The sequence below is a fragment of the Coregonus clupeaformis genome, unplaced genomic scaffold (genome assembly GCF_020615455.1).
Source record: "Coregonus clupeaformis isolate EN_2021a unplaced genomic scaffold, ASM2061545v1 scaf0682, whole genome shotgun sequence".
Lineage (NCBI taxonomy): Eukaryota > Metazoa > Chordata > Actinopteri > Salmoniformes > Salmonidae > Coregonus > Coregonus clupeaformis.
In genome coordinates, this window is record NW_025534137.1 from 1 (window position 1) to 72089 (window position 72089).

The 72089-nt window shown below is 42.6% G+C and overlaps 3 protein-coding genes across 3 annotated transcripts in view; all 3 read right to left on the reverse strand.

Moving 5' to 3' along the window:
• Positions 1 to 7358: 7358 nt before the first annotated feature.
• On the reverse strand, positions 7359 to 40610 carry LOC123485419 (zinc finger protein 271-like). The gene is made up of 6 exons (XM_045216320.1): positions 40325 to 40610; positions 31628 to 32363; positions 26983 to 27797; positions 15273 to 15358; positions 14668 to 14956; positions 7359 to 8636 (listed from the first exon to the last, which is right to left on the reverse strand). The coding sequence occupies exons 1-6, from the start codon at positions 40431 to 40433 to the stop codon at positions 7645 to 7647; spliced, it is 3027 nt and encodes a 1008-aa protein (XP_045072255.1). The 5' UTR covers positions 40434 to 40610; the 3' UTR covers positions 7359 to 7644.
• Positions 40611 to 58545: 17935 nt separating this feature from the next.
• On the reverse strand, positions 58546 to 61268 carry LOC123485420 (zinc finger protein 271-like). Its single transcript, XM_045216321.1, has 2 exons — positions 61250 to 61268; positions 58546 to 60508 (listed from the first exon to the last, which is right to left on the reverse strand). The coding sequence occupies exons 1-2, from the start codon at positions 61266 to 61268 to the stop codon at positions 59286 to 59288; spliced, it is 1242 nt and encodes a 413-aa protein (XP_045072256.1). The 3' UTR covers positions 58546 to 59285.
• A 6778-nt stretch (positions 61269 to 68046) lies between these two features.
• LOC123485421 (zinc finger protein 850-like) overlaps positions 68047 to 72089 on the reverse strand; it is a 14952-nt gene continuing 10909 nt past the window's right edge. Inside the window, exon 3 of the mRNA XM_045216322.1 lies at positions 68047 to 69293. Within this exon, the coding sequence (XP_045072257.1) occupies positions 68095 to 69293 (1199 nt within the window). The 3' untranslated portion in view covers positions 68047 to 68094. The remainder of the gene's footprint in view (positions 69294 to 72089) is intronic.

Sequence of the window (72089 nt, forward strand, 5' to 3'; positions counted from 1 at the left end):
GTCATTTAGTAGACACTCTTATCCAGAGCGACTTACAGGAGCAATTAGGGTTAAGTGCCTTGCTCAAGGGCACATCGACAGATTTTTCAATTCTTAGAAATGTTTTAGCTGATTATAGATGAGAAAACTTTGTTCAACTCGCTATTCAGGTTTGATGCAATTTCTCAAATTCGTATTATTTATTTTCGTATTTATGATTAGTTTTATTGTTATTGTAGGTCTATTTAAGAATCTAAACCAGTTCTTTATGTATGTTTTGTTTCATTTGTAGAAATTATTTCGTCTTTTGGACCCGTGAATATCTCTCTATTTTTTAAAAAATATATACTGTATGTTTTTGAAAGATTGTCTTTTTCTTACTACAACGACATACTTAGAGTGAACGGAGCCTTGGCCTAGGTTACTGTTCACGCTCTTATCCAGAGCGACTTACAGGGGCAATTAGGGTTAAGTGCCTTGCTCAAGGGCACATCGACAGATTTTTCAATTCTTAGAAAACGTCTTAGCTGATTATAGATGAGAAAACTTTGTTCAACTCGCTATTCAGATTTGATGCAATTTCTCAAATTCGTATGATTTATTTTCGTATTTATGATTCGTTTTATTATTATTATTGTTATTGTAGGTCTATTTAAGAATCTAAACCAGTTCTTTATGTATGTTTTGTTTCATTTTGTAGAAATTCTTTCGTTGGCTAAATTAATTTCAAACTGTCTTTTGGACCCGTGAATATCTCTCTATTTTTTAAAAAATATATACTGTTTGTTTTTGAAAGATTGTCTTTTTTCTTACTACAACGACATACTTAGACAAAGACAATTGACAACTAAACATTTACTACAAACATTGACATCCCACCTGCTCAGACCCACATGTTCCCACCATATCCACCCATCCTGTTTGTCTCACAATCTGATTTTCTCTCCTTCCTCATCCTTTGAATATCTCCAGTGCTTGTAATATTTTATGCCATATGGCTTCAAATTGAACTATTCTTTTTCTCTCTGTAGCCCACATTTTGTTCAATATTTAGATAATAATGCATTTGATTCATCCACTGTCTTAACGATGGAGGGTCATTTGATTCATCCACTGTCTTAACGATGGAGGGTCATTTGATTCATCCACTGTCTTAACGATGGAGGGTCATTTGATTCATCCACTGTCTTAACGATGGAGGGTCATTTGATTCATCCACTATCTTAACGATGGAGGGTCATTTGATTCATCTACTGTCTTAACGATGGAGGGTCATTTGATTCATCCACTGTCTTAACGATGGAGGCTCATTTGATTCATCCACTGTCTTAACGATGGAGGGTCATTTGATTCATCCACTGTCTTAACGATGGAGGGTCATTTGATTCATCCACTGTCTTAACGATGGAGGGTCATTTTGATTCATCCACTGTCTTAACGATGGAGGGTCATTTGATTCATCCACTGTCTTAACGATGGAGATATAAGAAAACTCAGGAAATATTTTTGGACATATTTAACCCCTTACTTCCAACATAGGCAGATGTGGTGGATTAAGACTCAGCCCATGCTGCGTCTCAATATCTCTAGCTTCAACTGACGGATTTTGATGGAGTTTATTTTTCATTATGTTACTTAGATTGACGTACGGGTGGGTCAATAAACTCTTAAGGATTTTAAATAACCTGTAGTAATTATTTTTTAAATAAATTTAATCCAGATCAAAATGACCCTTCTTTGTCTTGACACGAGTCACACACAAGTTGTTTTATGCTTTTATGTGATGTCAAGCACAGACACTGAGTAAAGCACTACAGAAAGAGATATTCAGATGTTTACAAAGGTAGTGAAATATATAATGTGAAGCATTTGATCCATTAACGTTTTGTTGGCCGCCCCCCACTCTTTGTAGATTTAACAATTCCTACAGAACAACATATTAAAGTGTAGACCTTCATTAGAATGGCCCTTTAAAACCACACATCGGTTCAACAACTGCAGAGTTTGTGCTCCTGTTTTTAATATATTACTCACTGTTGTTAATCAGATCTCTAGTCTCTTCTTCTTCTTCCAATGTGACAGTAATCTCCCCCTCTTCCTTTATTCCAAAAATGTCTTCCTCTTCTTTCACTGCGACAGTCATCTCCTCCTCCTCCTCCTCCTCTTTCACTCTGAACGCGTCTTCCTCTTCTTTCACTGTAACATCCTCCTCCTCTTTCACTCTAAAAGCTTCTTCATTTTCGGTCAATTTAACGTCTTTCTCTTCTTCTTTCACGGTAACAGCCTCAACCTCTACTTCTTTCTTTACTGTGACATCCTCCTCTTCCTCCTCCTCTTTCACGACAACGTTCAGCCACAGACCCTCTTTCTCCGTCCAGCAGACCTCCTCTTCTTTAGCAGGAGGAGAGTAGCTTAGTGAGCTCATGGTCGGGGATGTTAGCTAGATAGCCAGTTAGCATTAGTGACTAGGCTGGTGCTAATTTACCCAGCCAGCTAGCTGACTAACAACAACGTAAATATTAAATAGGGTAACTAGCAAGTAGATACGACAAGTGTGTTTAAAACACAGTGGCTAATATACACCGAAAGAGTTTAAAGAGCTTCAATGTTTTTTTGCCTTTGAAGCTACGGAGGTGGTTGACGAGCTGTTGTTGTTGAAGAAGCGTCCCGTCCACTAGATTATACGTCACACTGGCAGCATCGCCTGGCACACTGCCATCTGCTGGGTGGGAAGGGTAACACAGTCAAGGGAAATGTTCATTTTATTTTGAGACAAAAAAGTTGATTTTTCATTTATTTCATTAAATAATATTATATTGAGACGTACAAAGAGAAGCATGTGTTGATTAGTGAATATCTTTAATGAGTGAGAATTTAAAACAACCTACCATACTACTGCACATCAGCATTTAGGAAATCAGTCAAACGAACAGATAATATCCCAATAAGGCAACTAGGTCCAAACTGCTCCTACATGGTGTAACAATACTGTGTAGGTCCAAACTGTTTAGGACAAGTCTCTGAATGTCTTTGAATGGCCCAGCCAGAGCCCAGAAATTAACCCGATCGAACATCTCTGGAGAGACCTGAAAATTGCTGTGCAGCGACGCTCCCCATCCAACCTGACAGAGCTTGAGAGGATTTGCAGAGAAGAATGTGAGAAACTCCCCAAATACAGGTGTGCCAAGCATGTAGCGTCATACCCAAGAAGACTTGAGGCTGTAATCGGTGCTTCAACAACCAAAGGTGCTTCAACAAAGATCTCTCCAGAGATGTTCGATCAGGTTCAAGTCCGGGCTCTGGCTGGGCCACTCAAGGACATTCTGCCAAGGACAGCTGCCAAGCTCAACACTGACCCAGACACTAACTAATTTGCATGAGTATCAATGAGAGTGATCCCGGACGAGCCCCCACTTTATGTTACGAACCCCGTGGCTTTAAACGTCTAGGGTGGATGGACATGAGACCCGTAACATAATTCATGCAAATTATAAGTGTGACATGGAACAGTGAGAAATAAAACTACACGACAACCATAAACTACCGTCAAACATAAAAGGTTTATTGTTGAACACACGGTAAAGGTTTGGGAAAAAGGGCTGAGCAGGACCCAAGAAATGAAACAATAGTGTAAAACACCCCTAAACTGATCTTGCCTGCCTCAAGAACTGCTAAGCTACTGCTAATCATACAAAAATACAGTGGGTGGTCCGCTCAGGTCTAACTAGTGTTTTTAGACAGTTTTCTTCCCTCACGGGTAATGTACGCCCAAGGGCAACTTGCCTAAATTCCCCTTTTCCCAGAAACACACAAAGTTACCAAACAGAGTAACCAGCAAATGAGTGAGTAAACAAAACACAGGACACCACAGTATCCATACTCACATACGGAAATAGTCTCTAACAAAAAAACAACTGACCGGCTTTTAAACAATGGGATGTGTGATGGAAAAACCAGCTACAGGTGGGGCAATGCAGAGGAATGTTCACTGATTGGTCCACCTTAGCAATCAGCAAACACCTCAACGACCACCAATCAGGAACATACAGGACACCTGTGATTAGGGCAGAAGGAGAGGAAAAACACAAAAAGACACAGGATACCTGTATCCGTAACAACTAACAAGGGAAAACACATGAACTAATAGTACAGGTAGATAGCAATAAAACACGATGCTACAGAGACACAGAATAGGTTAGAGGAAAAACCAAAAAGAACTGGAGGAACTTATTCCGGAACTATCTGATGTTATCTATTAGACAGAGATAAAGCAAACTGGACGGAATATGGAGGAAAATGCACCAAACTCTTCCTGAATCTCCAACACAGAAAAAAACGCTACCAAAAAGAATGAGCAGAAACTCGTTACTAAAGAATCTACGATTCTCCAAATGATATTTTAAGAGGAAACTAAATATTTTTCAGCAGATGTTTTTATTTTCCGTCTCGTCCTCTGAACGACGATTACGGTAAAGGGCTAGATGGCACCAGGGCTTGATGGCACCAGGGCTAGATGGCACCAGGGCTAGATGGCCCCAGGGCTAGATGGCACCAGGGCTAGATGGCACCAGGGCTAGATGGCACCAGGGCTTGATGGCACCAGGGCTAGATGGCCCCAGGGCTAGATGGCCCCAGGGCTAGATGGCACCAGGGCTAGATGGCACCAGGGCTAGATGGCCCCAGGGCTAGATGGCCCCAGGGCTAGATGGCCCCAGGGCTTGATAAATAAAAATAAAAATGATAAAATCATAAAATGATCAGTGCGAAAGCAAAATGATAGAGGAATAACGTTTAGAGGCTATTAAATCCTATCAGTCTGGGAAAACCCCAGGGCTTGATGGCACCAGGGCTAGATGGCCCCAGGGCTTGATGGCACCAGGGCTAGATGGCCCCAGGGCTTGATGGCACCAGGGCTTGAGGGCTAGATGGCACCAGGGCTAGATGGCACCAGGGCCAGATGGCCCCAGGGCTAGATGGCACCAGGGCTAGATGGCACCAGGGCTTGATGGCACCAGGGCTAGATGGCACCAGGGCTTGATGGCACCAGGGCTAGATGGCCCCAGGGCTAGATGGCACCAGGGCCAGATGGCCCCAGGGCTAGATGGCCCCAGGTCTAGATGGCACCAGGGCTAGATGGCACCAGGGCTAGATGGCACCAGGGCTAGATGGCACCAGGGCTAGATGGCACCAGGGCTTGATGGCACCAGGGCTTGATGGCACCAGGGCTAGATGGCACCAGGGCTAGATGGCACCAGGGCTAGATGGCACCAGGGCTAGATGGCACCAGGGCTAGATGGCACCAGGGCTTGATGGCACCAGGGCTAGATGGCACCAGGGCTAGATGGCACCAGGGCTTGATGGCACCAGGGCTAGATGGCACCAGGGCTAGATGGCACCAGGGCTAGATGGCACCAGGGCTAGATGGCACGAGGGCTAGATGGCACCAGGGCTAGATGGCACCAGGGCTAGATGGCACCAGGGCTTGATGGCACCAGGGCTTGATGGCACCAGGGCTAGATGGCACCAGGGCTAGATGGCACCAGGGCTTGATGGCACCAGGGCTTGATGGCACCAGGGCTAGATGGCACCAGGGCTAGATGGCACCAGGGCTAGATGGCACCAGGGCTAGATGGCACCAGGGCTAGATGGCACCAGGGCTTGATGGCACCAGGGCTAGATGGCACCAGGGCTAGATGGCACCAGGGCTAGATGGCACCAGGGCTAGATGGCACCAGGGCTTGATGGCACCAGGGCTTGATGGCACCAGGGCTTGATGGCACCAGGGCTAGATGGCACCAGGGCTAGATGGCACCAGGGCTTGATGGCACCAGGGCTAGATGGCATACCGGTAGAGGTATATCAAGCCTTTTTTATATACTCAAAGCTCCTTTATTAGCTTGTTTTAACTCCTATAGAAATGGTAGTCTGACAGGTACTCAGCAGGAAGGTCTGATTTCACTATTAATAAAACAAGATCCAGATGGCAAAAATAAAGATCCAGTCCACCAAAAAAAAACTGGAGGCCAAAAATATTAGCGAAATGCACATAGCACTCAGAATTAAAAAGGTTTTTACCCAGGTATTGTTCATCCCGATCAGACAGGTTTTTTACATGGACGATACATTGGAGATAATATACGACAACTACTAGAAATAATAGAACATCATGAAACATCTAAGAAGCCAGGCCTGGTATTCATAGCGGATTCTGAAAAGGCCTTTGATAAAGTAAAAACTGGATTTTATATATAAATGCCTGGATTTTTTTTTTCAATTTCAGTGAGCATCTTTTAAAATGGGTAAAAGTAATGTATAGGAACCCCAGGTGTAAAATAGTAAATAGTGGCTACTTCGTTTTGTACTGTCAAGAGGAGTTAAACAAGGGTGTCCGCTGTCACCATATCTTAAAGCGTACCTATTTATATAATGAAAAAAAAAAAATTAAAATAGTGTATGCACTCACTAACTGTAAGTCACTCTGGATAAGAGCGTCTGCTAAATGACTAAAATGTCAAATGTAAAATCTATTCATCGAAATGCTAGCTATTAAAATCGTTCCACAAGGTTCGATTTTGGGTCCGGTACTGTTCAGTTTATATATGTTACCCCTTGGCAGCATTATCAGAAAGCACAGCATTGGTTTTCACTGCTACTCAGACGATACACAACTTTACATTTCTGTGTCTCCAGAGTATTTTAGCTCCACAGATAAATTATTAGACTGTATGACTGATTTAAATACTTGGATGGTTCACAACTTCCTCCAGCTAAATCAAGACAAGACTGAGGTAATTATTGTTGGAGCCAAAGCACAGAGAATCTAACCACATGTTAATTCACAGGCATAAAAACACCAGGTTATTTTAGTTTCTGAACTCAATTTTGAATCACACATTAGGAATGTGACCAAAATAGATTTTTACCACCTGAGGAACATTGCCAAGGTGCGGCCGTTTCTCTCTCAGGCTGATACAGAGAGACTCATCCATGCTTTTATTACAAGCAGGCTTGACTACTGTAATGCTCTCCTGTCTGGTCTACCCAAGAAAGACATTGGTCAACTGCAAAACATACAGAATGCTGCAGCACGGGTACTGACCAAGACCAGACGGAGAGCATACATTACACCGGTTTTAAGGTCTCTGCACTGGCTGCCTGTGAGTTTTAGAATTAATTTAAAGATGATTCTATTGGTTTTTAAATCAATCCACGATTGTGCACCCTAATACACGTCAGAAATGCTTTTGAGTTATGTACCCAGTAGGTCCCACAGGTCCTCTGGCACTGGCCTTTTTAACTATCCCAAAGCCCAGGACCAAGAGGCATGGAGAGGCAGCCTTTAGTTACTATGCCTCCCAGCCTCTGGAATAGCCAGAGAACCTGAGGGGGAACGAAACTGTGGACATATTTAAAAGAGATTTTAAGACACACCATTTTAGCTTTGCTTTTCCTCAGGGAGCTTTTTAGTCCTTCATTTTCTTTAGTTATTCTTTAGTTTTTTATCTTATGTTTGTGTAGTAAATATTTAATTTTAAAAAAAATTGTTCATTTTTTTTCTTCTGTAAAGCACATTGATTGAAATGTGCTGTATAAATACATATTGATTTGATGTGAATTTAGGTAATGTGATCCTGAAAATTTATTTCCACAATGGCAACAGGTTCTCTAACTGGGTAAAATTATTTCCACACTGGGAGCAATTGTGTGGTTTTTCCCCTGTGTGTGTAATTGTGTGGTTTTTTCCCCTGTGTGGGTCCTTTTATGTGATTTTAGGTCATATGATCGTGCATATCTCTTTCCACACAGGGTGCAATGGTAACGTTTCTCCCCTGTGTGCGTCCTCTCATGCGCCTTCATGTTATCTAACAACCTAAAGAATTTTCCACAATGGGAACAGGGGTAAGGCTTCTCTCCAGAGTGTATTTTCTTATGTTTGTTCAGGTTCCCTAAATGCAAAAAACACTTTCCACACTGGGAGCAACTGTGTGGTTTTTCCCCTGTGTGCGTCCTCTCATGTGATTTTAGGTCATGTGATCGTAAAAAACTAATTCCACACTGTGAGCAATGGTAAGATTTCTCCCCTGTATGTGTCTGCTCATGCTTTATTAGGTCCGATGATGTTGAAAATCTCTTTCCACACTTGGAGCAGTGGTAAAGCTTTTCTCCTGTGTGTTTCTTCTCATGATCTTTCAGGTTCCCTAACTTGGTAAAATCCTTTCCACACAGGGAGCAATGGTAAGGTTTCTCCCATGTGTGTGTCCTCTCATGCGACTTCAGGTTATCTGACAACCTAAAATTCTTTCCACAATGGGAACAGGAGTAAGGCTTCTCTCCAGAGTCTATTCTCTTATGTTTGTTCAGGTTCCCTAAATGGGAAAAAAGCTTTCCACACTGGGAGCAATTGTGTGGTTTTTCCCCAGTGTGTGTCCTCTCATGTGATTTTAGGTCATGTGATCGTGAGAATCTCTTTCCACACTGGGAGCATTGGAAGGGCTTTTCTCCTGTGTGTTTCCTTTCATGCTCTTTTAGCTTCCATAACCACTTAAAACCCATATTACACTGGGAGCAGTGGTGTGGCATCGCTGGATTAGGCGTCTCTGGGTCTGGTTCCCCTGAAGGACTCTTACTGCTGTCAGAGGGAGAGTCTGGTCTCTCTCCTGCCAAAGACAAAAACAGAGTATTTAGTTAAACAGAGAGACCTGAATGAAACCTCCATGATAAAACTGTTTTCCTATGAGGTTGAATCCAGACTAGATCCCTCATTATTTAACAAAATGTGGATCCTGGATGCTGATTGGTTGATAGCTGTTAGTTATTCACCTTAATCCCGGGTAATGCCTGTTAACAGTTCCATTTGAATTATTCCTACACATCCACTGTCCCCCAGCCAAGCCAGGCAATTCATAAACTAATCTCCACTAGAAAGAATCATCTAGACATTATCACCCCATGCTTCCAGCCTAGCATTTGGTTTGTATGTAAAATAAAATATGTATAGAACTTATTTTGGTGATTTATGACTGAATATAAATATATGGAACATGTTTATTTATATGGAATCGCTTTAATTACTATAATGACACCTAGTGGCCAATTGTTGGTTTGCTACTAGAATGTGACATAAGGGGTTAAGTTAAGATGGAGCTAGAATGGTACATAAGGGGTTAAGTTAAGATGGAGCTAGAATGGTACATAATGCGGCTAGAATGGTACATAAGGGGTTAAGTTAAGATGGGGCTAGAATGGTACATAAGGGGTTAAGTTAAGATGGGTCTAGAATGGTACATAAGGGGTTAAGTTAAGATGGGTCTAGAATGGTACATAAGGGGTTAAGTTAAGATGGGTCTAGAATGGTACATACAGGGTTAAGTTAAGATGGGTCTAGAATGGTACATAAGGGGTTAAGTTAAGATGGGGCTAGAATGGTACATAAGGGGTTAAGTTAAGATGGGGCTAGAATGGTACATAAGGGGTTAAGTTAAGATGGGTCTAGAATGGTACATAAGGGGTTAAGTTAAGATGGGGCTAGAATGGTACATAAGGGGTTAAGTTAAGATGGGGCTAGAATGGTACATAAGGGGTTAAGTTAAGATGGGGCTAGAATGGTACATAAGAGGTTAAGTTAAGATGGGGCTAGAATGGTACATACAGGGTTAAGTTAAGATGGGTCTAGAATGGTACATAAGGGGTTAAGTTAAGATGGGGCTAGAATGGTACATAAGGGGTTAAGTTAAGATGGGGCTAGAATGGTACATAAGGGGTTAAGTTAAGATGGGTCTAGAATGGTACATAAGGGGTTAAGTTAAGATGGGGCTTCAGTTGAACAGTGATTAGAACAGGTGATAGCAGTCTGCTATTGGAAGATGACTAAATATACAGTTTTCAACAGTTCTTCATAGCTGATTTATACCTCTTCACTTCTGGATTTATACCTCTCCACTTGTTCCACATGTTGTTGTGTTCCAGCCTGAATTTAATATGTATTAAAGTGAGATGTTGTGTCACTGGCCTTCACACAATATCCCATAATGGCAAAGTGGATCTATGTTTTTTGTGTGTGTTTTTTTTAACAAATCAGTACAAAATGAAAAGCTGAAATGTCTTGAGTCAATTAAGTATTCAACCCCTTTGTTAAGGCAAGCCAAATAAGTTCAGGAGTACAAATTTGCTTAACAAGTCACATAATAAATTTCAGCCACAACCAGCAAGCTAGGCTGCAGGGCTACGCCCACACCTAAGGCCACTCAGCCTCGTTCGGCTGCAACACGCCTGGGGAATTTAAGGGGATGCTTTAGTTCAGTACGGGGGGAGCTCCTGGCTGGACGCCGGAGGCTGAGCTCTACAGACATTTGTTTGAAGTCCTGGACATTGTGTTCTCGACAGGAAGAAGTGACCGGACCGCAAGTGAAGATGGTAATCTGGGTAGCAGCCCAGCTAGTAAGGATAACTCTGGGTTCAGTTAAGGAGAGAGAGTGGGAGAGTGTTTTGTTTTCAGTTACTGTTTGAGAAGCAGCTTTGTGAACCTTTTTATTTTTAATAAATCCGCCAGGCTGGTTTAAACTGTGCCCTTCTGTCATTGTTCCTCTTCGTGGCCTTCCTACCAGCCACACCTAGCGACTCGTTACAAGCGTCAGGACTACCTCATCTCTGTACCCCACACATACAATTATCTGTAAGGTCCCTCGGTCGAGCAGTGAATTTCAAACACAGATTCAACCACATAGACCAGGGAGGTTTTCCAATGCCTCCCAAAGAAGGGCGCCTATAGGTTGATGGGTTTTAAAAAAACATTTAAAAATACATTGAATATCCCTTTGAGCATGGTGAAGTTATTAATTACACTTTGGACGGTGTATCAATACACCCAGTCACTACAAAGATACAAACTTCCTAACTCAGTTGTCTGGAGAGGAAGGAAATCGCTCAGGGTGACATTTTGACATTGATTTCAAGATTTTTATTATTTTCATAATATTTGTACCTTTATACCATCAATATCAATGGCGGAGACGCATAAAGATGGCAGCCCTCTGCACTTACCACTAATTCCTTTTTTTGCTAAGTTGGCCGTATTGTACATTCCTCCACGTTACTCCTTTTTTTGTATCGTCATTAACAATTTTAGCTTCAAGACGCCCCAAAAATAAAGAAATAAAAAAAGTTTATTGTGCTGATTTATTGGCACATTGAATTGTAGTTTACAAACTCTGTGGAAAAAAACAATGACGTCATATCTGAATTCTGCCATCTTTATGTTTGCCATTGGAATCTGTCAATGCTTACCTGGATACATGCTTGCTTTACCATTCAACAGTTAAGGAACTGTGTGACAAACCTTTGACATTTTGAGTATAATAATGTTATAATGAAATGTTAGTTTTTTTGGAGACTTCAGAAATACGTTGAAACAGTCCACGTGTTGAATTTCATTTGATATAATTCCCCAGAATCTAAATAGTTCCAGAATCTGTATAGTCCCAGAATCTGTATAGTTCCAGAATCTGTATAGTTCCAGAATCTGAATAGTTCCAGAATCTGAATAGTTCCAGAATCTAAATAGTTCCAGAATCTGAATAGTTCCAGAATCTAAATAGTTCCAGAATCTGTATAGTTCCAGAATCTAAATAGTTCCAGAATCTGTATAGTTCCAGAATCTGTATAGTTCCAGAATCTGAATAGTTCCAGAATCTGAATAGTTCCAGAATCTAAATAGTTCCAGAATCTGAATAGTTCCAGAATCTAAATAGTTCCAGAATATGTATAGTTCCAGAATCTAAATAGTTCCAGAATCTGTATAGTTCCAGAATCTGTATAGTTCCAGAATCTGTATAGTTCCAGAATCTGAATAGTTCCAGAATCTAAATAGTTCCAGAATCTGTATAGTTCCAGAATCTGAATAGTTCCAGAATCTAAATAGTTCCAGAATCTAAATAGTTCCAGAATCTGTATAGTTCCAGAATCTAAATAGTTCCATAATCTGAATAGTTCCATAATCTGAATAGTTCCAGATTCTAAATAGTTCCAGAATCTGAATAGTTCCAGAATCTGAATAGGTCCAGAATCTGTATAGTTCCAGAATCTAAATAGTTCCAGAATCTGAATAGTTCCAGAATCTGAATAGTTCCAGAATCTGTATAGTTCCAGAATCTGTATAGTTCCAGAATCTGTATAGTTCCAGAATCTGAATAGTTCCAGAATCTGAATAGTACCAGAATCTGAATAGTTCCATTCCTGATATTACTACCAGTGTTTTATAATGGTTTCCCACCATGATATTGTGATATGTATTCCTGTCAGTCATTAACTTTGTATGTGTTGATTTGTGAATGCTGTACATGCTAGCTAGTGGCTGTACTTTTCTCTCTACATGTCGTCATTGGGCTAGCATGGCTATCCATGTCCCCTTTTATTGTTCATTTGTACTTTACAGAGGAGTTGGTGCTAGAGTTCTGCACGGGTCTAACAGACCCGGAATTCCTAGATCCGACCCGGGATCCGGGTCCCAAATTCTGACTTTTGTCTTGGATCTGATATAATTGCCACGAGTCTGGGGTATGTGCAATTAAAATGTCTTTACCGACTGGACCCCTCCTGATGACCGCGTGGAGCTTGCTATCTGCTGAGGAGAGAGAGGGAGCGAGTGAACGGAGCCTTGGCCTAGGTTACTGTTCATTGCGAAGATGGAGGCCTTTTTCCTTATACTAAAACGACAGGTAGAGGAGAAAGATTACAGTGAAAAGAAGGCGACGAGGGGAATGGTTTATTTTTGTTATTATTATTTTGTAGTCATTTTAGCAGATGCTCTTATCCAGAGCGACTTACAGAGGAAGGCCCTCAAAATTGTCAAAGACTCCAGCCACCCTAGTCATAGACTGTTCTCTCTGCTACCGCACGGCAAGCGGTACCGGAGTGTACCAAGTCTAGGTCCAAAAGGCTTCTCAACAGCTTCTACCCCCAAGCCATAAGACTCCTGAACAGCTAATCATGGCTACCCTGACTATTTGCACTGCCCCCCCACCCCATCTTTTTACGCTGCTGCTACTCTGTTAATTATTTATGCATAGTCACTTTAACTCTACCCACATGTACATATTACTTCAACTACCTCAACTAGCCGGTGCCCCCGCACATTGACTCTGCACCGGTACCCCCCCCTGTATATATAGCCTCCCTACTGTTATTTTATTTGACTTCTGCTCTTTTTTTCTCAACACTTTTTTGTTGTTTTATTCTACTTTTTTATTTAAAATAAATGCACTGTTGGTTAAGGGCTGTAAGTAAGCATTTCACTGTAATGTCTGCACCTGTTGAATTCGGCGCATGTGGCCAATAAATTTTGATTTGATTTGATGAGGGCTTGAACTGTCTTTTGGACCCGTAAATATCTCTACTTGGGATATTTATTTTTAAATAGATAACGGTATGTTTTTGAAAGATTATATTGTATTTTTCTGACTACAATGACATACTTAGACAAAGACAATAGACAACTAAACATTTACTACATTATTTCTACAAACATTAATGACATTCCACCTGCTCAGACCCACATGTTCCCACCATATCCACCCATCCTGCCTGTCTCACAATCTGATTTTCTCTCCTTCCTCATCCTTTGTATATCTCCATTGCTTGTAATATTTTATGCCATATGGCTTCAAATTGAACTATTCTGTTTCTCTCTGTAGCCCACATTTTGTTCAATATTTAAGATAATAACGCATTTGATTCATCCACTGTCTTAACGATGGAGGGTCATTTGATTCATCCACTGTCTTAACGATGGAGGGTCATTTGATTCATCCACTGTCTTAACGATGGAGGGTCATTTGATTCATCCACTGTTTTAACAATGGAGGGTCATTTGATTCATCCACTGTCTTAACGATGGAGATATGAGAAAACTCAGGAAATATTTTTGGACAAATATTTAACCCCTTACTTCCATTTGTTTGTACGGGTTACCTTCAGACGAGGGGGTTGTGGAGCAAAACGGAAGAAAATAGTCCCTTTTCCATTATAGTTTTTTTAGGCCAAACCGTTCGGTTTGGAAGGTGGAAGGTGCCCGAGCTACAGACGTTTCCGTGAGAAGATCGATTTTCGGGATGTATCATGGTCTGATAAACACCGCTGTAGCTTGGGCACCTTCCACCGCAGTAGCGGAAGGCCGACATAGGCAGATGGGGTGGATTAAGACTCAGCCCATGCTGCGTCTCAATATCTCTAGCTTCAACTGACGGATTTTGATAGAGATTATTTTTCATTATGTTACTTAGATTGACGCACGGGTGCGTCAATAAACTCTTAAGGATTTTAAATAATCTGTAGTAATTCTTTTTTTATAAATTTAATCCAGATCAAAATGATCCTTCTTTGTCTTGATTCTGTCCACTTCATCATTTGAAGTCACACACGAGTTGTTTTATGCTTTTATGTGATGTCAAGCACAGACACTGAGTAAAGCACTACAGAAAGAGATATTCAGATGTTTACAAAGGTAGTGAAATATATAATGTGAAGCATTTGATCCATTAACGTTTTGTTGGCCGCCCCCCACTCTTTGTAGATTTAACAATTCCTACAGAACAACATATTAAAGTTTAGACCTTTATTAGAATGGCCCTTTAAAACCACACATCGGTTCAACAACTGCAGAGTTTGTGCTCCTGTTTTTAATATATTACTCACTGTTGTTAATCAGATCTCCAGTCTCTTCTTCTTCTTCCAATGTGACAGTAATCTCCCCCTCTTCCTTTATTCCAAAAATGTCTTCCTCTTCTTTCACTGCGACAGTCATCTCCCCCTCCTCCTCTTTCACTCTGAACGCGTCTTCCTCTTCTTTCACTGTAACATCCTCCTCCTCTTTCACTCTAAAAGCTTCTTCATCTTCGGTCAATTTAACGTCTTTCTCTTCTTCTTTCACGGTAACAGCTTCACCACCCTCTACTTCTTTTTTTACTGTGACATCCTCCTCTTCCTTCTCCTCTTTCACGACAATGTTCAGCCCCAGAGCTTCTTTCTCCGTCCAGCAGACCTCTTCTTTAGCAGGAGAAGAGTAGCTTAGTGAGCTCATGGTTGGGATGTTAGCTAGATAGCCAGTTAGCATTAGTGACTAGGCTGGTGCTAATTTACCCAGCCAGCTAGCTAGCTGACTAACAACAACGTAAATATTAAATAGGGTAACTAGCAAGTAGATACGACAAGTGTGTTTAAAACACAGTCGCTAATATACACCGAAAGAGTTTAAAGAGCTTCAATGTTTTTTTGGCTATGAAGCTACGGAGGTGATTGACTAGCTGTTGTTGTTGAAGAAGCGTCCCGTCCACTAGATTATACGTCACACTGGCAGCATCGCCTGAAACAGGCACATCGCCATCTGCTGGGTGGGAAGGGTAACACAGTCAAGGGAAATGTTCATTTTATTTTGAGACAAAAAGTTGATTTTTCATTTATTTCATTAAATAATATTATATTGAGACGTACAAAGAGAAGCATGTGTTGATTAATGAATATCTTTAATGAGTGAGAATTTAAAACAACCTACCATACTAAGGCACCTAGGTCCAAACTGCTCCTTTTATTTTATTTTATTTTATTTATTTCACCTTTATTTAACCAGGTAAACCAGTTGAGAACAAGTTCTCATTTACAACTGAGACCTGGCCAAGATAAAGCAAAGCAGTGCGATAAAAACAACAATACAGAGTTACATATGGGGTAAAACAAAACAAAGTCAAAAATACAACAGAAATACATATAATATACAGTGTGTGCAAATTTAGCAAGTTATGGAGGTAAGGCAATAAAATAGGCTATAGTGCAAAATAATTACAATTAGTATTAACACTGGACTGATAGATGTGCAAGAGATGATGTGCAAATAGAGATACTGGGGTACAAATGAGCAAAATAAATAACAATATAGGGATGAGGTAGTTGGGCGGGCTAATTTCAGATGGGCTGTGTACAGGTGCAGTGATCGGTAAGGTGTTCTGACAACTGATGCTTAAAGTTAGTGAGGGAGATAAGTGTCTCCAGCTTCAGAGATTTTTGCAATTTGTTCCAGTCATGGGCAGCAGAGAACTGGAAGGAATTGCGGCCAAAGGAGGTGTTGGCTTTGGGGATGACCAGTGAGATATACCCGCTGGAGCGCAGACTACGGGTGGGTGTTGCTATGGTGACCAATGAGCTAAGATAAGGCGGGGATTTGCCTAGCAGTGATTTATAGATGGCCTGGAGCCAGTGGGTTTGGCGACGAATATGTAGTGAGGACCAGCCAACAAGAGCGTACAGGTCACAGTGGTGGGTAGTATATGGGGCTTTGGAGAAAAAACGGATGGCACTGTGATAGACTACATCCAATTTGCTGAGTAGAGTGTTGGAGGCTATTTTGTAAATGACATCGCCGAAGTCAAGGATCGGTAGGATAGTCAGTTTTACGAGGGCATGTTTGGCAGCATGAGTGAAGGAGGCTTTGTTGCGAAATAGGAAACCGATTCTAGATTTAACTTTGGATTGGAGATTCTTAATGTGAGTCTGGAAGGAGAGTTTACAGTCTAACCAGACACCTAGATATTTGTAGTTGTCCACATACTCTAGGTCAGACCCGTCGAGAGTAGTGATTCTAGTCGGGTGGGCGGGTGCAAGCAGCGTTCGGTTGAAGAGCATGCATTTAGTTTTACTAGTGTTTAAGAGCAGTTGGAGGCTACTGAAGGAGTGTTGTATGGAATTGAAGCTCGTTTGGAGGTTTGTTAACACAGTGTCCAATGAAGGGCCAGATGTATACAAAATGGTGTCGTCTGCGTAGAGGTGGATCTGAGAGTCACCAGCAGCAAGAGCGACGTCATTGATATACACAGAGAAAAGAGTCGGCCCAAGAATTGAACCCTGTGGCACCCCCATAGAGACTGCCATAGGTCCAGACAACAGGCCCTCCGATTTGACACATTGAACTCTATCTGAGAAGTAGTTGGTGAACCAGGCGAGGCAGTCATTTGAGAAACCAAGGCTATTTAGTCTGCCAATAAGAATGCGGTGGTTGACAGAGTCGAAAGCCTTGGCCAGGGTCAATGAAAACGGCTGCACAGTACTGTCTATTATCGATTGCGGTTATAATATCGTTTAGGACCTTGAGCGTGGCTGAAGTGCACCCATGACCAGCTCGGAAACCGGATTGCATAGCGGAGAAGGTACGGTGGGATTCGAAATGGTCGGTGATCTGTTTGTTGACTTGGCTTTCAAAAACTTTTGAAAGGCAGGGCAGGATGGATATGGGTCTGTAACAGTTTGGATCTAGAGTGTCACCCCCTTTGAAGAGGGGGGATGACCGCGGCAGCTTTCCAATCTCTGGGGATCTCAGACGTTACGAAAGAGAGGTTGAACAGGCTAGTAATAGGGGTTGCGACAATTTCGGCGGCTAGTTTTAGAAAGAAAGGGTCCAGATTGTCTAGCCCAGATGATTTGTAGGGGTCCAGATTTTGCAGCTCTTTTAGAACATCAGCTGTCTGGATTTGTGTGAAGGAGAAGCGGGGGGGCATGGGCAAGTTGCAGCGGAGGGTGCAGAGCTGGTGGCCGGGGTAGTGGTAGCCAGGTGGAAAGCATGGCCAGCCGTAGCAAAATGCTTGTTGAAATTCTCGATTATTGTAGATTTATCGGTGGTGATAGTGTTTCCTAGCCTCAGTGCAGTGGGCAGCTGGGAGGAAGTGCTCTTATTTTCCATGGACTTTACAGTGTCCCAAAACTTTTTGGAGTTAGTGCTACAGGATGCAAATTTCTGTTTGAAAAAGTTAGCCTTTGCTTTCCTAACTGCTTGTGTATATTGGTTCCTAACTTCCCTGAAAAGTTGCATATCGCGGGGGCTATTTGATGCTAATGCAGTACGCCACAGGATGTTTTTGTGCTGGTCAAGGGCAGTCAAGTCTGAGGAGAACCAGGGGCTATATCGGTTCTTAGTTCTGTATTTTTTGAATGGGGCATGTCTATTTAAGATTGAGAGGAAATTACTTTTAAAGAACAACCAGGCATCCTCTACTGACGGAATGAGATCTATATCCATCCAGGATACCTGGGCCAGGTCAATTAGGAAGGCCTGCTCGCTGAAGTGTTTTTGGGAGCGTTTGACAGTGATGAGGGGTGGTCGTTTGACCGCGGACCCGTTACGGACGCAGGCAATAAGGCAGTGATCGCGAGATCCTGGTTGAAGACAGCGGAGGTGTATTTAGAGGGTAAGTTAGTCAGGATGATATCTATGAGGGTACCCATGTTTACGGATTTAGGGTTGTACCTGGTAGGTTCGTTGATAATTTGTGTGAGATTGAGGGCATCTAGTTTAGATTGTAGGATGGCCGGGGTGTTAAGCATATCCCAATTTAGGTCACCAAGCAGTACGAACTCTGAGGATAGATGGGGGGCAATCAATTCACATATGGTGTCCAGGGCACAGCTGGGGGCTGAGGGGGGTCTGTAGCAAGCGGCAACAGTGAGAGATTTATTTCTGGAAAGGTGGATTTTTAGAAGTAGAAGCTCAAACTGTTTGGGCACAGACCTGGATAGTATGATAGAGCTCTGCAGGCTATCTCTACAGTAGATTGCAACTCCACCCCCTTTGGCAGTTCTATCTAGACGGAAAATGTTATAGTTGGGGATGGAAATTTCAGAATTTTTGGTGGCCTTCCTAAGCCAGGATTCAGACACTGCTAGAACATCAGGGTTGGCGGAGTGTGCTAACGCAGTGAATAACTCAAACTTAGGAAGGAGGCTTCTGATATTTATGTGCAGAAAACCAAGACTTTTACGGTTACAGAAGTCAACAAATGATAGCTCCTGGGGAGTCGGAGTGATACTGGGGGCTGCAGGGCCTGGGTTAGCCTCTACATCACCAGAGGAACAGAGGAGGACTAGAATAAGGATACGACTAAAGGCTTTAAGAACTGGTCTTCTAGTGCGTTGGGTACATAGAATAAAGGGGGCAGTTCTCCGGGCGTTGTAGAAAAGATTCAGGGCATTATGTACAGAAAAGGATATGGAAGGATATGAGTACAGTTCAGGTAACCCTAAGCGTTGGGTAACAATGAAAGAGATAGCGTCATTGGAGGCATCGATTGAGCCGGTCTCGGCGTGTATGGGGGGTGGAACAAAGGAACTATATGAGGCAGTTTGAGAGGGACTAGGGGTTCTACATTGTAATTGTAATTGGCAGATGTGCTAGCGGGCCGGGGCTGGCAGACGTTTGGGCTAAGACTAAACAGAATAAACAGGACAGGGTACCGTGTAAAGGAACAGTCCAGCAGGCATCAGCTGTGCAGCTGAGTGATAATAAGGTCCAGTGAACAGCAATATGTGAGTCCGAGAGCAGTTCAAATTGGTGCTTCAGCACAGCTAGCAGGGAGCACAGTTGTAGTTAGCGTGTGCTAGCAGGCCGGGGCTGGCAGATGGATCTTCGTGGTCGTCGCAACAGGAAGCCTGATGAAACCACATCAGACTATTTCGTCGGCAAACCAGTCGTGTTGGATCGGCGGGGCTCAGTGTCAACACTAGGAGGTCCCGTCCGGTTGACAGAGAGGTAGATAGCCGGGAGATGGGCCTGGGGCTAGCTCAAGGCTAACTGGTGCTTGCTATAGGGGAATGGTAATCAGCCAACAACAGGTTGCAGCTAGCTAGCTGGTTGTGATGATCCGGCGCTAGGGTCCAGTGATTCCGGCAGAAAGTCCAATAAGCTCTGGGTCGATAGCACGCTGGGTCGATAGCACGCTGTGCAGACTGGCCGACGAATTGTCCAGGCTAGAGCTAGAGCTGGCTGGTGGATAGTGTAGGCCACGGACAGTGGTGAAGACTAACGGTGACTAATAGCAGATTGCGGCTACACTCGATTCAGCTTACGGTTCTTGATGAAAGTTATAAAGAAATAATAGAGTCCTTTCCACGTTGGGTGAGGCGGGTTGCAGGAAAGTATATTTAGTTAAAGAATGAAAGTAAAAATTGAGAAATATATACAAAATAGACCAAAAAAAAGAAACAGGATATTTACACAGGACGATGAAATAAAAGCGACCGCACTGCTACGCCATCTTGGAGGTGTAACAATACTGAGTAGGTCCAAACTGCCCCTACATGGTGTAACAGTACTGTGTAGGTCCAAACTGTTTTGGACAAGTCTCTGAATGTCTTTGAATGGCCCAGCCAGAGCCCAGAAATGAACCCGATCGAACATCTCTGGAGAGACCTGAAAACAGCTGTGCAGCGACGCTCCCCATCCAACCTGACAGAGCTTGAGAGGATCTGCATAGAAGAATGTGAGAAACTCCCCAAATACAGGTGTTCCAAGCTTGTAGCGTCATACCCAAGAAGACTCGAGGCTGTAATCGCTGCCAAAGGTGCTTCAACAAAGATCTCTCCAGAGATGTTCGATCAGGTTCAAGTCCAGGCTCTGGCTGGGCCACTCAAGGACATTCAGAGACCTGTCCTGAAGCCACTACTGCATTGTCTTGGCTGTGTGCTTAGGGTCATTGTCCTGTTGGAAGGGGAGCCTTCACCCCAGTCTGAGGTCCTAAGCGCTCTGGAGCAGGTTTTCATCAACAATCTCTCTGTACTTTGCTCCGTTCATCTTTGCCTCGATCCTGACTAGTCTCCCAGTCCCTGCCACTGAAAAATATCCCCACAGCATGATGCTGCCACCACCATGCTTCACCGTAGGGATGGTGCCTGGTTTCCTCCAGACGTGACGCTTGGCATTCAGGCCAAATAGTTAAATCTTGGTTTCATCAGACCAGAGAATCTTGTTTCTCATGGTCTGAGAGTCCTTTAGGTGCCTTTTGGCAAACTCCAAGCGGGCTGTCATGTGCCTTTTACTGAGGAGTGGCTTCCGTCTGGCCACTCTACCATAAAGGCCTGATTGGTGGAGTGCTGCAGAGATTGTTTTACCATAAACCAAATTTTGCCGAGTCACAACTTTCCAAAACCAACCAACCGTATCCAGAGGCAACAGAGCCGTTCTCATTGTGGACAATCTCTTTATAAACGGAGTTTATACAACTCCATAACACCATGGCTCTACTAAATTTAACGTTACGGAAAAAACTACTGTCAATATCTGAACACTATGGAGTTGATAAGCGCACACACGCTTGATCTCTCTCTCTCTCTCTCTCTCTTCTCTCTCTCTCTCCCTCTCTCTTCTCTCCGTCTCTCTCTCTCTTCTCTCCTCTCTCTCTTCTCTCCGTCTCTTTCTCTCTCCTCTCTCCGTTCCCCTCTCTCTCTCTCTCCTCTCCTCTCTCATCTCCCCCCTCTCTCTCCCTCTCTCTTCTCTCCGTCCCTCTCTCTCTCTCTCTCCTCTCCATCCCGCTCTCTCTCTCTCCCTCTCTCTCTTTCTCATCTCTCCTCTCTCATCTCCCCCTCTCTCTCTATTGTTGAGAACTTTTCTATAATTTTTTTTTTTTGAAAACTCTGTTTATTAAGTTTTACACACACACAGACAAGACAAAGCAATATAAATAATATACTCAACTAGAAAAAATACAAATAATACACATAAAAAAAATAACTTTAAAGATACCATACTTTAGACAAGTTAAACACACCAGGCAGAAGGCTACAAAAGGTTAAAGGGCAATCTATAGTATAGGGACAGAGCAAACACCTCACCATTGTTCCTGTAAACAGTCAAGGGATGGGGTGGAGAAATGCAACCACTCACAGACAGTCAAGGCCACAGATCAACCATCCACTGGACCAAAAATAAAAAGTTTACAATGCTTTAAAATAAAAAAAATGAATATTAATAATTTTATGTAGGCGTGAACAGAATTAAAAAATAAAAATAACTGGGAAAAACAAGCTCACACCTTAGTCTCTGCCCGGGCAAGATGAACAAGGCATCCGCAGGTCACGATCAATAAGCACATCAACCTTAATGCCCCCCACCCCCACCCCAGAAAAAAACACAGAGAAATGCTCATCCAACCCCTAAGTCACAGGGGGGTCAAATACAGACTTTTGGTTTTTAATAGGAATGCCATCAGAGGATGGACTGTTTAAAGTAAGACCGGAATGGAGCCCAAGCCTCATTAAACAGTTTGGGGTTCCCACGTGAATTGAATTGAATTTTTTCTAGTTTCAGAGAGCACAACACATCTCTCACCCAATAATTATAAGATGGGGGAGCTGCCATCTTCCAGTTCTGTAGTATTAGCCGTCTAGCTAAAAGAGTTGTATAAGCAACAGTGTCCGACTGGATTCTTGACAGGGGGGTGCTTATGGGCAGTACTCCAAAAAGGGCTGTAAGGGGGAGAGGGATCTATAACAGTGTTATATATATCAGAGAAACATTTAAATATTAATTCCCAGAAACCTGACAGTTTATGACAGCCCCAGAACATATGCAACAGTGTGGCCGGTTCAATTTTACATCTGACACAGGTAGGATCAAAATCAGAGAATATTCTTCCAAGTCTGGCCCCAGACCAGTGGATACGGTGAACCACCTTGAATTGAATGAGGCTGTGTCTAGTGCTAAAAGAGGACGAATGCACCCTGCGCAGCACAGATTCCCAGGTGTCTTCCCCAAGTTCCTCCCCCAAATCCTTTTCCCATCGAGTCTTTAAAGGCACCAAAGAAGGGTTCTGTAAGTCATGAATGATTGCATATACATCTGAAATTGCGCCCCTAGGAAGCTTGTTCAGCTCTAGGATGCTCTCTATAGCTGTATTCACAGGCCTATGGGGAAATTCAGGCGTGTTAGCTCTGACAAAGTTCCTAGTCTGGAGATAGCGGAAAAAGTGGGATTGGGGGAGGTTGAACCTTTCCTGTAGCTGAGCAAAAGAGGCAAATGTATCATCAAAGAATAATTGGGCTAGTGAGGAGAGGCCTAGTGAGTGCCAGATGTCAAAAGCCCCATCATTCAAAGATGGAGGAAATAAAATGTTCTGATTGATTGGGCCTGATAGAGAAAAGCCTCGGAGGCCAAAGGCTAAGCGGAACTGATTCCAAATTTTAAGAGACTGCTTTACAATTGGGTTGACACACCTTTTGCCTAGGGACACTGGGAGAGACGAGCACAACACAGAAGAAAGTGCAGCAGGTTTACACGATTCAGACTCCATCTGGACCCAGATTGGTCTAGGGCCAGTAGGATCAGTCTGCAGCCAGTACAGAAGGGCTCTGAAATTTGCAGCCCAATAGTATGTCTGAAAATTTGGTAGGGCTAAACCCCCCAATGACTTAGGCTTCTGTAAATGTTTTCTACCAATCCGTGGTACCTTGCCATCCCAAATAAAATGCATGAATGTTTGATCCAGTGAAATAAAAAAAGATTTTGGAATAAAAATGGGTAAACATTGAAATAAATATAGAAATTTGGGCAACACACTCATTTTAATGACATTAATCCTTCCGATAAGAGAAAGAGGTAGCGCATTCCAAAAAGCAAAAGATTGTTTCAAACTGTCTGCTAGAGCAACCAAGTTTTCCTGAAACAGATTTGAATATTTCCTTGTCACTTTAACTCCCAAGTAGGTGAATTGATCCCGGACAATCCTAAACTGAGAACTTGTAAAAGAGCACTTTAAAGCAGCCTTGTTTACAGGAAAAAGCTCACTCTTGCCTAGATTCAGCTTGTACCCTGAGATTGATCCAAACCTTTTAAGAACAGATAAGGCGCGTGGCAATGAGGTATCAGGGTTAGAGATAAACAAAAGGAGGTCATCCGCATATAGCGAGACTTTCTGCTCTGAGCCCGTCCGGATTATTCCTTGAATGGCATCGTTAGAGCGTAATGCAATGGCGAGAGGTTCGATTGCCAAAGCAAACAACAAGGGGGAGAGTGGACAGCCCTGTCTGGATCCGCGGTGCAAGGGAAAATAGTCAGAGGACAAGTTGTTAGTCCGTACCCGAAGCCATGGGGGAAAAATAAAGAATCTTTATCCACGCAATGAATTTGGGGCCAAAGCCAAATCTATAAAGGGTGGCTGTTAGGTAATCCCACTCAACGCGGTCAAACGCTTTTTCTGCATCAAGTGAGACCACCACCTCTGGGTCCTCCGACGCAGGGGAGTACAGTATATTCATAAGGCGCCTAATATTGAAAAACAAATGCCTATTTCTCACAAAGCCAGTCTGGTCAGAGTGTATTACTTGATGCAGCGAGCCTTCCATACGGATGGCTAAAAGCTTGGCTAGGATTTTGTAATCACAGTTTAAAAGCGAGATTGGGCGATAGGATCCACATTCCAGGGGGTCTTTGTTTTTCTTTAATAGTAATGAAATTGAAGCCTGATAAAGACTAGGCGGTAGCTTTGAGGTATTAAGGCACTCTGCAAATAGTCGAGACAAGAATGGGCAAAGCAGACCAGAAAACGTCCTGTAAAATTCGGGTTGGAAAACCATCCGGACCCGGTGATTTACCGCTTTTCATTGCGGACACTGCTGTTGCAATCTCCTCAGGTGTAAATTCTTCTTCTAGATAGTCATGGGTGTCTGTATCAATTGAAGGCATATTCAGGCCATTAAAGAAGGAATCAATCAGCAAAGGGTCTTGAGGGGATTCAGAGGTGTATAGCGCAGAATAAAATTGTTTGAATTGATCATTGATCTCTTTATGTATAACTGTGGTGGCACCTGACGGGGTCCTTATTTGTGGGATTAAACGTGAGGCCTCAGATTTACGGATCTGATGTGCAAGGAGTTTACTGGCCTTGTCGCCTTGTTCATACACTCTGTACCGAGCTCGCAAGAGTAACTGTTCAGCTTGCCTGGTAGAAAGCTCATCAAATTCAGATTGGAGTAGTTGGCGCTCTTTATGCAGATCAGAGGAAGGAACCGTGGCATACTTCTCATCCAATGTGGCTATGGATTCGCTCAGGTCCCGAAGTCGCTGAGAGCGAACTCTGTTTTGGTTGGCTGTATAAGAAATAATTTGGCCACGTAGGTATGCTTTGAGAGACTCCCATATGGTAGAGCAGGACATACCTGGTGTTGAATTAGTTTCTAGGAATAAGGTGATTTCAGAAGAAATGAAATTGACAAACTCCTTATCTGAGAGTAAAATGGGGTTAAGACGCCATTGATAACACATAGGAGGTCGCTGGGGAAACTCTAGTTCAAGCACTAATGGTGAATGGTCCGAAATAACAATACTCTTGTAAGTACACTACCGAAGGTTAGGCAAAAGTTTTTTGTCCAAAAAGAAGTAATCAATCCGGGAGTATGTTTGATGAACATGAGAATAAAAGGAATACTGTCTATCTGTAGGATGTAGGAAACGCCAGGCCTCAAACATGGCATATTTCTGAAGAAAGGCTTGAATAAGTAGGGCACATTTAGATGGGCCTGTAGTTGTTCGTGAGGACTTGTCAAGAACTGGGGACATTTTGCAGTTGAAATCCCCCCCTAAAATCAATAAATGAGAATCTAAATTGGGTATAGCAGACAAAAAGGAAGAAATGAAACTTGTGTCATCCCAATTGGGAGCATAAACACTAGCCAAAACAAGAGGGGTAGAAAACAGTTTACCGGTTACTATGACGTATCGTCCCTTAGGATCAGCGATAACCTCAGAGGCTACAAAGGGAGTGGCTTTATCAACCAAAATGGCAGCCCCTCTTGATTTACTATGAAAGTTAGAGTGGAACACTTGACCAACCCAGTCCCTACGCATCCTAAAGTGCTCACCAGTCCTCAAGTGAGTCTCTTGTAGAAATGCAACATTTGCATTCAAACCCTTTAAGTGTGTCAACACCCTCTTACGCTTCACTGGGTTATTAACCCCTTTGGTGTTCCACGAAATGTACTTGATCGCATTGTTTCGGCCCCTCTGGGCATTCCCGTTATACAACCCTGTCATTAGAGCATAGAATGGAAAAGCAATGAGCGCCCAGAAACCCCAGAATAACTTGTCTCAGAGTAATAATGTACGGTGGTAGATGTTTGAGAAAAAGTACCGAAAAAAAACAAAAAAGACAGAATGACAACATTAGAACTGAACAATTCAACCCCTCCCCCCACCCCCTCCCCCATCCCAGACAGTACCTCCCCAAACGAGGTACAAGCCTAAATAGAGCATGTTCTCTTCGCACAGTATGTCTGTGAGAGTGCGGTCTTAAACCTAAACCCACAGTCCCGCTCTTTAAAGTCGTGTTTTGTTAGTGGATCAAACAGCAAAAAGAGATAATCATTTTTTAAATAAAAGAAATTAAGGTGAATCCCTTGTGCAGACGAAATTACAAAAGCACCACTTGTAGATGTATATAATTATATTCCCAGTCTTATAACAGGCATTTGAGAGAGAAAATAAAGAAAATAAATAGAATGTATAGAGGCTCTCAGCCGAAAACCTAATTTGAAGTAAGGAAATCGTAGTAAGACAATCAAAAATGATAATAATAATTATTATTATAATAGTTGTCTAGTTGAATGCTGAGACAGCTTACAACCAAGACCAAAAAACTACGTGTGCGCAACGTTGAACGCTTGCTGGGCATAAATGACGCTCAGAACTTTAAAATTTAAGTGAAGACCCCAAAAAAACGTGTCGCCTCGGGAAGCATTTACTGTTTACTGGGTCAATGCAAACGGATGCAGTAAGCAAATAACCAAGAATATTTTGAGTCACTGAGACACTATGTAAACAAACTGAATAGGTGAGCAAGACAGCCTAGAAAACACAGGAGTATAGTAAAACCGCAATACAATGAAATTAAAATGACTGAATGCTTGTAAGGCAAGCACACTAGATGATCAAAACATTAGATCACATCAAATAAGCCTGAATGGGTACGCCAACCCCCCAACTATACAAAATTAGCATGTTGTAGCTAAACATAATTGTACCACAGGTGGGTTACTTACTATCCACAGTTCGCTAGCAACAGTTGCTGAACTATGAGCAAGTTCAAGACTTCTTGATGTGACGTTGAATGTGAGAGAGAGCCTCATCCGGAGATTCAAATGTGTAGTCTTTACCATCATGAGATAGCCATAAACGGGCCGGGAATCGCAGTCCGTACTTCACACCTGGATGGTCCCGAAGTAGTCGTTTGGCCTGTCCGAAAGCTGCGCGCTGCCTGGAAACAGTGGGGGAGTAGTCCTGGTAGATGGAGAAGCTCTGTCCTTGAAAGCTCAGAGTGGTATTGCGGGCTCGTCGGAGAATCTCCATCTTCTCATGGAAAAAGTGCACTCGAAGAATTATGTCACGGGGCCTTTCCCCATCCCGGGGCTTTGGGCGCAGCGACCGGTGGGCACGATCAATCAGGGGCTTTTCATCTAAGGCTAGAACATCTTTCAGCAGCCCAGAAACGAAATCCGTGGCGCGAGGCATTTCCGCTGACTCTGGGACTGATACAAGTCTCAGGTTATTGCGGCGAGAGAATCCCTCCAAACTTACACAGCTCTCCTTCACCTTTTTCAAATCCGCAGTTAGGCGTTTCACGTCAGCCTCCAGGGATGTAGTTAAGTCGGAGACATTTGTAGCGAAGGTCTCCAGTGCTGCAATCGTTGTAGTGTGCGACTCCATTGTTGTTTTGAGTGATGCGATTGCCGGCACCGTCTCGTTCCGCAGGATGGTTAGATCTGCTTTTAAAGTATCAGAAACCTCCTTTATTCGGGCCTCAATCGTAGCAACCACCTCCGTTTTCATTTCAACTATCTCAGAGCGTAGTAGTTTGATGGCCTCGAGAATGTTCACTTCAGCGCCGCCAGGCCAAGCCGCCCCCCCGGGTAGAGTATCAGTCCCCGGGTCGTCAGGCTCAGGGGAGGGCGGTGATGAGAGTGTGTCTTGTAGGCCGGGTTTTCTCAAAGTCATGCTTTTGGCCTTATGTTTCGTCGACATGCTGATATTTGGAAGTAAAGTAGTCTTGGTTTTTACGGGAAGGGATCACCAAAATAATATATGAAAATAAGTACGGTTCTGCTGCAAAATTCACATAAACTTTAAAAAATACCACGGGAGCAAACGGAAAACACGTCAGTCGCACATGGCGTCCCTACAATCCCCCCTCGAGAACTTTTCTATAATTTAATATGTTTTCTGTTTGTCTGTCTTTTGTATGTCTGTCTACATGTTTATCTATGTTTAGATATCAGAACAGGGACGTTGGGGAATAATAACATCTTGCACGGGATACATTGGTACTGTAGTGAAGCCGTCTCTATAGTAATGCAATGTCTCTTTCATGATCACGTGAAACGTCAATTACTATGGAAATGCTTGGATGTGGGGGTTTTTTCTATGAAAATGATGTTTAATGTAGCTATGGTGCAACTACGATGTCGATACGATATGGATTACAGTTATCATCCTGAATATTAAGGCTATACTAACTCCATGTTACACACATAGACACTCAACCATGTTATCATCAGGCTATACTAACTCCATGTTACACACATAGACACTCAACCATGTTATCATCAGGCTATACTAACTCCATGCTACACACATAGACACTCAACCATGTTATCATCAGGCTATACTAACTCCATGCTACACACATAGACACTCAACCATGTTATCATCAGGCTATACTAACTCCATGTTACACACATAGACACTCAACCATGTTATCATCAGGCTATACTAACTCCATGTTACACACATAGACACTCAACCATGTTATCATCAGGCTATACTAACTCCATGTTACACACATAGACACTCAACCATGCAAATTGTCCGGGTTATTTATTTATTTTGGACATCACTAAATCACATCCAATATCACACACATCAACCTACTCAGATCTACTACACATATATAATATCTTGACTCAATTTTCTAACATCTGTGGCATTGGGCTCACAGGCAAACGGGGAATCAAACAATTTTTTTTGCTAGAAGCTGTTTCTTGAATTCTAAACATCAGACATTTTGGAAATCTCTATTTTTTGACCATCATAATACCTCTTACGGCAGTAACTTTACAAGCACAAATTGTGGTAGATTTAGACTGAGAATAGTATCTAGTTATAGTAAGGGGTGAAATAAGTATAGCCAGGTATAATTGTAACGGCTTAGCAGATAATAAGAAAAGAAGATCAGTCTTTATGTAGCTAAAAGAAAAGGAATATAACATATAGTGTTTACAGGAAACTCACTCTACATACTTAGATGAAGTTGCGTGGAAAAAGAAATGGGGTGGTGAAATAATTTTCTGTCATGGACAAAGGAACTCAAAAGGTCTGATAATATTAATTATCACCTAACTCTTACAGAACGTCCACGTGGACGATGATATTGGAAATCTGATAAAAGTCTACTGGAGGACAATTTATTCTTAACTAAGATAAAATAATTTATAACTTCATTTTTTCCAGTACAATATAGGTTCAGCAAATCCCCCTTATTGTTTGGGATACCTTCAAATGTACCTTCAGAGGTCATTCAATTCAATATTCATCAATAATAATAAAAAAAAGCAGTTTCTGTCTAAAGACTAACAAGGGAAAACACATGAACTAATAGTACAGGTAGATAGCAATAAAAAACAATGCTACAGAGACACAGAAGAGGTTAGAGGAAAAACCAAAAAGAACTGGAGGAACTTATTCCGGAACTATCTGATGTTATCTATTAGACAGAGATAAAGCAAACTGGACGGAATATGGAGAAAAAATGCACCAAACTCTCCCTGAATCTCCAACACAGAAAAAACGCTACCAAAAAGAATGAGCAGAAACTCGTTACTAAAGCCTCTACGATTCTCCGAATGATATTTTCAAGAGGAAACTAAATATTTTTCAGCAGATGTTTTATTTTCCGTCTCATCCTCTGAACGACGATTACGGTAAAGGAATTTCTTTCCAAATAATAAAAAAAGGAAGATTAACAAATGCATTAAATGATCAGTGCGAAAGCCAAATGACAGAGGAATAACGTTTAGAGGCTATTAAATCCTTTCTGTCTGGAAAAACCCCAGGGCTAGATGGCACCAGGGCTAGATGGCACCAGGGCTAGATGGCACCAGGGCTAGATGGCACCAGGGCTTGATGGCACCAGGGCTAGATGGCACCAGGGCTAGATGGCACCAGGGCTAGATGGCACCAGGGCTTGATGGCACCAGGGCTAGATGGCACCAGGGCTTGATGGCACCAGGGCTAGATGGCACCAGGGCTAGATGGCACCAGGGCTAGATGGCACCAGGGCTTGATGGCACCAGGGCTAGATGGCACCAGGGCTAGATGGCACCAGGGCTTGATGGCACCAGGGCTAGATGGCACCAGGGCTAGATGGCATACCGGTAGAGGTATATCAAGCCTTTTTATATACTCAAAGCTCCTTTATTAGCTTGTTTTAACTACTCCTATAGAAATGGTAGTCTGTCAGGTACTCAGCAGGAAGGTCTGATTTCACTATTAATAAAACAAGATCCAGATGGCAAAAAGTTATATTTTGGTTTCATCTGACCATATGACATTCTCCCAATCCTCTTCTGGATCATCCAAATGCACTCTAGCAAACTTCAGACGGGCCTGGACATGTACTGGCTTAAGCAGGGGGACACGTCTTGCACTGCAGGATTTGAGTCCCTGGCGGCGTAGTGTGTTACTGATGGTAGGCTTTGTTACTTTGGTCCCAGCTCTCTGCAGGTCATTCACTAGGTCCCCCCGTGTGGTACTGGGATTTTTGCTCACCGTTCTTGTGATCATTTTGACCCCACGGGGTGAGATCTTGCGTGGAGCCCCAGATCGAGGGAGATTATCAGTGGTCTTGTATGTCTTCCATTTCCTAATAATTGCTCCCACAGTTGATTTCTTCAAACCAAGCTGCTTACCTATTGCAGATTCAGTCTTCCCAGCCTGGTGCAGGTCTACAATTTTGTTTCTGGTGTCCTTTGACAGCTCTTTGGTCTTGGCCATAGTGGAGTTTGGAGTGTGACTGTTTGAGGTTGTGGACAGGTGTCTTTTATACTGATAAGTTCAAACAGGTGCCATTAATACAGGTAACGAGTGGAGGACAGAGGAGCCTCTTAAAGAAGAAGTTACAGGTCTGTGAGAGCCAGAAATCTTGCTTGTTTGTAGGTGACCAAATACTAATTTTCCACCATAATTTGCAAATAAATTCATTAAAAATCCTACAATGTGATTTTCAGGATTTTTTTTCTCAATTTGTCTGTCATAGTTGACGTGTACCTATGATGAAAATTACAGGCCTCTCTCATCTTTTTAAGTGGGAGAACTTGCACAATTGGTGGCTGACTAAATACTTGTTTTCCCCACTGTACATTACACCGGTTTTAAGGTCTCACTGGCTGCCTGTGAGTTTTAGAATTAATTTAAAGATTATTCTATTGGTTTTTAAACCAATCCACGATTGTGCACTCCAATACACGTCAGAAATAATTTTGAGTTATAATACCCAGTAGGTCCCTCAGGTCCTCTGGCACTGGCCTTTTTAACTATCCCAAAGCCCAGGACCAAGAGGCATGGAGAGGCACCCTTTAGTTACTATGCCTCCCAGCCTCTGGAATAGCCAGAGAACCAGAGGGGGAACGGAACTGTGGACATATTTAAAAGAGATTTTAAGACACACCATTTTAGCTTTGCTTTTCCTCAGGGAGCTTTTTAGTCCTTCATTTTCTTTTGTTATTCTTTAGTTTTTTATCTTATGTTTGTTGTGTAAATATTTCATTTTCATTTTTTTTTTTCATTTTTCATAAATGGATTTTCTTATGTTTGTTCAGGTTCCCTAAACGCAAAAAACACTTTCCACACTGGGAGCAACTGTGTGGTTTTTCCCCTGTGTGTGTCCTCTCATGTGATTTTAGGTCATGTGATCGTAAAAAACTAATTCCACACTGTGAGCAATGGTAAGATTTCTCCCCTGTATGTGTCCGCGCATGCCTTATTAGGTCTGATGATGTTGAAAATCTCTTTCCACACTTGGAGCAGTGGTAAGGCTTTTCTCCTGTGTGTTTCTTCTCATGGTCTTTCAGGTTCCCTAACTTGGTATAATCCTTTCCACACATGGAGCAATGGTAAGGTTTCTCCCCTGTGTGCGTCCTCTCATGCGCCTTCCGTTTATCTGACGACCTAAAATTCTTTCCACAATGGGAACAGGAGTAAGGCTTCTCTCCAGAGTGTATTCTCTTATGTTTGTTCAGGTTATCTAAACGGGAAAAAAGCTTTCCACACTGGGAGCAATTGTGTGGTTTTTCCCCTGTGTGTGTCCTCTCATGTGATTTTAGGTCATGTGATCGTGAGAATCTATTTCCACACTGGGAGCATTGGAAGGGCTTTTCTCCTGTGTGTTTCCTTTCATGCTCTTTTAGCTTCCATAACCACTTAAAACTCATATTACACTGGGAGCAGTGGTGTCGTTTCGCTGGTTTGGACGTCTCTGGGTCTGGTTCCCCTGAAGGACTCTTACTGCTGTCAGAGGGAGAGTCTGGTCTCTCTCCTGCCAAAGACAAAACAGAGTATTTAGTTAAACAGAGAGACCTGAATGAAACCTCCATGATAAAACTGTTTTCCTATGAGGTTGAATCCAGACTAGATCCCTCATTATTTAACAAAATGTGGATCCTGGATGCTGATTGGTTGATAGCTGTTAGTTATTCACCTTAATCCCGGGTAATGCCTGTTAACAGTTCCATTTGAATTATTCCTACACATCCACTGTCCCCCAGCCAAGCCAGGCAATTCATAAACTAATCTCCACTAGAAAGAATCATCTAGACATTATCACCCCATGCTTCCAGCCTAGCATTTGGTTTGTATGTAAAATAAAATATGTATAGAACTTATTTTGGTGATTTACGACTGAATATAAATATATGGAACATGTTTATTTATATGGAATCGCTTTAATTACTATAATGACACCTAGTGGCCAATTGTTGGTTTGCTACTAGAATGTGACATAAGGGGTTAAGTTAAGATGGAGCTAGAATGGTACATAATGCGGCTAGAATGGTACATAAGGGGTTAAGTTAAGATGGGTCTAGAATGGTACATAAGGGGTTAAGTTAAGATGGGGCTAGAATGGTACATAAGGGGTTAAGATGGGGCTAGAATGGTACATAAGGGGTTAAGTTAAGATGGGTCTAGAATGGTACATAAGGGGTTAAGTTAAGATGGGTCTAGAATGGTACATAAGGGGTTAAGTTAAGATGGGGCTAGAATGGTACATAAGGGGTTAAGTTAAGATGGGGCTAGAATGGTACATAAGGGGTTAAGTTAAGATGGGGCTAGAATGGTACATAAGAGGTTAAGTTAAGATGGGGCTAGAATGGTACATACAGGGTTAAGTTAAGATGGGTCTAGAATGGTACATAAGGGGTTAAGTTAAGATGGGGCTAGAATGGTACATAAGGGGTTAAGTTAAGATGGGGCTAGAATGGTACATAAGGGGTTAAGTTAAGATGGGTCTAGAATGGTACATAAGGGGTTAAGTTAAGATGGGGCTTCAGTTGAACAGTGATTAGAACAGGTGATAGCAGTCTGCTATTGGAAGATGACTAAATATACAGTTTTCAACAGTTCTTCATAGCTGATTTATACCTCTTCACTTCTGGATTTATACCTCTCCACTTGTTCCACATGTTGTTGTGTTCCAGCCTGAATTTAATATGTATTAAAGTGAGATGTTGTGTCACTGGCCTTCACACAATATCCCATAATGGCAAAGTGGATCTATGTTTTTTGTGTGTGTTTTTTTTAACAAATCAGTACAAAATGAAAAGCTGAAATGTCTTGAGTCAATTAAGTATTCAACCCCTTTGTTAAGGCAAGCCAAATAAGTTCAGGAGTACAAATTTGCTTAACAAGAAACATAATAAATTTCAGCCACAACCAGCAAGCTAGGCTGCAGGGCTACGCCCACACCTAAGGCCACTCAGCCTCGTTCGGCTGCAACACGCCTGGGGAATTTAAGGGGATGCTTTAGTTCAGTACGGGGGGAGCTCCTGGCTGGACGCCGGAGGCTGAGCTCTACAGACATTTGTTTGAAGTCCTGGACATTGTGTTCTCGACAGGAAGAAGTGACCGGACCGCAAGTGAAGATGGTAATCTGGGTAGCAGCCCAGCTAGTAAGGATAACTCTGGGTTCAGTTAAGGAGAGAGAGTGGGAGAGTGTTTTGTTTTCAGTTACTGTTTGAGAAGCAGCTTTGTGAACCTTTTTATTTTTAATAAATCCGCCAGGCTGGTTTAAACTGTGCCCTTCTGTCATTGTTCCTCTTCGTGGCCTTCCTACCAGCCACACCTAGCGACTCGTTACAAGCGTCAGGACTACCTCATCTCTGTACCCCACACATACAATTATCTGTAAGGTCCCTCGGTCGAGCAGTGAATTTCAAACACAGATTCAACCACATAGACCAGGGAGGTTTTCCAATGCCTCCCAAAGAAGGGCGCCTATAGGTTGATGGGTTTTTAAAAAAACATTTAAAAAAACATTGAATATCCCTTTGAGCATGGTGAAGTTATTAATTACACTTTGGACGGTGTATCAATACACCCAGTCACTACAAAGATACAAACTTCCTAACTCAGTTGTCTGGAGAGGAAGGAAATCGCTCAGGGTGACATTTTGACATTGATTTCAAGATTTTTATTATTTTCATAATATTTGTACCTTTATACCATCAATATCAATGGCGGAGACGCATAAAGATGGCAGCCCTCTGCACTTACCACTAATTCCTTTTTTTGCTAAGTTGGCCGTATTGTACATTCCTCCACGTTACTCCTTTTTTTGTATCGTCATTAACAATTTTAGCTTCAAGACGCCCCAAAAATAAAGAAATAAAAAAAGTTTATTGTGCTGATTTATTGGCACATTGAATTGTAGTTTACAAACTCTGTGGAAAAAAACAATGACGTCATATCTGAATTCTGCCATCTTTATGTTTGCCATTGGAATCTGTCAATGCTTACCTGGATACATGCTTGCTTTACCATTCAACAGTTAAGGAACTGTGTGACAAACCTTTGACATTTTGAGTATAATAATGTTATAATGAAATGTTAGTTTTTTTGGAGACTTCAGAAATACGTTGAAACAGTCCACGTGTTGAATTTCATTTGATATAATTCCCCAGAATCTAAATAGTTCCAGAATCTGTATAGTTCCAGAATCTGTATAGTTCCAGAATCTGAATAGTTCCAGAATCTGAATAGTTCCAGAATCTAAATAGTTCCAGAATCTGTATAGTTCCAGAATCTAAATAGTTCCAGAATCTGTATAGTTCCAGAATCTGTATAGTTCCAGAATCTGAATAGTTCCAGAATCTAAATAGTTCCAGAATCTAAATAGTTCCAGAATCTGTATAGTTCCAGAATCTGTATAGTTCCAGAATCTAAATAGTTACAGAATCTGTATAGTTCCAGAATCTGAATAGTTACAGAATCTAAATAGTTCCAGAATCTGTATAGTTCCAGAATCGGAATAGTTCCAGAATCTGTATAGTTCCAGAATCGGTATAGTTCCAGAATCTGAATAGTTCCAGAATCTGTATAGTTCCAGAATCTGAATAGTTCCAGAATCTGTATAGTTCCAGAATCTGAATAGTTCCAGAATCTAAATAGTTCCAGAATCTAAATAGTTCCAGAATCTGTATAGTTCCAGAATCTAAATAGTTCCAGAATCTTAATAGTTCCAGAATCTGTATAGTTCCAGAATCGGAATAGTTCCAGAATCGGAATAGTTCCAGAATCGGAATAGTTCCAGAATCGGTATAGTTCCAGAATCTGAATAGTTCCAGAATCTAAATAGTTCCAGAATCTAAATAGTTCCAGAATCTGTATAGTTCCAGAATCTAAATAGTTCCAGAATCTGTATAGTTCCAGAATCGGAATAGTTCCAGAATCGGAATAGTTCCAGAATCGGAATAGTTCCAGAATCTGTATAGTTCCAGAATCTGTATAGTTCCAGAATCTGTATAGTTCCAGAATCTGAATAGTTCCAGAATCTGTATAGTTCCAGAATCGGTATAGTTCCAGAATCTGAATAGTTCCAGAATCTGTATAGTTCCAGAATCTAAATAGTTCCAGAATCTGTATAGTTCCAGAATCTGAATAGTTCCAGAATCTGAATAGTTCCAGAATCTGTATAGATCCAGAATCTGTATAGTTCCAGAATCTGAATAGTTCCAGAATCTGTATAGTTCCAGAATCTGTATAGTTCCAGAATCTGAATAGTTCCAGAATCTGTATAGTTCCAGAATCTGAATAGTTCCAGAATCTGTATAGATCCAGAATCTGTATAGTTCCAGAATCTGTATAGTTCCAGAATCTGTATAGTTCCAGAATCTGAATAGTTCCAGAATCTGAATAGTTCCAGAATCTGTATAGATCCAGAATCTGTATAGTTCCAGAATCTAAATAGTTCCAGAATCTGTATAGTTCCAGAATCTGTATAGTTCCAGAATCTGAATAGTTCCAGAATCTGTATAGTTCCAGAATCTGAATAGTTCCAGAATCTGTATAGATCCAGAATCTGTATAGATCCAGAATCTGTATAGTTCCAGAATCTAAATAGTTCCAGAATCTGTATAGTTCCAGAATCTGTATAGTTCCAGAATCTGAATAGTTCCAGAATCTGTATAGTTCCAGAATCTGAATAGTTCCAGAATCTGTATAGATCCAGAATCTGTATAGTTCCAGAATCTGTATAGTTCCAGAATCTGTATAGTTCCAGAATCTGAATAGTTCCAGAATCTGAATAGATCCAGAATCTGTATAGTTCCAGAATCTAAATAGTTCCAGAATCTGTATAGTTCCAGAATCTAAATAGTTCCAGAATCTGTATAGTTCCAGAATCTAAATAGTTCCAGAATCTGAATAGTTCCAGAATCTGAATAGTTCCAGAATCTGAATAGTTCCAGAATCTGTATAGTTCCAGAATCTGTATAGTTCCAGAATCTAAATAGTTCCATAATCTGAATAGTTCCAGAATCTGTATAGTTCCAGAATCTGTATAGTTCCAGAATCTAAATAGTTCCATAATCTGAATAGTTCCATAATCTGAATAGTTCCAGATTCTAAATAGTTCCAGAATCTGAATAGTTCCAGAATCTGAATAGGTCCAGAATCTGTATAGTTCCAGAATCTAAATAGTTCCAGAATCTGAATAGTTCCAGAATCTGAATAGTTCCAGAATCTGTATAGTTCCAGAATCTGTATAGTTCCAGAATCTGTATAGTTCCAGAATCTGAATAGTTCCATTCCTGATATTACTACCAGTGTTTTATAATGGTTTCCCACCATGATATTGTGATATGTATTCCTGTCAGTCATTAACTTTGTATGTGTTGATTTGTGAATGCTGTACATGCTAGCTAGTGGCTGTACTTTTCTCTCTACATGTCGTCATTGGGCTAGCATGGCTATTCATGTCCCCTTTTATTGTTCATTTGTACTTTACAGAGGAGTTGGTGCTAGAGTTCTGCACGGGTCTAACAGACCCGGAATTCCTAGATCCGACCCGGGATCCGGGTCCCAAATTCTGACTTTTGTCTTGGATCTGATATAATTGCCACGAGTCTGGGGTATGTGCAATTAAAATGTCTTTACCGACTGGACCCCTCCTGATGACCGCGTGGAGCTTGCTATCTGCTGAGGAGAGAGAGGGAGCGAGTGAACGGAGCCTTGGCCTAGGTTACTGTTCATTGCGAAGATGGAGGCCTTTTTCCTTATACTAAAACGACAGGTAGAGGAGAAAGATTACAGTGAAAAGAAGGCGACAAGGGGAATGGTTTATTTTTGTTATTATTATTTTTGTAGTCATTTTAGCAGATGCTCTTATCCAGAGCGACTTACAGAGGAAGGCCCTCAAAATTGTCAAAGACTCCAGCCACCCTAGTCATAGACTGTTCTCTCTGCTACCGCACGGCAAGCGGTACCGGAGTGTACCAAGTCTAGGTCCAAAAGGCTTCTCAACAGCTTCTACCCCCAAGCCATAAGACTCCTGAACAGCTAATCATGGCTACCCGGGCTATTTGCACTGCCCCCCCACCCCATCTTTTTACGCTGCTGCTACTCTGTTAATTATTTATGCATAGTCACTTTAACTCTACCCACATGTACATATTACTTCAACTACCTCAACTAGCCGGTGCCCCCGCACATTGACTCTGCACCGGTACCCCCCTGTATATATTGCCTCCCTACTGTTATTTTATTTTACTTCTGCTCTTTTTTTCTCAACACTTTTTTGTTGTTTTATTCTACTTTTTTATTAAAAATAAATGCACTGTTGGTTAAGGGCTGTAAGTAAGCATTTCAATGCAATGTCTGCACCTGTTGTATTCGGCGCATGTGGCCAATAACATTTGATTTGATTTGATGATTTGATTTGATTAGGGTTAAGTGCCTTGCTCAAGGGCACATCGACAGATTTTTCAATTCTTAGAAACGTTTTAGCTGAACAAGATGAGAACTTTGTTCAACTCGCTATTCAGGTTTGATGCAATTTCTCAAATTTGTATTTATTTATTTTCTTATTTATGATTAGTTTTATTATTATTATTGTTATTGTAGGTCTATTGTAGGGCGGCAGGTAGCTTAGTGGGTAAGAGCGTTGTGCCAGTAACCGAAAGGTCGCTGGTTCTAATCCCCGAGCCGACTAGGTGAAAAATCTGTCGATGTGCCCTTAAGCAAGGCACTTAACCCTAATTGCTGATGTAAGTCGCTCTGGATAAGAGCGTCTGCTAAATGACTAAAATGTCAAATGTAAATGTCTATTTAAGAATCTCAACCAGTTCTTTATGTATGTTTTGTTTCATTTTGTAGAAATTATTTCGTTGGCTAAATTAATTTCGAACTGTCTTTTGGACCCGTAAATATCTCTACTTGGGATATTTATTTTTAAATAGATAACTGTATGTTTTTGCAAGATTATATTGTATTTTTCTGACTACAATGACACTTAGACAAAGACAATTGACAACTAAACATTTACTACAAAACATTGACATCCCACCTGCTCAGACCCACATGTTCCCACCATATCCACCCATCCTGTGTCTCAATCTGATTTTCTCTCCTTCCTCAGCCTTTGAATATCTCCAGTGCTTGTAATATTTTATGCCATATGGCTTCAAATTGAACTATTCTGTTTCTCTCTGTAGCCCACATTTTGTTCAATATTTAAGATAATAACGCATTTGATTCATCCACTGTCTTAACGATGGAGGGTCATTTGATTCATCCACTGTCTTAACGATGGAGGGTCATTTGATTCATCCACTGTCTTAACGATGGAGGGTCATTTGATTCATCCACTGTCTTAACGATGGAGGGTCATTTGATTCATCCACTGTCTTAACGATGGAGGGTCATTTGATTCATCCACTGTCTTAACGATGGAGGGTCATTTGATTCATCCACTGTCTTAACGATGGAGGGTCATTTGATTCATCCACTGTCTTAACGATGGAGGGTCATTTGATTCATCCACTGTCTTAACGATGGAGGGTCATTTGATTCATCCACTGTTTTAACAATGGAGGGTCATTTTGATTCATCCACTGTCTGTCCCATATCTAGGAGATATAAGAAAACTCAGGAAATATTTTTGGACAAATATTTACCCCCTTACTTCCATTTGTTTGTACGGGTTACCTTCAGACGAGGGGGTTGTGGAGCAAAACGGAAGAAAATAGTCCCTTTTCCATTATAGTTTTTTTAGGCCAAACCGTTCGGTTTGGAAGGTGGAAGGTGCCCGAGCTACAGACGTTTCCGTGAGAAGATCGATTTTCGGGATGTATCATGGTCTGATAAACACCGCTGTAGCTTGGGCACCTTCCACCGCAGTAGCGGAAGGCCAACATAGGCAGATGGGGTGGATTAAGACTCAGCCCATGCTGCGTCTCAATATCTCTAGCTTCAACTGACGGATTTTGATGGAGATTATTTTTCATTATGTTACTTAGATTGACGCACGGGTGCGTCAATAAACTCTTAAGGATTTTAAATAACCTGTAGTAATTCTTTTTTAAATAAATTTAATCCAGATCAAAATGATCCTTCTTTGTCTTGATTCTGTCCACTTCATCATTTGAAGTCACACACGAGTTGTTTTATGCTTTTATGTGATGTCAAGCACAGACACTGAGTAAAGCACTACAGAAAGAGATATTCAGATGTTTACAAAGGTAGTGAAATATATAATGTGAAGCATTTGATCCATTAACGTTTTGTTGGCCGCCCCCCACTCTTTGTAGATTTAACAATTCCTACAGAACAACATATTAAAGTGTAGACCTTCATTAGTGTATGCACGCATGACTGTAAGTCGCTTTGGATAAAAGCGTCTGCTAAATGGCATATTATTATATTATTATTAGAATGGCCCTTTAAAACCACACATCGGTTCAACAACTGCAGAGTTTGTGCTCCTGTTTTTAATATATTACTCACTGTTGTTAATCAGATCTCCAGTCTCTTCTTCTTCTTCCAATGTGACAGTAATCTCCCCCTCTTCCTTTATTCCAAAAATGTCTTCCTCTTCTTTCACTGCGACAGTCATCTCCCCCTCCTCCTCTTTCACTCTGAACGCGTCTCCCTCTTCTTTCACTGTGACATCCTCCTCCTCTTTCAATCTAAAAGCTTCTTCATCTTCGGTCAATTTAACGTCTTTCTCTTCTTCTTTCACGGTAACAGCCTCACCCTCTACTTGTTTTTTTACTGTGACATCCTCCTCTTCCTTCTCCTCTTTCACGACAATGTTCAGCCCCAGAGCTTCTTTCTCCGTCCAGCAGACCTCCTCTTCTTTAGAAGGAGGAGAGTAGCTTAGTGAGCTCATAGTCGGGGATGTTAGCTAGCTAGGCTAGTGCTAACTTAACCAGCCAGCTAGCTGACTAACAACAACGTAAATATTAAATAGGGTAACTAGCAAGTAGATACGACAAGTGTGTTTAAAACACAGTGGCTAATATACACCGAAAGAGTTTAAAGAGCTTCAATGTTTTTTTTGGCTATGAAGCTACGGAGGTGATTGACTAGCTGTTGTTGTTGAAGAAGCGTCCCGTCCACTAGATTATACGTCACACTGGCAGCATCGCCTGAAACAGGCACATCGCCATCTGCTGGGTGGGAAGGGTAACACAGTCAAGGGAAATGTTCATTTTATTTTGAGACAAAAAGTTGATTTTTCATTTATTTCATTAAATAATATTATATTGAGACGTACAACGAGAAGCATGTGTTGATTAATGAATATCTTTAATGAGTGAGAATTTAAAACAACCTACCATACTAAGGCAGCTAGGTCCAACCTGCTCCTACATGGTGTACCAGTACTGAGTAGGTCCAAACTGCTCCTACATGGTGTACCAGTACTGAGTAGGTCCAAACTGCTCCTACATGGTGTACCAGTACTGAGTAGGTCCAAACTGCTCCTACATGGTGTACCAGTACTGAGTAGGTCCAAACTGCTCCTACACGGTGTACCAGTACTGAGTAGGTCCAAACTGCTCCTACACGGTGTACCAGTACTGAGTAGGTCCAAACTGCTCCTACATGGTGTACCAGTACTGAGTAGGTCCAAACTGCTCCTACATGGTGTACCAGTACTGAGTAGGTCCAAACTGCTCCTACATGGTGTACCAGTACTGAGTAGGTCCAAACTACTCCTACATGGTGTACCAGTACTGAGTAGGTCCAAACTGCTCCTACATGGTGTACCAGTACTGAGTAGGTCCAAACAGTACTGAGTAGGTCCAAACTGCTCCTACATGGTGTACCGGTACTGAGTAGGTCCAAACTGCTCCTACATGGTGTACCGGTACTGAGTAGGTCCAAACTGCTCCTACATGGTGTACCAGTACTGAGTAGGTCCAAACTGCTCCTACATGGTGTACCAGTACTGAGTAGGTCCAAACTGCTCCTACATGGTGTACCAGTACTGAGTAGGTCCAAACTGCTCCTACATGGTGTACCAGTACTGAGTAGGTCCAAACTGCTCCTACATGGTGTACCAGTACTGAGTAGGTCCAAACTGCTCCTACATGGTGTACCGGTACTGAGTAGGTCCAAACTGCTCCTACATGGTGTACCAGTACTGAGTAGGTCCAAACTGCTCCTACATGGTGTACCGGTACTGAGTAGGTCAAAACTGCTCCTACATGGTGTACCGGTACTGAGTAGGTCCAAACTGCTCCTACATGGTGTAATGGTGTAACAGTACTGAGTAGGTCCAAACTGCTCCTACATGGTGTACCAGTACTGAGTAGGTCCAAACTGCTCCTACACGGTGTAACAGTACTGAGTAGGTCCAAACTGCTCCTACATGGTGTAATGGTGTAACAGTACTGAGTAGGTCCAAACTGCTCCTACATGGTGTACCAGTACTGAGTAGGTCCAAACTGCTCCTACATGGTGTACCAGTACTGAGTAGGTCCAAACTGCTCCTACATGGTGTACCAGTACTGAGTAGGTCCAAACTGCTCCTACATGGTGTACCGGTACTGAGTAGGTCCAAACTGCTCCTACATGGTGTACCGGTACTGAGTAGGTCCAAACTGCTCCTACATGGTGTACCAGTACTGAGTAGGTCCAAACTGCTCCTACATGGTGTAATGGTGTAACAGTACTGAGTAGGTCCAAACTGCTCCTACATGGTGTACCAGTACTGAGTAGGTCCAAACTGCTCCTACACGGTGTAACAGTACTGAGTAGGTCCAAACTGCTCCTACATGGTGTAATGGTGTAACAGTACTGAGTAGGTCCAAACTGCTCCTACATGGTGTACCAGTACTGAGTAGGTCCAAACTGCTCCTACATGGTGTACCAGTACTGAGTAGGTCCAAACTGCTCCTACACGGTGTACCAGTACTGAGTAGGTCCAAACTGCTCCTACATGGTGTACCAGTACTGAGTAGGTCCAAACTGCTCCTACATGGTGTACCGGTACTGAGTAGGTCCAAACTGCTCCTACATGGTGTACCGGTACTGAGTAGGTCCAAACTGCTCCTACATGGTGTACCAGTACTGAGTAGGTCCAAACTGCTCCTACATGGTGTAATGGTGTAACAGTACTGAGCTACGTTTAGTATGAAAAAAAGTAGTGGAACTTCAGTTCATCAACGATTTTAATTGGCTGATACACATTTTGTGCTGGAGAACCTGTTTAAATGTAAAATGGTTGCTTATAGATCCATTATTCATCCAATTAATAATTTACATTTTAAAATATCCAAACCATATAATGGGCATGAAGGGTTTATAGTTGAATTCAATCAATCCCAAATCCATAATTACACATGTTTTAATTATAATCTGATTTTAGACATGATCATGTCTCCAGAGGAAAAAAACTAAAACAAAAGTAGGCCTATTTTTGAGTAAGATTTCATATAAACAATATGATTTAATGTGGCATAAAAAAAGAGTCAACCATCAGTCAGAACACAGCCTGTCTATTCTGTCATGTGAATTCAGGTCCTCTGTCTGGGAAAATGTCTTTCCACAATTAGGTTCCCTGACTAAAACTCTTTCCAAACCGTGAGCTTATCCTCCCCTGTGTGTGTATGTTCTCATGCCTTTTCAAGTTCCCAAGCTTGGTAAAACCTTTTCCACACTGGGAACAATGGTAAGGTTTCTCTTTAGAGTGTATTATCTTATGTATGTTCATAAGTCAGCAAAACTCTTTCCACACTGGGAGCATTGGAAAGGCTTCTCTCCTGTGTGTATCCTCTCATGCGCTTTCAGGCGCCCTAATGCTATAAAACCCTTTCCACACTGGGAGCATTGGAAAGGCTTCTCTCCTGTGTGTGTTCTCTCATGCTCTTTCAGATGTGATGACTGGTTAAAACTCTTTCCACACTGGGAGCATTGGAAAGGCTTCTCTCCTGTGTGTATTCTCTAATGCTTTTTCAGGCGCCCTAACGCTATAAAACCCTTTCCACACTGGGAGCATTGGAAAGGCTTCTCTCCTGTGTGTATCCTCTCATGCTCTTTCAGGTGCCTTAACCGTGTAAAACTATTTCCACAGTGGGAACAGGGGTAAGGCTTCTCTCCAGAGTGTATTTTCTCATGGTTTTGCAGATCCCCTAACTGAGAGCAGTGGTAGGGTTTTTCTCCGGTATGTATTACTCCTTCATGCCTTTTCAGATTTCCTAACCGGGTAAATCTCTTTTCACACTGGGAGCATTGGAAGAGCTTTTCTCCTGTGTGTTTTCTCATGCTCTTTGAGCTTATATAACCACTTAAAACTCGTTCCACACTGGGAGCAGTTGTGTTGTGTCGCTGGTTTGGGAATCTCTGGGTCTGGATTCCCTGAAGGACTCTTCCCGCTGTCAGAGTGAGAGTCTGGTTTCTCTCCTGCCAAAGATAAACAGATTATTTTATTAAACAGAGAGACATGAATGAAACCTATACATGATTAAACTGTTTTCCTATGAAGTTTAATCCAGACTAGATCCCTCATTATAAAATGGTCAATTTGGATTCTGGATTCTGATTTGTTGATAGCCGTTAGAAAATCCCAGGTAAAGCCTGTTAAAAGTTCCATTTGAATTATCCCTATACATCCACTGTCCCCCAGCCAAGCCAGGCAATTCATAAACTAATCTCCACCGGAACCAATCATCTAGTCATTATTACCCCATGTATCTAGTCTAACATTTGGTTTGTAACAGAGGGGATTTATATAAACCTCTTCCTTTCCAACTGTTAGAGCCATTTTGTAAAATACAAATATTTATAGAACTTATTTTGGTGATTTATTATTGTATATTCTTTTTATTTATTTATATTCCATCCTATTTTTGGGGAAGATTTAGGCTTTCTGATAATGTATCAGTAATAATCAAATAAAACAAATGTAAACCCACTTGAGGCGACGCTGTGTGTTGAGGGTACTAAAATGGAAAATCAGATATTTTCTTTGCACAAAAGTATTCACAGGCAATGATATTGCTGCTAGTAAGATTGCACCTAAATCAACCATTTATCGGATCATCAAGGACTTCAAGGAGAGAGGTTCAATTGTTGTGATGAAACTTCAGGGTGCCCAAGAAAGTCCAGCAAGCGCCAGGACCATCTCCTAAAGTTGATTCATCTGTGGGATCGGGGCACCACCAGCGCAGAGCTTGCTCAGGAATGGCAGCAGGCAGGTGTGAGGCATTCTGCACGCACAGTGAGGCGAATACTTTTCGAGGATGGCCTGGTGTCAAGAAGGGCAGCGAGGAAGCCACTTCTCTCCAGGAAAAACATCAGGGACAGACTGATATCCTGAAAAAGGTACAGGGATTGGACTGCTGAGGACTGCGGTAAAGTCATTTTCTCTGATGAATCCCCATTCCGATTGTTTGGGGCATCTGTAAAAAAGCTTGTCCGGAGAAGACAAGGTGAGCGCTACCATCAGTCCTGTGTCAGGCCAACAGTAAAGCATCCTGAGACCATTCATGTGTGTGGTTGCTTCTCAGCCAAGGGAGTGGGCTCACTCACAATTCTGCCTAAGAACACAGCCATGAATAAAGTATGGTACCAACACATCCTCCGAGAGCAACTTCTCCCAACCATCCAATAACAGTTTGTTGACGAACAATGCCTTTTCCAGCATGATGGAGCACCTTGCCATAAGGCAAAAGTGATAACTAAGTCACTCGGGGAACAAAACATCAACATTTTGGGTCCATGGCCAGGAAACTCCCCAGACCTTAATCCTTAATCCCATTGAGAATTTGTGGTCAATCCTCAAGAGGCGGGTGGACAAACAAAAACCCACAAATTCTGACAAACTCCAAGCATTGATTATGCAAGCATGGGCTGCCATCAGTCAGGATGTGGCCCAGAAGTTAATTGACAACATTCCAGGGCAGATTGCAGAGTTCTTGAAAAAGAAGGGTCAACACTGCAAATATTGACTCTTTGCATAAACTTAATGTAATTGTCAATAAAAGCCTTTAAAACTTATGGAATGCTTGTAATTATACTTCAGTATCCCATAGTAACATCTGAGAAAAAGATCTAAAAACACTGAAGCAGCAAACTTTGTGAAGACCAATACTTGTGTCATTCTCAAAACTTTTGACCACGACTGTACAGTATGTATTCACCCCCCCTTTGCTATGAAGCCCCTAAATAAGATCTGGTGCAACCAATTACCTTCAGAAGTCACATAATTAGTTATATAAAGTCCACCTGTGTGCAATCTTAGTGTCACATGATCTATTAAATGATCTCAGTATATATACACCTGTTCTGAAAGGACCCAAAGTCTGCAACACCACTAAGAAAGGGGCACCACCAAGCAAGTGGCACCATGAAGACCAAGGAGCTCTCCAAACAGATCAGGGACAAAGTTGTGGAGAAGTACAGATCAGGGTTGGGTTATAGAAAAATATCCAGAACTTTGAACATTCCATGGAGCACCATTAAATCCAGTATTAAAAAATAGAATGAATATGGCACCACAACAAACCTGCCAAGAGATGGCCGCCCACCAAAACTCACGGACCAGGCAAGAAGGGCATTAATCAGAGAGGCAACAAAGAGACCAAAGATAATCCTGAAGGAGCTGCAAAGCTCCACAGCAGAGATTGGTGATGGCTGGCCGCCCAACAACCTGCCCGTTTGACCCTATCCCCTCCTCTCTTCTCCAGACCATCTCCGGTGACCTTCTCCCTTACCTCACCTCGCTGATCAACTCATCCTTGACCGCTGGCTATGTCCCTTCCGTCTTCAAGAGAGCGAGAGTTACACCCCTTTTCAAAAAACCAACACTCGATCCCTCTGATGTCAACAACTACAGACCAGTATCCCTTCTTTCTTTTCTCTCCAAAACTATTGAGCGTGCCGTCTTTAGCCAACTCTCTTGCTATCTCTCTCGGAATGACCTTCTTGATCCAAACCAGTCAGGTTTCAAGACTGGTCATTCAACTGAGACTGCTCTTCTCTGTGTCACGGAGGCTCTCCGCACTGCTAAACCTAACTCTCTCTCCTCTGCTCTTGTCCTTCTAGACCTGTCTGCTGCCTTTGATACTGTGAACCATCAGATCCTCCTCTCCACCCTCTCCGAGCTGGGCATCTCCGGCGCGGCTCACTCTTGGATTGCGTCCTACCTGACCGGTCGCTCCTACCAAGTGGCGTGGCGAGAAGCTGTCTCCGCACCACGTGCTCTCACCACTGGTGTCCCCCAGGGCTCAGTTCTAGGCCCTCTCCTTTTCTCCCTATACACCAAGTCACTTGGCTCTGTCATATCCTCACATGGCCTCTCCTATCATTGCTACGCAGACGACACACAACTAATCTTCTCCTTTCCCCCTTCTGATAACCAGGTGGCGAATCGCATCTCTGCATGTCTGGCAGACATATCAGTATGGATGACGGATCACCACCTCATGCTGAACCTTGGCAAGACGGAGCTGCTCTTCCTCCCGGGGAAGGACTGCCCGTTCCATGATCTCGCCATCACGGTTGACAACTCCGTTGTGTCCTCCTCCCAGAGTGCGAAGAGCCTTGGCGTGACCCTGGACAACACCCTGTCGTTCTCCGCTAACATCAAGGCTGTGACCCGATCCTGTAGTTTCATGCTCTACAACATTCGGAGAGTACGACCCTGCCTTACACAGGAAGCAGCACAGGTCCTAATCCAGGCACTTGTCATCTCCCGTCTGGATTACTGCAACTCGCAGTTGGCTGGGCTCCCTGCCTGTGCCATTAAACCCCTACAACTCATCCAGAATGCCGCAGCCCGTCTGGTGTTCAACCTTCCCAAGTTCTCTCACGTCACCCTGCTCCTCCGCACACTACACTGGCTTCCAGTTGAAGCTCGCATCTGCTACAAGACCATGGTGCTTGCCTACGGAGCTTTGAGGGGAACGGCACCTCCGTACCTTCAGGCTCTGATCAGTCCCTACACCCAAACGAGGGCATTGCGTTCATCCACCTCTGGCCTGCTGGCTCCCCTACCTCTGCTGAAGCACAGTTCCCGCTCAGCCCAGTCAAAACTGTTCGCTGCTCTGGCACCCCAATGGTGGAACAAGCTCCCTCACGACGCCAGGACAGCGGAGTCACTCACCACCTTCCGGAGACATTTGAAACCCCACCTCTTTAAGGAACACCTGGGATAGGATAAAGTAATCCTTCTGGCAGCATCATGCTGTGGGGATGTTTTTCATCAGCAAGGACTGGGAAACTGGTCAGAATTGAAGTAATGATGGCTGGCGCTTATTACAGGGAAATTCTTGAGGGAAACCTGTTTCAGTCTTCCAGAGATTTGAGACTGGGATGGAGGTTCACCTTTCAGCAGGACAATGACACTAAGCATACTGCTAAAGCAACACTTGAGTGGTTTAAGGTGAAACATTTAAATGTCTTGGCATGGCCTAGTCAAAGCCCAGACCTCAATCAAATTGAGAATCTGTGGGATAACTTAAAGATTAATGTACAGTGGGGAAAAAAAGTATTTAGTCAGCCACCAATTGTGCAAGTTCTCCCACTTAAAAAGATGAGAGAGGCCTGTAATTTTCATCATAGGTACACGTCAACTATGACAGACAAAATGAGGAAAAAATTCCAGAAAATCACATTGTAGGATTTTTAATGAATTTATTTGCAAATTATGGTGGAAAATAAGTATTTAGTCAATAACAAAAGTTTCTCAATACTTTGTTATATACCCTTTGTTGGCAATGACACAGGTCAAACGTTTTCTGTAAGTCTTCACAAGGTTTTCACACACTGTTGCTGGTATTTTGGCCCATTCCTCCATGCAGATCTCCTCTAGAGCAGTGATGTTTTGGGGCTGTCGCTGGGCAACACAGACTTTCAACTCCCTCCAAAGATGTTCTATGGGGTTGAGATCTGGAGACTGGCTAAGCCACTCCAGGACCTTGAAATGCTTCTTACGAAGCCACTCCTTCGTTGCCTGAGCGGTGTGTTTGGGATCATTGTCATGCTGAAAGACCCAGCCACGTTTCATCTTCAATGCCCTTGCTGATGGAAGGAGGTTTTCACTCAAAATCTCACGATACATGGCCCCATTCATTCTTTCCTTTACACGGATCAGTCGTCCTGGTCCATTTGCAGAAAAACAGCCCCAAAGCATGATGTTTCCACCCCCATGCTTCACAGTAGGTATGGTGTTCTTTGGATACAACTCAGCATTCTTTGTCCTCCAAACACGACGATTTGAGTTTTTACCAAAAAGTTATATTTTGGTTTCATCTGACCATATGACATTCTCCCAATCCTCTTCTGGATCATCCAAATGCACTCTAGCAAACTTCAGACGGGTCTGGACATGAACTGGCTTAAGCAGGGGGACACGTCTGGCACTGCAGTATTTGAGTCCCTGGCGGCGTAGTGTGTTACTGATGGTAGGCTTTGTTACTTTGGTCCCAGCTCTCTGCAGGTCATTCACTAGGTCCCCACGTGTGGTTCTGGGATTTTTGCTCACCGTTCTTGTGATCATTTTGACCCCACGGGGTGAGATCTTGCGTGGAGCCCCAGATCAAGGGAGATTATCAGTGGTCTTGTATGTCTTCCATTTCAGAATAATTGCTCCCACAGTTGATTTCTTCAAACCAAGCTGCTTACCTATTGCAGATTCAGTCTTCCCAGCCTGGTGCAGGTCTACAATTTTGTTTCTGGTGTCCTTTGACAGCTCTTTGGTCTTGGCCATAGTGGAGTTTTGAGTGTGACTGTTTGAGGTTGTGGACAGGTGTCTTTTATACTGATAACAAGTTCAAACAGGTGCCATTAATACAGGTAACGAGTGGAGGACAGAGGAGCCTCATGTTCTCCTGAGTGGCGCAGTGGTCTAAGGCAGTGCATCGCAGTGCTAACTGTGCCACTAGAGATCCTGGTTCGAATCCAGGCTCTGTCGTAGCCGGCCGCGACCGGGAGACTCATGGGCGGCGCACAATTGGCCCAGCGTTGTCCAGGGTAGGGGAGGGAATGGCCGGCAGGGATGTAGCTCAGTTGATAGAGCATGGCGTTTGCAACGCCAGGGTTGTGGGTTCGTTTCCCACGGGGGGCCAGTATATAAAAAAATATATATATGTATTCACTAACTGTAAGTCGCTCTGGATAAGAGCGTCTGCTAAATGACTAAAATGTAAATGTAAATAAAGAAGAAGTTACAGGTCTGTGAGAGCCAGAAGTCTTGCTTGTTTGTAGGTGACCAAATACTTATTTTCCACCATAATTTGCAAATAAATTCATTAAAAATCCTACAATGTGATTTTCTGGAATTTTTTTCTCTCAATTTGTCTGTCATAGTTGACGTGTACCTATGATGAAAATTACAGGCCTCTCTCATCTTTTTAAGTGGGAAGACTTGCACAATTGGTGGCTGACTAAATACTTTTTTTCCCCACTGTACACCAGCAGAACCAACTTGAAGGAGCTGGAGCAGTTTTGCATTGAAGAATGGGAAAAAATCCCAGTGGCTAGATGTGCCAAGCTTATAGAGACATACCCCAAGAGACTTGCAGCTGTAATTGCTGCAAAAGGTGGCTCTGCAAAGTATTGACTTTGGGGGGGTGAATAGTTATGCACCCTCAAGTTCTGTTTTTTTGTCTTATTTCTTGTTTGTTTCACAAGAAAATATATTTTGCATCTTCAAAGTGGTAGGCATGTTGTGTAAATCAAATGATACAAACCCCCCCAAAAATCCATTTTAATTCCAGGTTGTAAGGCAACAAAATAGGAAAAATGCCAAGGGGGGTGAATACTTTCGCAAGCCACTGTATTTTCAGGTCTTTCCAGAGATGTTCGATCGGGTTCAAGTCCGGGCTCTTGCTGGGCCACTCAAGGACATTCAGAGGCTTGTCCTGAAGCCACTCCTGCGTTGTCTTGGCTGTGTGCTTAGGGTGGTTGTCCTGTTGGAAGGTGAACCTTCACCCCCAGTCTGAGGTCCTGAGCACTCTGGAGCAGGTTTTCATCAAGGATATCTCAGTAATTTGCTCCGTTCATCTTTCCCTCGATCCTGACTAGTCTCCCTGCCACTGAAAAACATCCCCACAGAATGATGCTGACACCACCATGCTTCACCGTAGGGATGGTGGGTGGTTTCTTCCAGACTTGACGCTTGGCATTCAGACCAAAGAGTTCAATCTTGTTTTCATCAGACCAGAGAATCTTGTTTCTCATGGTCTGAGAGTCTTTAGGTGACTTTTGGCAAACTCCAAGCGGGCTGTCGTGTGCCTTTTACGGAGGAGCGGCTTCCGTCTGGCCACTCTACCATAAAGGCCTGGTTGGTGGAGTGCTGCAGAATTGGTTGTCCTTCTGGAAGGTTCTCCCATCTCCACAGAGGAACTATGGAGCTCTTGGTGACCTCCCCGACCAAGGCCCTTCTCCCCCGATTGCTCAGTTTGGCCGGGCGGTTTGGACCAGGTTTTCATCAAGGATCTCTCTGTACTTTGCTCTGTTCATCTTTCCCTCGATCCTGACTAGTCTCCCAGTCCCTGCCACTGAAAAACATCCCCACAGCATGATGCTGACACCACCATGTCAGAGTGACCATCGGGTTGTTGGTCACCTCCTGACCAAGGCCCTTCTCCCCTGATTGGTCACCTCCCTGACCAAGGCCCTTCTCCCCTGATTGGTCACCTCCCTGACCAAGGCCCTTCTCCCCCGATTGGTCACCTCCCTGACCAAGGCCCTTCTCCCCCGATTGGTCACCTCCCTGACCAAGGCCCTTCTCCCCCGATTGGTCACCTCCCTGACCAAGGCCCTTCTCCCCTGATTGGTCACCTCCCTGACCAAGGCCCTTCTCCCCTGATTGCTCAGTTTGCTCTAGGAAGAGTCTTGGTGGTTCCAAACTTATTCCATTTAAGAATGATGGAGGCCACTGTGTTCTTGGGGATCTTCAAATCATACAGAAATGTTTTGGTACCCTTCCCCAGATCTGTGCCTCGACACAATCCTGTCTCGGAGCTCTACGGACAATTCCTTCGACCTCATGGTTTGGTCTTTGCTCTGACGTGCACTGTCAACTGTGGGACCGTATATAGACAGGTGTGTGCCTTTCCAAATCATGGCAAAACAATTGAATTTACCACAGGTGGACTCCAATCAAGTTGTAGAAACATCTCAAGGATGATCAATGGAAACAGGATGCACCTGAGCTCAATTTCGAGTCTAATAGCAAAGGGTCTGAATACTTATGTAAATACGTTTTTAAAATTGTTTAATACATTTGCACACACATTTTTTAAAACTGTTTTTGCTTTGTCATTATGGGGGTATTGTGTGTAGATTGATGAGGGAAAAACATATTTAATCCATTTTAGAATAAGGCTGTAACGTAACACAGTGTATAAAAAGTCAAGGGGTCTGAATACTTTCCGAAGGCTCTGGAATTGATAAGTCGTATTCCTCCACTACATTACTATCACATGCATCAGTAGGGATTAACCATGAGTATTACGCAACACCCACTGAAAAAGGAAGTGGGTTTACGGTTTATACCTGCGTAGAGCCTCCACTACACCACTGGCCCTTTGGGTTTACGGTTTATACCTGCGTAGAGCCTCCACTACACCACTGGCCCTTTGGGTTTACGGTTTATACCTGCGTAGAGCCTCCACTACACCACTGGCCCTTTGGGTTTACGGTTTATACCTGCGTAGAGCCTCCACTACACCACTGGCCCTTTGGGTTTACAAAAAGTGAACTCTCCTACATGAGTTCTCTGGTATTACGGTTGCTGTTCTTTCAGAATCACGAACCTGTCACACTCTGAAGTCCTATAGGTTCACCACTGAAGGTCTATAGGTTCACCAATGTCACCACTGAAGGCCTATAGGTTCACCACTGTCACCACTGAAGGCCTATAGGTTCACCACTGATCAAACAAGTCTATAATAGATAACGTTGTTAAGATATTAATGTATCAATGAAGGAGTGTATATATTTGGCCTGGATAAGCGGTTTTATGCACTGACTAAATGGAAGCTGATAATGATGAGTTTTCTACTCTGCTGGTCTCGGCTGGTCTCGGGAGTCCTCACCATCCGAGACCGAGTCAATTCAGAGTATAAATGTATCTGACACCGGTCCTCTGTAGCTCAGCTGGTAGAGCACGGCGCTTGTAACGCCAGGGTAGTGGGTTCAATCCCCGGGACCACCCATGAGTAAAAATGAATGCGCACATGACTGTAAGTCGCTTTGGATAAAAGCATCTGTTAAATGGCATATTATTATTATTATTATTATTATTAAGACCGAGACACTCAATATTTGGTCTGGAGACCCGACTCGCGTACTACAACACTGCCTAATAGTACTGTAGAGCTCTTTAGGATCGTCCTGCCCCCCTGGGGATCCACCGCCCTGCAGCGCTCCAAACCAACACACCCCACTCAGCTTTAGGATGTTAGTGAAACGTTCATTATTGGTTTTGAGTGTGTTAGGCCAAGGCCAGAGTGACAACCAACAGTACAGCAGACCCCCAGGGCCAGGACTGAGCAGTACAGCAGACCTCCAGGGCCAGGACTGAGCAGCCCAGCAGACCCCCCAGGGCCAGGACTGAGCAGCCCAGCAGACCCCCAGGGCCAGGACTGAGCAGCCCAGCAGACCGCCAGGGCCAGGACTGAGCAGCCCAGCAGACCCCCATGGCCAGGACTGAGCAGTACAGCAGACCCCCAGGGCCAGGACTGAGCAGCCCAGCAGACCCCATGGCCAGGACTGAGCAGTACAGCAGACCCCCAGGGCCAGGACTGAGCAGCCCAGCAGACCCCCAGGGCCAGGACTGAGCAGCCCAGCAGACCCCCAGGGCCAGGACTGAGCAGCCCAGCAGACCCCCAGGGCCAGGACTGAGCAGCCCAGCAGACCCCCAGGGCCAGGACTGAGCAGCCCAGCAGACCCCCAGGGCCAGGACTGAGCAGCCCAGCAGACCCCCAGGGCCAGGACTGAGCAGCCCAGCAGACCCCCAGGGCCAGGACTGAGCAGCCCAGCAGACCCCCAGGGCCAGGACTGAGCAGCCCAGCAGACCCCCAGGGCCAGGACTGAGCAGCCCAGCAGACCCCCCATGGCCAGGACTGAGCAGCCCAGCAGACCCCCCATGGCCAGGACTGAGCAGTACAGCAGACCCCCAGGGCCAGGACTGAGCAGCCCAGCAGACCCCCATGGCCAGGACTGAGCAGTACAGCAGACCCCCAGGGCCAGGACTGAGCAGCCCAGCAGACCCCCAGGGCCAGGACTGAGCAGCCCAGCAGACCCCCAGGGCCAGGACTGAGCAGCCCAGCAGACCCCCAGGGCCAGGACTGAGCAGCCCAGCAGACCCCCAGGGCCAGGACTGAGCAGCCCAGCAGACCCCCAGGGCCAGGACTGAGCAGCCCAGCAGACCCCCAGGGCCAGGAGCAGTACAGCAGACCGCCAGGGCCAGGACTGAGCAGCCCAGCAGACCCCCATGGCCAGGACTGAGCAGTACAGCAGACCCCCAGGGCCAGGACTGAGCAGCCCAGCAGACCCCCAGGGCCAGGACTGAGCAGCCCAGCAGACCCCCAGGGCCAGGACTGAGCAGCCCAGCAGACCCCCAGGGCCAGGACTGAGCAGCCCAGCAGACCCCCAGGGCCAGGACTGAGCAGCCCAGCAGACCCCCAGGGCCAGGACTGAGCAGCCCAGCAGCTAGGGATTTCCTAAATAGGTATCTCCCTTGATGTTGGCGTGTTTTCAATACAGACTCCTTTAGTCGTCCAGCATCTGATATAAGGCCTCCAGACCTTATGAAAGTTGCCCAGTAGACCCTTCATCGTGTAATAAATCTAATCTGGTGATACATAACTTGACATTTCTGCCGTCCATTGTGACATTGTGGGAGGATAACCAACCTTCCAATTAATGGCAATGCATTTCTTAGCCGCTATAAATGCTTGATTACACAGTTTCTTCTGATAGCAGTCTCCAGTATCAACATTTCCAAGCAAACAAAAAGCAGGGAGAAGGGAGAATCTGTAGACATGCTGAGATAAAAGAACATACTCTTTACCAGAATTCCACCAGCCTTCACAAGACCATAAAATATGCAATTACTGTATATCCCCTTTTGTGTTTTACACCTCCAGCAGAGGAATTACATTTCTGAGTGCATGTAATTCAGTTTCACTGGCACATAGTACGTTCTATGGATGGTCTTAAACTATGTCTGAGATTATATGAACATGACTGGGCATTCAAACATATCTGTATCCATTCATGATCATCAATAGCTTCTACCAGGTCTTCCTCACATTTTTGTTTGATATATTTTGTGTCATCGGGAAAAGCCTCTATTAACCCTGGATACAGTTTGTAAATTAACTTTGGAGGTTTTGTCATACTGCCTTAAAATAGTTTCAATCTTTGAAGCTTCTGGCTTGTCCAGTGTTTGCTGCACAGATAGAATAAAGTGTTGTATCTGCAGATATTACAACTCAGCTCCATCCCAGCCTGGTCTTCCCTGGCTGCCTGACCCTGCTGTCACCATCTGATCCCCCTAAAATGAGGCATGACAAATAAATACCTTGGTGTACATGTATTTATTTATTTTACCTTTATTTAACTAGGCAAGTCAGTTAAGAACATATTCTTATTTACAATGACGGCCTACACCGGCCAAACCCGGACGACGCTGGGCCAATTGTGCGCCGCCCCTATGGGACTCCCAATCACGGCCGGTTGTGATACAGCCTGGAATCGAACCAGGGGGTCTGTAGTGACGCCTCAAGCACTGAAACGCAGTGCCTTAGACCACTGGCGCCACTCGGTCTGTAGTGATGCCTCAAGCACTGAGACACAGTGCCTTAGACCGCTGCAAAATTCACCTGAGCTCCGCAGACTGGTCTTCCCTGGCTGTCTGACCCTGCTGGGACACCATCTGATCCTGCTAAGACATGATGAGCACAGCGTTGTGTACTGACACTGCACCATGAAGCCCATAGAGCTGTTTATTACCGTGTCAGTGTGAAAGGTAGGGAATTAGCTTGGGAAACTGACAGACCAATAACGTTACATTGCTATACTGACTAATAAAAAAACTCACATTGCACTGAAAAAAACGTCTGAATATCGGTCTTCAATCATTCGGCCGCTGGTTTCATCATTTGATTCAGGTCTAGTGTGATTGAGGCAAAAAGAATAGCTAATGTTAGCATTATTGTTAGCATAGCATATCATTATGGTTAGCATAGCATAGCATTATGGTTAGCAGTGTGGTTAAGGATGGGGTAATTTGTAACGGTACATCAACTGGTAAAAGCTAGCAAAGTTCATCTACTTCTGAAAAGGGAAAAAAAGGCTACAAAAAACATTTCCATACCAACAACAGCTGTTAGATAGTAATGATGAAACATTTACACAAGTTTACATACACTTTAGCCAAATACAATTAAACTCAGTTTTTCACAATTCCTGACATTTAATCCTAGTAAAAATTCCTTGTCTTAGGTCAGTTAGGATCACCACTTTATTTTAATAATATGAAATATCAGAATAATAGTAGAGATAATTATTTATTTCAGCTTTTCTTTCTTTCATCACATTCCCAGTGGGTCAGAAGTTTATTAGTATTTGGTAGCATTGCCTTTAAATTGTTTAACTTGGGTCAAACATTTTGGGTAGCCTTCCACAAGCTTCCCACAATAAGTTGGGTGAATATTGGCCCATTCCTCCTGACAGAGCAGGTGTAACTGAGTCAGGTTTGTAGGCCTCCTTGCTCGCACATGATTTTTCAGTTCTGGCCACACATTTTCTATAGGATTGAGGTCAGGGCTTTGTGATGGCCACTCCAATACCTCGACTTTGTTGTCCTTAAGCCATTTTGCCACAACTTTGGAAGTATGCTTGGGGTCATTGTCCATTTGGAAGACCCATTTGCGACCAAGCTTTAACTTCCTGACTGATGTCTTGAGATGTTGCTTCAATATATCCACATAATTTTCCTTCCTCATGATGCCATCTGCACCAGTCCCTCCTCCAGCAAAGCACCCCCACAGCATGATGCTGCCAACCCCGTGCTTCACGGTTGGGATGGTGTTCTTCGGCTTGCAAGCAACCCCCTTTTCCTACAAACATAACGATGGTCATTATGGCCAAACAGATCTATTTTTGTTTCATCAGACCAGAGGAAATTTCTCCAAAAAGTACAATCTTTGTCCCCATGTGCAGTTGCAAACCGTAGTCTGGCATTTTTATGGCGATTTTGGAGCAGTGGCTTCTTCCTTGCTGAGCGGCCTTGCAGGTTATGTCGATGTTGGTCTCGTTTTATTGTGGATATAGATACTTTTGTACCTGTTTCCTCCAGCATCTTCACAAGGTCCTTTGCTGTTGTTCTGGGATTGATTTGCACTTTTCGCACCAAAGTACGTTAATCTCTAGGAGACAGAACGCGTCTCCTTCCTGAGCAGTATGACGGCTGCGTGGTCCCATGGTGTGAACAAAGAACACCATCACAAATAGTGTTTCATCATTTATTGAGTATGGAGACAAATAGCAAAGGTGTCTCAGGCAGTATGTGAAGTATCTAAATATAGTGCAACCTACCAATCAATGTGTATCAAGTGCTATGGAGAGCACAATCTTACAATGTTGCAGTCCAGAAATGAGAGCTTTACCCTCTATGCCAAAGTCTGGGCATCTGATGGAGGCTGTAGAACTGTCAAACATATGCTTCAGTATTCCCCCCTTCTCTCTAGGAGCATTTGTGTGCCCAGTCCCCAAAGGTGTATGGAAAAGATGCCACCCTGGTCACCAATGTAGCTGACCGATGTAGAGAGACAAGTGCCTTAGCAGAATAAAATCTAAAGCTTGTGTGGTCCAGAGATGAGAACATTACCATCCATGGTAAAAGCCTGGGCTACTGACGGGGACAATAGAATTCTCCCCATTGCATGTCGTTACATGTCAGTTACACTAGCTAATAGCTCAGCACCGGGAATAAACACTACTTTCGTTTTTTTCTGTTTTGTTAAACAGCAGTTACCTTGCCAGCTACATCAATCAACTAAAGAGTAGCCAGTTTCTGTTCTGCTTGCTTTTACAACTGGGAAAAAGAGCAACACACAGACTCTTTGCCACTTTTTGTATCATATTGCAATGATAAAACTGGGGGGGTGGACAAAAGTGCAATTTCTGAATGTGGGTGGGACGTGACCCCCCGTCTCCCTGCAAATATCCCTTTTCAGTAGTGCTCAAAGCATGCCTTTCCGAGAGCAGCATTTATTTTTCAACTAGAAGCAATGAGCCGAATCAGTCCTCCATGACAACAAAATCATAAACAACAGAGTAGGTTAATAAGTCCTTAGTTTATGAGTTACAGTGCATTCGGAAAAGTATTCAGACCCCTTTCCTTTTCCAAATGTTTTCTACGTTTCAGCCTTATTCTAAAATGGATTAAATAAAAGGAGTACATTGTTTTCACCCCTCATCAATACCCATAATGCAATGCAATGACAAAGCAACAACAGGTTTTTAGAAATGTTAGAACATTTATAAAATAAAATAAACAGAAATACACCAAGCCATGAGGTTGAAGGAATTGTCCGCAGAGCTCCGACACAGAATTGTGTCGGAGGCACAGATCTGGGGAAGGGTACCAAAAAATGTCTGCAGCATTGAAGGTCCCCAAGAACACAGTGGCCTCCATCATTCTTAAATGGAAGAAGTTTGGAACCACCAAGACGCTTCCTAGAGATGGCCGCCTGGCCAAACTGAGCAATCGGGGGAGAAGGGCCTTGGTCAGGGAGGTGACCAAGACTCTATGGCCTGAATGCCAAGGCTGCAAGAAAAATACATATGTTCAACTTTCACTTTCAACCAAATGCAGATTGGATGTCAGGTATAGTCTTCTTTTCAACATATTTTCAACAACATTTTGCTAGGTGGGGTAGCCCAATTTCAAAACACAGTTTTATTGTGTTCAATAATCATATTACTTGTATTTTTTTAAACGAGCATCTTAAAACAACAATGTTGTTTTGTGGCAATAAATCACTGATCTCGATTAAATTACGTTGTACGTGCTGTTGAAACTAACTAAAAAGTCACATGGAAATGGGAGATATCTTTTACCTCACTGGTTGGAGGACAACCTGCAAAATACAGTCAGCTACATTTTAAGTGATGCATTTAAATTCAGGGGTCCCCAAAACAAAGACAAATTCAATACTTATTTGTCATCACTCATATCGATATCACGTTGAAATCAATTGGGGAGGGGGGAGATGAGGTTGCTGGTCCTGTTAAAACTAACAGCTCAAAAAACCACACAGAATCTGGGAATAATGTGTAGAGGAACATTTGTAGAAAACATCTAGCTACATTTTGAAGTGTTGCATACATTCTAAATCGTGACATTATTCATTAAAATTATTCATTAAAATACTCCTTCTACAATGTTAAAATATTCTACATTGTGACATTATTTCATTGATATCATGGAACAACTCCTTCATGTATGAATTGTCTGATGTTTAATCAGGCATCTTTTATCAGAGTATCTCTTGTCACATTGATCACAGCTATGAGATTGTGTGTGTGTTCTCTGGTGTATAGTACAACAGGTAGCTGCAACAAAACGCTTCCCACATTGATTACAGCTATAAGGTTTCTCTCCTGTGTGTGTTCTCTGGTGTGATTGTAAACACCCTGATGAAGCAAAACTATTTCCACAGTCAGAGCAGTGGTAAGGTTTCTCTCCTGTGTGTGTTCTCTGGTGTATAGTCAGCTGGCTAGATGTAACAAAACGCTTCCCACATTGATCACAGCTATAAGGTTTCTCTCCTGTGTGTCTTCTCTGGTGTGTAGTCAGCTGGCTAGATGTAACAAAAGGCTTCCCACATTGATTACAGCTAAAAGGCTTCTCTCCTGTGTGTGTTCTTTGGTGTGTTTTCAGGCTTCCAGATGTAACAAAACTATTCCCACATTGGTTAGAGATATACGATTTCTCTCCTGTGTGTGTTGTCTGGTGTGATTTTAAGTATCCTGACGAAATAAAACTCTTTCCACAGTAAGAGCAGTGGTAAGGTTTCTCTCCTGTGTGTGTTCTCTTGTGTATAGTAAGACAGCTGGTTGTAAAAAACCTCTTCCCACATTGATCACAGCTATGGGGTTTCTCTCCTGTATGGACCCTCTGATGTACCATCAGGCTGCTTGAGTGACTAAAACTCTTCTCACATTGATCACAGCTATAAGGCTTTGCTCCTGTATGGACCCTCTGATGTACTATCAGGCTGCTTGAGTGACTAAAACTCTTCCCACATTGATAACAGGTGTAAGGTTTCTCTCCTGTGTGTATTATGTGGTGTGATTTTAACTGTCCTGATGAACAAAAACTCTTCCCACAGTCAGAGCAGTGGTAATATTTCTCTCCTGTATGGATTCTCTGATGTATTTTAAGGGTTGCTAAAGCGCTGCATCTCTTCCCACAGTCAGAGCAGTGGTAAGGTTTCTCTCCCGTGTGTTTTCTCTGGTGTATAGTCAGCTGGTTAGATGTAGTAAAACTCTTCCCACATTGATCACAGCTATAAGGTTTCTCTCCAGTGTGAATTCTCGTGTGTACTTTTAGTGAATCTGAGCTTGAGTAACTCTTCCCACAGTCAGAGCAGTGGTGAGATTTCTTCCTGTGGGTTTCTGCTGCTGTTTCTTGAGGTGTTCTGATGTGGAAAGACTCTTCTCTGCCTTGTCAGCTTCATGATGTTGTTGAGGCTCCCCAGAGGATCCACGATAGTCACGTCTCTCTTCTGTGTGAACAACAAAGTCAGACAGATGGTTAAAGTCCCACAACAGCAGAAATCCACTGTTTATTTGAGCTAAAAAGGTGATGTCCATGATGTTGTACATCAATTTACGTCTGTAATTCACGTTTAAATGCTTTTACAAACTTATTTGACAATTGTCTTAATAAGACATCAAGTGAGCAACAACAGCCATATTCTGTCTTATTTTTTCACTAGTATAGTGAATGATTCTAGGCTAGAAATGAGTTATTAAAGTTTCTGAAACCCTAAGCACTTTGCCAGATGACTTTTGATCACCAATATAGGCCCATTTCTGTGATTGCAAGAATTGCAGCATTAAGATCTGTGTCGGTATTCCCAATTTCACCACCGTGGGGTAAACTCAAGGAGTTCTCAGAGGCTGCCAGCAAAAATAGCCTCCATTTACAGAGTGCATTTCACACTACTTTTGGATTATAATTGTAAGGCTCGTTTGAACGTCCTGTTTAATATAATGTTTGTGCCATCGTCTCAAATCAACTGCTTTATACTTTAAAAAACACTTCAACTTCAACCAGTAAAATGCTCTTCGGCTAGCTTTGCTACCAGCCTGTTAATGAGCGTTAGCATTCAAGCTAACAAGTGCTGCATCCAAAATAGTTATTTTGCAACTATCACAACCAAATATGTGACCCACCGTCCCTTTTCAGTCTCATGTAGTTACATATATTTAGAAAATGAATACTTTCACCAAATTGCCAAAATGGATTCTCTGAACATTATCTCACCAGGTTACCTGATTAGGCAAACCATTAACATTATTACATTGTCTACTGTTGTATAGCTACAGTACTGCTCTTTGTTAGGGTTAGATCATCAGATCCTTCTACTGTTGTATAGCTACAGTACTGCTCTTTGTTAGGGTTAGATCATCAGATCCTTCTACTGTTGTATAGCTACAGTACTGCTCTTTGTTAGGGTTAGATCATCAGATCCTTCTACTGTTGTATAGCTACAGTACTGCTCTTTGTTAGGGTTAGATCATCAGATCCTTCTACTGTTGTATAGCTACAGTACTGCTCTTTGTTAGGGTTAGATCATCAGATCCTTCTACTGTTGTATAGCTACAGTACTGCTCTTTGTTAGGGTTAGTGTAACCCTAAGCCAGGAAATGTAATGTCCATGGCCTTTTCATTGCAAAAGTCCTGCTCTTCTCAGATATATATGTTTGCTGGGTTGTGTCTAGTCCGGGGGATGCTTTCACGGCAGAATGCAACTGGCCAGCTCAGCTATCTGTCTTAACGTTGCTTCATCCCGCAACGAGACATCTGTAAACAATGGCTTGTTGCTATAGGGACTTAGAAGACTTCTGTAAACAATGGCTTGTTGCTATAGGGACTTAGAAGACATCTGTAAACAATGGCTTGTTGCTATAGGGACTTAGAATACTTCTGTAAACAATGGCTTGTTGCTATAGGGACTTAGAAGACTTCTGTAAACAATGGCTTGTTGCTATAGGGACTTAGAAGACTTCTGTAAACAATGGCTTGTTGCTATAGGGACTTAGAAGACTTCTGTAAACAATGGCTTGTTGCTATAGGGACTTAGAAGACTTATGTAAACAATGGCTTGTTGCTATAGGGACTTAGAAGACTTCTGTAAACAATGGCTTGTTGCTATAGGGACTTAGAAGACTTCTGTAAACAACGGCAAGCTATAACGGTACCAGTATGCAACTGTCTAGCTAGCTAGCTATATAGCTAATATGAAAATGACTTTTTGATACAGTTGAGACAATAACGTATGTACATGTAGCTATTTTAGCATTTTACCTGTAGACTCTTACCGGTGTATGGATTATGATAATTCATGGCAGACAAACACTTTCTAAATAATCCTTCTCACTCAGCTTCAACCAGTTCAGACTGCTTTAGCCACAGTAGACAGAACTGTGTCGATACCAGCGGCTGTATTCAGGACAACACTGGTATTGAAAGCTGTAGATACACTTTGCATGTAGTCCATGATGAAAATATTAGTAAATCCAATGGATCTTTGAAATATCCACGGTAGCAGAGAGCAGGACGTGCCATTTGACAGAGAAGCCTTGAGTCACAGAATAGACTCTCTTTCACCTGAATGTCCCACACCCTCATTATCTCAACCAATCATGGCTAGGCAAGATTCTGTAATTTCTCCATGTCTAATCAGCTTAGAGAGTTCACATTTTATTTATATTTCCAGATTACATAAGAGTTTGTTATTAAGGCACATGAAAGTTCTAGTTTTTCTGAAGAAAAAAAAAGGCTTTTTGATGTTGATGTTTTTTTTTTAAATGTTCAAATGCCTCTCCTGTGAAGTAGTGACGCGCGACACCCAGCTTTCGGATCACATATCTTAGCGACTGTTCAAGCAATAATCAAGACAACAATTGTAAGTCTACGAGAACGCAAAAAAAGTGTCTATTGTTTAGAAGTAATAACCTGGTAAATCTAGGATGTTGAATGGTCCCAGATGATGAACAGCAGTTTATTTAGAAGTAATAACCTGGTAAATCTAGGATGTTGAATGGTCCCAGATGGTGAACAGCAGTTTATTTAGAAGTAATAACCTGGTAAATCTAGGATGTTGAATGGTCCCAGATGGTGAACAGCAGTTTATTTAGAAGTAGTAACCTGGTAAATCTAGGATGTTGAATGGTCCCAGATGGTGAACAGCAGTTTATTTAGAAGTAATAACCTGGTAAATCTGTATGGTTGAGAGGCATGACGCAAAAGGAATGGCATATAAGTCTGGCTGCATAACCGATTAGCATACGTACTGAAAATAAAATAAAATGTATGCACTCTGGATTAGAGCGTCTGCTAAATGACTAAAATGTAAATGTTAAAATGTTTACTGCAAATTGAGAAATCATGTGTCTAAACTGAATAAAAATAAGAAACTACCCAATGAAACAAAGATAAATTACAAAGAATGATAGTAAAAAGCTTTGGAACAGCTTAAATGATATTTTGGACAAAAATACAAACTCGGCTCCATCATTCATTGAATCAGATGGCTCATTCATCACAAAACCCACTGATATTGCCAATTACTTTAATGATTTTTTCATTGGCAAGATTAGCAAATTTATGCATGACATGCCAGCAACAAACGCTGACACTACACATCCAAGTATAACTGATCAAATTATGAAAGACAAGCAATTGTAATTTTGAATTCCGTGAAGTGAGTGTGGAAGAGGTGAAAAAAGTATTGTTGTCTATCAACAATGACAAGCCACCGGGGTCTGACAACTTGGATGGAAAACTACTGAGGATAACAGCGGACGATATTGCCATTCCTATTTGCCATACATTCAATTTAAGCCTACTAGAAAGTGTGTGCCCTCAGGCCTGGAGGGAAGCAAAAGTCATTCCGCTACCTAAGAATAGTAAAGCCTCCTTTACTGCCTCAAATAGCCGACCAATCAGCCTGTTACCAACCCTTAGTAAACTTTTGGAGAAAAAAATGGTGTTTGACCAGATACAATGCTATTTTACTGTAAACAAATTGACAACAGACTTTCCGCATGCTTATAGGGAAGGACATTCAACAAGCACGGCACTTACACAAATGACTGATTGGCTAAGATAAATGAATTATAAAAAGATTGTGGGTGCTGTTTTGTTAGACTTCAGTGCGGCTTTTGACATTATCGATCATAGTTTACTGATGGAAAAACGTATGTGTTATAGCTTTACACCCCCTGCTATATTGTGGATAAAGAGTTACCTGTCTAACAGAACACAGAGGGTGTTCTCTAATGGAAGCCTCTCCAACATAATCCAGGTAGAATCAGGAATTCCCCAGGGCAGCTGTCTAGGCCCCTTACTTTTTTCAATCTTTACTAACGACATGCCACTGGCTTTGAGAACAGCCTCACCCTCTACTTGTTTTTGTATTGTAACAACCTCCTCTTCCTCCTCCTCTTTCACTAGAGCTTCTTTCTCCGTCCAGCAGACCTCCTCTTCTTCAGCAGGAGGAGAGTAGCTTAGTGACCTCATGGTCGGGGATGTTAGCTAGCTAGGCTAGTGCTAACTTAACCAGCCAGCTAGCTGACCAATAACAACAACACCGTAAATATGAAATTAAATGGGATAACTAACTAGACGACAGAAGTGGGTTTAAAACACAGTGGCTAATATACACGAAAGCGTCTAAAGAGCTTTATTGGTTGGGCTATTTTGGCTAGCAAGCTACCGAGGTGTCTGACTAACTGTTGCTGCTGTTGAAAGAAGCGTCCCGTCCACTAGATTATACGTCACACTAGCAGCATAGCCTTAAAGTCCCACATCGCCATCTGCTGACTGGAGTGGGTAACGAAGTTGAGTAAAATGTAGATTTTATTTTCAGACAAAAAGTTAAAGGGTAGGAAGCATGTGTTTTTACTCACCAATGTAACAACACAGTGTGGTTAAAGACTTAGGAACTTAGTTGTAGTCACGATCTGGTTACCTATAAGTACAAACAGTTATGTTTTTGCGTAATTTCATATTTATTAACTTATTTCCGGATATCTTCTAAACTACCCACAATGCACTATTTCTCAACGTCATATGGAGGATCTACTCTGTGCTACCGAGTTTGTATGCTAGCTCGGTAGCTAGCTCAAGCTTGCAAACGTTAGCCACACCTCATGTTTTTCATGCACTGTGTGGTTGTGTTATCTAGTGTGAACCTGTTACCACAATAGGCTCTGGTGCCTTCTTGCCATGGGCTCAAAACCAAAGAGAAAATCAGACCCTGGCAGTAAATCTAATACTCAGGTGCTTTAAGTCATGCATGAAAGGTCTGGGGTGGTTCCGTGGTTATAAGTTACTGACCTAAAACTCACTAGTTTCTATAACTCTCGTCTTCCTAAAACTCACCAGCTTCTAGAACTCTGGTCTTCCTAAAACTCACTAGCTTCTATAACTCTGGTCATCCTAAAACTCACTAGCTTCTAGAACTCTGGTCTTCCTAAAACTCACTAGCTTCTAGAACTCTGGTCTTCCTAAAACTCACTAGCTTCTAGAACTCTGGTCTTCCTAAAACTAACTAGCTTCTAGAACTCTGGTCTTCCTAAAACTCACTAGTTTCTATAACTCTCGTCTTCCTAAAACTCACTAGTTTCTATAACTCTCGTCCCCTTGGAACGAGCCTAAACAAAACTCATCTCCAATACAGAAAAACGTGCAGTCAAAATATATTGTGATCCATGACAACGCACTGGCTAAATGCAAAACACAAATCCTTTTGACTGCCCACCCTTGAGACAATCAGCAACCAAGTTGTTCTTACCACGGACATGTCTGATTTCAAGAGGAAACTCCTGCAATATCCGTAGTAACTTTCCACCTCACTGCGGAGCTTCTCTCTCTTTTCAGGGTTCACTAAATGTTGCATGAATTGTAAATATGAAATATCAAAACAGAATGATCACCCCTTTGTTAATATGTATTGGCAATAATTCACTTAATGGTGAGGCATTGAATAATAAAACATATATATTTTGTCAGGCTGGATGTTTGAAATATGAGTAGGTGATTTGAGTCATGCTTCTTCAGTAGTGGAATAAAGACAAGTAGCACTTGAATGTTGTAAAGAAATACTGGAGTGATGTAAGATTGTTAATAAAACTGATTATAGACCAATTTATTATACTGCGTCCATGTTTATAGGCTGCAAGTACGTTGAAATTAAGTTGTTGTCAAGTCGTTGAAAAAATGACCTGAAAATACATATTTTCAACTAAAACCGAATGTAAACTCAGCAACAAAAAAAAGTCCTCTCACTGTCAACTGCGTTTATTTTCAGCAAACTTAACATGTGTAAATATTTGTATGAACATAACAAGATTCAACAACTGAGACATAAACTGAACAAGTTCCACACACAAATAATGTGTCCCTGGGGGGACACATTATCAAAGTCAAAAGTAACAGTCAGTATCTGGTGTGGCCACCAGCTGCATTAAGTACTGCAGTGCATCTCCTCCTCATGGACTGCACCAGATTTGCCAGTTCTTGCTGTGAGATGTTACCCCACTCTTCCACCAAGGCACATACAAGTTCCCAGACATTTCTGGGGGGAATTGCCCTAGCCCTCACCCTCACCCTCCGATCCAACAGGTCCCAGACGTGCTCAATGGGATTGAGATCCGGGTTCTTCACTGGCCATGACAGAACACTGACATTCCTGTCTTGCAGGAAATCACGCACAGAATGAGCAGTATGGCTGGTGGCATTGTCATGTCAGGATGAGCCTGCAGGAAGGGTACCACATGAGGGAGGATGCCTCCTTGCAGCATGCATAAGGCACGTTCACGCAGATGAGCAGGGACCCTGGGCATATTTCTTTTGGTGTTTTCCAGAGTCAATAGAAAGGCCTCTTTTGTGTCCTAAGTTTTCATAACTGTGACCTTAATTGCCTACCATCTGTAAGTCTTAACGACCGTTCCACAGGTGCATGTTCATTAATTATTTATGGTTCATTGAACAAGCATGGGAAACAGTGTTTAAACCCTTTACAATGAAGATCTGTGAAGTTATTTTGGATTTTTACAAATTATCTTTGAAAGACAGGGGCCTGAAAAAGGGACGTTTCTTTTTTTGCTGAGTTTATATTGGACATCAGGCATAGTCTTCTTTTCAATGTCTTTTCAATGACATTTTGCTACGTGGGAAACCTCAATGTCAAAACACAGTTTTAACATGTCCAAATCAATAACCAATATGCAAAAACAGTTTGTGATATATTGAAAACCGAAACCTAAACTGTACTATCTACACAAATGTGCCACAATAATCATATTAAAACAAGCACCTTATAAACTGCACAAGCACCAACAATAAGTCACTGATATCGATTATGGGGGAGATCAGGTTGTACCTGCTGTTGAAACTAACACAACTAAAAAAACACATGGAAATGGGAGATATCTTTTACCTCACTGGTTAGAGGACAACCTGCAGAAGACAGTCAGCTACATTTTGGAGGGATGCATTTACATTTATGGGTCGCTAAACAAAGGAACGCAACACTTATTTCATCGATATCATGTTGAAATCAATTGCGCAAGAGGGGGGAGATGAGGTTGCACGTCCTGTTAAAACGAATAGCTCAAACACCACATGGAATCTGGGAATAATGTGTACATCACTGGTCAGAGGAAAATTGGTAGAAAACAGCTAGCTGCATTTAGATTAACGTGGAACACAACTTTTTTTTTTTTACTTTTTGTTAAATCACATAAATAGCATTCTTTCAATTCAGAGCCTGGATTTTTCCCAGAGGCTAATATCCATATCACGCTGAAATAAATTGAACAGGGGGAAATGTTTAGGGTTCTACATTGGGACATTATTAATTAAAGTACTTCTTCTACAATGTTAAAACATTCTACATTGTGACATTATTTCATTGATATCATGAAACAACTCATGTATGTATTTTCTGATGTTTGATCAGAGATCTTTTATCAAAGTATCTCTTGTCACATGATCACAGCTTTATTATTTATCTCCTGCTATATAGTTTCTCTCCTGTGTGTGTTCTCTGGTGTCTCGTCAGATGGCTAGATCTAACAAAACTCTTCCCACATTGAGTACAGCTGTAAGGTTTCTCTCCTGTGTGTGTTCTCTGGTGCACTATCAGGGAGCTTGACTGAGTAAAACTCTTCTCACATTGATCACAGCTATAAGGTTTCTCTCCTGTGTGTGTTCTCTGGTGCGCTATCAGGGAGCTTGACTGAGGAAAACTCTTCCCACATTGATCACAGCTATAAAGTTTCTCTCCTGTGTGTGTTCTCTTGTGTATCGTCAGATAGCAAGATGCAACAAAACTCTTCCCACATTGAGTACAGCTATAAGGTTTTTCTCCTGTGTGTGTTCTCTGGTGAACTATCAGGGAGCTTGGCAGAGGAAACCTCTTCCCACATTGATCACAGCTATAAGATTTCTCTCCTGTGTGTGTTCTCTGGTGTATCGTCAGATCGCAAGATGCAACAAAACTCTTCCCACATTGAGTACAGCTATAAGGTTTTTCTCCTGTGTGTGTTCTCTGGTGCACTATCAGGGAGCTTGACTGAGTAAAACTCTTCCCACATTGATCACAGCAATAAAGTTTCTCTCCTGTGTGTGTTCTCTGGTGCACTATCAGGGAGCTTGACCGAGTAAAACTCTTCCCACATTGAGTACAACTATATGGTGATTTCTCTCCTGTGTGTGTTCTCTGGTGTGATTTTAAATCTCTTAAACTAACAAAAGTCTTTCCGCAGTCAGAGCAGTTGTAAGGTTTCTCTCCTGTGTGTGTTCTCTGGTGCAATATCAGGGAGCTTGACCGAGTAAAACTCCTCCCACATTGAGTACAGCTATAAGATTTCTCTCCTGTGTGTGTTCTCTGGTGCACTATCAGGGAGCTTGACCGAGTAAAACTCTTCCCACATTGAGTACAACTATATGGTGATTTCTCTCCTGTGTGTGTTCTCTGGTGTGATTTTAAATCTATTAAATTAACAAAAGTCTTTCCGCAGTCAGAGCAGTCGTAAGGTTTCTCTCCTGTGTGTCTTCTCAGATGTACTATCAGGTAGCTTGACCGAGTAAAACTCTTCCCACATTGATCACAGCTATAAGGTTTCGCTCCTGTGTGTACTCGCTGGTGTATTTTAAGTTCTGATGAAAACTTGCAACGTTTCCCACAGTCAGAGCAGCAGTGAGATTTCTTCCCAGTGGGTCTCAGATGGTTTTTCTTAAGGTGTTCTGATCTGGAGAGAGACCTTTCTGCCTCGTCAGCATCCTGTTGTTGAGGCTCCCCAGAGGATCCACGATAGCCATGTCTCTCTCCTGTGTGAACGACAGTCAGACAGATGGTTAAAGAACCACAACAGCAGAAATACACTGTTTATTTGAGGTAAAAGGTGATACCCAGAGCGTATCCATTAAATTGTACAACAATTGATGCCTTAAATTATTTGACAATTGTCTTTTATACAGTCAAGTGAGCAACAATAGTCATATTTTGTCTTGTTTTCACATTAGTAGTAACATCGATGACTGTAGGCTAGAAATAAGTTAAAGTTTAAAGTTGTTGAAATCCTAAGCAGAGTGCCAGACGACTTTTACTCTCCAATATAGGACCCTTTCTGTGTTTGCTGTTTGTTGCTATGCAACACAATTCGGCTGCAGAAACTCCTCCATGCTAATAACCTCTAGTTATGGATGTAGTATATCTGAACTCCTCCATGCTAATAACCGCTAGATATGGATGTAGTATATCTGAACTCCTCCATGCTAATAACCTCTAGTTATGGATGTAGTATATCTGAACTCCTCCATGCTAATAACCTCTAGTTATGGATGTAGTATATCTGAACTCCTCCATGCTAATAACCTCTAGTTATGGATGTAGTATATCTGAACTCCTCCATGCTAATAACCTCTAGATATGGATGTAGTATATCTGAACTCCTCCATGCTAATAACCTCTAGTTATGGATGTAGTATATCTGAACTCCTCCATGCTAATAACCTCTAGTTATGGATGTAGTATATCTGAACTCCTCCATGCTAATAACCTCTAGTTATGGATGTAGTATATCTGAACTCCTCCATGCTAATAACCTCTAGTTATGGATGTAGTATATCTGAACTCCTCCATGCTAATAACCTCTAGTTATGGATGTAGTATATCTGAACTCCTCCATGCTAATAACCTCTAGTTATGGATGTAGTATATCTGAACTCCTCCATGCTAATAACCTCTAGTTATGGATGTAGTATATCTGAACTCCTCCATGCTAATAACCTCTAGTTATGGATGTAGTATATCTGAACTCATCCATGCTAATAACCTCTAGTTATGGATGTAGTATATCTGAACTCCTCCATGCTAATAACCTCTAGTTATGGATGTAGTATATCTGAACTCCTCCATGCTAATAACCTCTAGTTATGGATGTAGTACATCTGAACTCCTCCATGCTAATAACCTCTAGTTATGGATGTAGTACATCTGAACTCCTCCATGCTAATAACCTCTAGTTATGGATGTAGTACATCTGAACTCCTCCATGCTAATAACCTCTAGTTATGGATGTAGTATATCTGAACTCCTCCATGCTAATAACCTCTAGTTATGGATGTAGTATATCTGAACTCCTCCATGCTAATAACCTCTAGTTATGGATGTAGTATATCTGAACTCCTCCATGCTAATAACCTCTAGTTATGGATGTAGTATATCTGCATGGAGGAACAATGGTGAGCGAAGATTTCACAATGTATTCTGAATATTACCACACATTACCAGAGCAAGATCGGGAGTGCTACTCAAGGAAACTCACATTAAGCTCTGTGTCGTAAAATGCTCTTTGGCTACCTTTGCACACTAAGTGTATGCCAAATTGGCCCATAACTTCATCTAACAATAACATACAGTACCAGTCAAAAGTTTGGACACAACTACTCATTCAAGGGTTGTTCTTTATTTTTACTATTTTCTACATTGTAGAACAATAGTGAAGACATGAAAACTATGAAATAACACATATGGAATCATGTAGTAACCAAAATAGTGTTAAACTAATCAAAATATTTTAGATTTTAGATTCTTCAAAGTAGCCACCGTTTGCCTTGAAGACAACTTTGCACTCTTGGCATTCTCTCAAGCAGCTTCATCTGGAATGCTTTTCCAACAGTCTTGAAGGAGTTCCCACATATGCTGAGCACTTGTTGGCTGCTTTTCCTTCACTCTGCGGTTCAACTCATCCCAAACCATCTCAATTGGGTTGAGGTCGGGGGATTGTGGAGGCCAGGTCATCTGATGCAGCACTCCATCACTCTCCTTCTTGCAAAATAGCCCTTACACAGCCTGGAGGTGTGTTGGGTCATTGTCCTGTTGAAAAGCAAAATGATAGTCCCACTCAGCCCAAACCAGATGGGATGGCGTATCACTGCAGAATGCTGTGGTAGCCATGCTGGTTAAGTGTGCCTTGAATTCTAAATGAATCACAGACAGTGTCACCATCAAAGCACCCCCACATCACCACACCTCCTCCTCCATGCTTCACGGTGGGAACTACACACGCGGAGATCATCCGTTCACCCACATCGCGTCGCATAAAGACACGGCGGTTGGAACCAAATATCTCAATTTCCACCGGTCTAATGTCCATTGCTCGTGTTTCTTGGCCCTAGCAGATCTCTTCTTCTTATTGGTGTCCTTCAGTAGTGGTTTCTTTGTAGCAATTCAACCATGAAGGCCTGATTTACCCAGTCCCCTCTGAACAGTTGATGTTGAGATACGTCTGTGACTTGAAATCTGTGAAGTCTTTATTTGGGCTGCAATTTCTGAGGCTGGTAACTCTAATGAACTTATCCTCTGCAGCAGAGGTAACTCTGGGTCTTCCATTCCTGTGGCGGTCCTCATGAGAGCCAGTTTCATCATAGCACTTGATGGTTTTTGCGACTGCACTTGAAGAAACCTTCAAAGTTCTTGAAATGTTCCGTATTGTC

Bases quoted from the DNA above. Each gene is read 5' to 3' on its own strand.
- LOC123485419 (XM_045216320.1), bottom strand. From the start codon at position 40,433: ATGACTGTCGCAGTGAAAGAAGAGGAAGACATTTTTGGAATAAAGGAA. The intron at 32,364-40,324 runs GTGAGTAATATA...TGTCTTTGGCAG, and splicing joins TGGAGATCTGATTAACAACA to GAGAGAGACCAGACTCTCCC. The intron at 15,359-26,982 runs GTGTGAAGTACG...CTTCCCACCCAG, and splicing joins ACTACTTCGGGACCATCCAG to CAGATGGCGATGTGCCTGTT.